This window comes from Pinus tabuliformis, chromosome 2_1 (assembly GCF_031772625.1).
Source record: "Pinus tabuliformis cultivar Carrire ecotype Pingquan chromosome 2_1, CPIR1, whole genome shotgun sequence".
In the NCBI taxonomy this organism is placed as follows: domain Eukaryota; kingdom Viridiplantae; phylum Streptophyta; class Pinopsida; order Pinales; family Pinaceae; genus Pinus; species Pinus tabuliformis.
The window spans coordinates 986,798,227-986,870,315 of NC_142299.1; the positions used below are offsets into that span (position 1 = coordinate 986,798,227).

Sequence of the window (72,089 nt, forward strand, 5' to 3'; positions counted from 1 at the left end):
TAAAATTGAATGCAACAAACAAAAATATGGTTGAAACACAAGAACCAACCAAGTTGCAGTTCATCAAAAATGCTTTGCAAAACTTAAGTAAATGATATCATGCAGAGTTTAAGCCAAAGCTCAAATATCAAAAAGTAATGTAATAGATTGCATGAGGACATGTAATACCTTCAGTTTGGGGGTATGTTGGGCCTCAAAATAGTCCTTGTTTTCACTCCATTATTCACCAATACCTTCACATTTTACCTTCATGTCACCTCCATTCCACCTCCACATCATTACATTTACCTCATTATTGGGTTATAACTATGCTTTTCCAAAGGTTATTAATTCTTAACATTTTAAAGTGGATTTATGGTTAAACTTTAGAAAATAATATGCTTATACTTATACCTAACAATTAGAATGAGTTTGTTGACATGTGTAGGTACAAAGGAAGCTTCCAAGGCATCTTTATGTGGCCTTGAATGATTAAATTCGAATTTGATAAGATAAGCCTCATGGAAAAGATCATGATCTCATGGAGAAGATCAAGGACAAAAGGGGGTTATGTGTCTAGATGGTTGAGAGATGTATGAAACTAAAGAGAGATTAGTGGATCATCATTATGAGTTTGTTATCTCATCCCATTGTATAAATAGGAGTACCTCCTCCATTCCAAAGGAGAGGACTCTTGGAGCATGTATCCAACTTATGATGGAATAGAATAAAGCTTCATTTTACATAAATTTCCATTATATAGTTTTAGATATAAGTTGTCTTAGTGTAGTAAATGGAATAATTTGTCACTTTGTTCTTAAGAGAATTGAGCTCACTCTAAAAGGATGAAAGAAACATTTTATTTCATAATAGATCTTATTTCATTTAATTGCTTAGATGTTTGAGGATTTGTTTGTGATTGATGAATGAGTTTTAAATTAAAATCTTATCAGCATATGAGGGGATAACCAAGGGTCTAAGTTAGGCTCTCTCTCCATTTGATTTGCATGATAATTGAAATTCATTCTTTTGCTTCTATGTTTCAAGTATTTCATTTCTTATGCTTATGAATGAATCTTAGTTTAGTTTGGATTAGTATATGAGGGGATAATCAAGGGACTAAGTTAGTCTTTCTCTCTATTTGAATCTGAACAATAATTAAAGTTCATTCTCTTGTCTTTATTTCAAGTTTCTGGTTTTATGTAATCAATGATTTCTTTTCAATCTATGATACTGTAGGGAAGGACAACCAGGACCTCCTTAATTAGGAGCCTCTTCCCTTGCATATTATATTGAATCGTAAATAATTTAGTTAGACATAGAGTTAGTTTCCTAGTCCTGCATATATTTTGCTGGCATCATCACAAGCTTACGAGTTTCCCTGGTTGATAATTTAATGAAAGCAATTTAAGTAATTAAATTGCCCAACATTTTGGCGTCGTTGCCAAGGATGGTGCTAAGGGATCAGGCATTAGGAATTTAATTCAGTACTAGTATTTTTCTTTAGAAAAACTAACTTGTGAAACCTGGTGACAGCAGGATCTTCATAAAGGAGTTCAAGTTTGAGTTTTCTGATGTTTTAGTATTTAGCTAGTTTTAAATTTAGTTTTTTTAAAAACCCCCCTGCATAAATAAAAACAAATCAAGCGATTAGTATGCTCTCTTCCTGCGCTTCGTGCAATCGGGAAGATCAGAAAATCTATTGATTTATTCCAAATAAAAATACTCTTGCTGGAGAACTAATCTGCAATGCGACAATAAAGAATTTTGTGAATGAGTGAAAAATCATCTTAAATTATTTTTTTTCAAGATAAAACTTAATCTTTTTAAATTTTAGTTTTTTTTTTAAATAAAAAATAAAAAATTCCCATGTAATATATATATATATATATATATATATATATATATATATATATATATATATTATTATTATTAAAAAAAAAAATGTGAACGATGAGATGGATTGTTATGTGGAGCTATGTCAAAATCTCATTGGTTTGGGCAAGTTTCAAAGGCGTTGTGTCAGGGTGACTTATACTCCGTGTTAGACACTGTCCATGGCTCGAATTGATATATTGAATGATTTCCACAATACCATTCCCTCCATACCGCCGAATCATTTCTCCGTTGGCATTGGTACTGCCTTTTTGGTGCATCCCTATTGTATTACGACTACCAACCAAATGACAAGGCTCATTATTTCAATATGTTGCCATACCACCCTACATTTTGAATGTATTTCGACATTAGCTCACTTCCCTTTGCACTGATGTTTTCTCTTGCATGATGTCTTTGCCTCGATTTTTGGCTTTCCCTCCGTGAGTTCCTGAGGGTACATTCTTTCATTCCGCATGGCTCATTCGCTATGAGGAAGACACAAGAGAACCTGCTACTAGACTTAGACAAAGAGGCAATGACTCGGACATTCTCTGCTGCAGACGAGTTCCCTTGGCCCTCTGACACATTAATTTCACAGGCATGTTTTAATGGGTTGTCTTTCATTGATGGGTTTGGGGATTGTTTTGTTTCGCTCCCCTCGTTAAGCTCTCTCTTCCATTTTTTTGGTTTATGCTGCTTGGCATAGCCTCAACAACGTTACAGCTCAGGTTTGTAAGAATAGCTAATACCTTAGAAAGTAGCCCTGGCCGGTCTGCTCCACTTAATTCAATCGTTGTAACCTCTGTTACAGCTTGCCCTCCAGCAGACCTTCTTGGACAAGGTAGAAGAGCAGCATTTGTTCTCAAGGACTGTTGGATATGGTCAATTAATTCTTCATCGGTGACCTTGTTGCCATCGTTATCTATCACATGGAAAACGTCCATAAACCACACACCATCTAAAGAGATGTAAGCCTTGCTAATTGAAAGATCAAAATCGACCAGAACTTGAACAACCTCCAAAAGGATGCCATGCTTGTTGGCACTTTGAATCTTGACTAGAGTTGCATTTTCACAGGCTTCGTTATCGATTACCACCAAACTCTGAGGAGAAACTTAATCATCTCAAGCATGCCTTGCAACTCTATATAGCGTTGAAGCGCAGTACCGTTGGAATCCAGCGGATGTTGGAGAGGCTCTATTATATAAACAGTCCATCCTCTGCGTCAGATCAAATCATTACACTGTTTGGGGAACTCACTTAATGTTTTAAGCTAATATATAATCTCTGAAATTGGCAAAGTCCCGAAACTGTGGCAGGAGTCCAGAATTTCTATCTTCCTAGAGCGCAGTTGCAGCCACCATATTAGTGCAATCCACGCACTTGTTTTTCTTGGAGCATTTTTTGATGGAAATCATGCTGATATTTGGAGATTTTCCAGCAGAAAAAAATCATTTTACCAGCTCGCCATGAGCTCAAGAGCGCTTCCATCAATGAGGTATACAATGTGCAACACGTTCATATCCTGCCTCAACGAAAAAACTTCATATGCCTTCAATCTCGTTTTGTTTTGCATTTCTTTTGGTTTGTTTTGTATTTTTAGGTTTATTTTGTTTTTATTTATTTTGTTTTGATTTGGTTATACTCTGCATTAATGTTTGTTATTATAATTATATTAATATATTAATCTAATTATAAGATGTTATGTTTGTTATTATAATTTGTTGTATATATTTGTTAGTTATGTTATTTAGTTATTAATTAATGTTTGTTATAAAAATTGTATTAATATATTAATTATATTAATATCTTTTATAATTGCATTAACTAATATAGTTATAATTTTTTTTTTTGTTATGTTGGTAATGTATTTTGTTATTATGTTGTATGATTGTCTTAATACATTAGGTTATCATTGTTATGTTATGATTGTTAAAAAATAATAAAAAAAAAATATGTTAAGTGTTTTGTGATTGTTTTTGGCATAAAACAAAACTTTGGTGGCATGTAAATTGAGAGAATCATGAGAATTACAAGAACTGGATGAAACTGCAACAGTTGGTACAAAAGCAAAAATTAAAAAACAAACAAACACACTTTTCACAAAATTCGCGCAGGTTTGAAAATAAATAATGGAACACTTGGAAACAAATTTCCAAGATCGATTTATCCAACATTTGGAGGATTCTGTAGCTGATGATTATTTTGTTTCAATAGCTTTAAGATGGCATTATGCTCATAACATATTTCTGTTGAATACTTTTATATGACATATTAATATGCAGAACACAACAGATCTTTCTAATGCCAATCTTTTTGTGGGCATATTTCATCTGACACAAACATGGAGTATTACTTTTCATGGTCATTTTAATAGATGGATTGATATTAATAACATGATTAAGTCAATTTTAACACTTTGTCTGTCCTTAATTTGTTTTATTTGGTATGAAATTTTTGCGTAAGAATCATGAAGAAACTAGCCATTTCTTCTAGAGCACACTTATGTTTTCTTTGTACCAAGTTTTTTACAGATTACAGGATAATCAAGTGATCATAAGGATATTACATTGTGACGACAATTGGTCTTCCAAAGACTAAATTCATGAAAAATTCTAAAGACAAATCCAACTCTACAGCCACTCCTTTGCAACTCCCTTTTTGCAAAAGATTTTGAATTCCACCAATTGTCAAACCATAAAGCATGACCTTTCCATATCCATTTTTCACAGCAAGAGCTCTTATTCATACACCATGCATTTCCTTACATCCATTCCTTACAAGCTTATTGTCATTTTCCATGTCATTACCATTCCCCTTCATTTCCGCAAATAAAACCCTGCTTCTATGGATATCATTGAGTCAAAGTCCTAGAGTCCAATTAACTATGTAAAAACACCTAGAGGCTTGCATGCCTTAATGGCAAGTACTCTTGCCAATGAACAATGGGAGTACATTAATATCCCTTGTTCGTTGGATCTTGTAGGTGACTCGACCACGACAAATTTATTCGTACCTACAAAGATGTGTTAGGCATCCTGACTCCCATTGGAATCAATTATGGGAGCTCTTGTGTTGGCTAGGGGCATTCATTAACGGCCACTAAGTCAATAACTTCTTGCTATGTTCGACATCGACACATTTAATCACATAGTAAGATTTGTGCCATCGAGCGTTGAAGACTTGAAGACCCATATTTTGAAGCAGATGAAGCCAATTTCCTTTCATTATTTTTCAGTTTGTCATCACTTGAGGACAAGACAATAAATAAGGCTGGGGGGGAAATGTAACTTCTATATTTTGTATACCTTCCAAGCCTTATACATTTTTAGCCGCATTTAGCAACAGATTCCGAACATTCAGCAGAAGATCCAACAATAGATTCAACAACAGATGCAACAACAATAAAAGATTCACTTTTTCGATTTCATCCACCATTTTCACAACCAAGTAAAGAAGACTATGAACAATAGTTTTTGTAGCCACACGTGCACAACTCTCATCCATTTTTGAAAGGGTGAGTTAGGGTATGATATTTTCTAACTTTTAACCATTAAATTCCTTGAAAAGTTAGAATAATAATTTTTGGAAAAACTTCACTTCCTTTCCTCATTTCACATAACTGCCCAAACCATCCGTTTAAGGGGAAGGATACATTTACATACATACTTTGTCACATTCATATAACATCCATATTCATATATCACATTCTAAAACCCACTTACCTTCAAAATATATTCACTATTACATGAGCATACAAATGGCTTTGTCAAAAGCATTTAAAAGTTAATTGGATGCCAACGCAATCATGGTTGTTACACAAGAACCAACCATGATGCATTCCAACAAAAACACTCTGGAATAAAAATCACATTATCAATATGCAAAGATCATACATTAAAATTGAATGCAACAAACAAAAATATGGTTGAAACACAAGAACCAACCAAGTTGCAGTTCATCAAAAATGCTTTGCAAAACTTAAGTAAATGATATCATGCAGAGTTTAAGCCAAAGCTCAAATATCAAAAAGTAATGTAATAGATTGCATGAGGACATGCAATACCTTCAGTTTGGGGGTATGTTGGGCCTCAAAATAGTCCTTATTTTCACTCCATTATTCACCAATACCTTCACATTTTACCTTCATGTCACCTCCATTCCACCTCCACATCATTACATTTACCTCATTATTGGGTTATAACTATGCTTTTCCAAAGGTTATTAATTCTTAACATTTTAAAGTGGATTTATGGTTAAACTTTAGAAAATAATATGCTTATACTTATACCTAACAATTAGAATGAGTTTGTTGACATGTGTAGGTACAAAGGAAGCTTCCAAGGCATCTTTATGTGGCCTTGAATGATTAAATTCGAATTTGATAAGATAAGCCTCATGGAAAAGATCATGATCTCATGGAGAAGATCAAGGACAAAAGGGGGTTATGTGTCTAGATGGTTGAGAGATGTATGGAACTAAAGAGAGATTAGTGGATCATCATTATGAGTTTGTTATCTCATCCCATTGTATAAATAGGAGTACCTCCTCCATTCCAAAGGAGAGGACTCTTGGAGCATGTATCCAACTTATGATGGAATAGAATAAAGCTTCATTTTACATAAATTTCCATTATATAGTTTTAGATATAAGTTGTCTGAGTGTAGTAAATGAAATAATTTGTCACTTTGTTCTTAAGAGAATTGAGCTCACTCTAAAAGGATGAAAGAAACATTTTATTTCATAATAGATCTTATTTCATTTAATTGCTTAGATGTTTGAGGATTTGTTTGTGATTGATGAATGAGTTTTAAATTAAAATCTTATCAGCATATGAGGGGATAACCAAGGGTCTAAGTTAGGCTCTCTCTCCATTTGATTTGCATGATAATTGAAATTCATTCTTTTGCTTCTATGTTTCAAGTATTTCATTTCTTATGCTTATGAATGAATCTTAGTTTAGTTTGGATTAGTATATGAGGGGACAATCAAGGGACTAAGTTAGTCTTTCTCTCTATTTGAATATGAACAACAATTAAAGTTCATTCTCTTGTCTTTATTTCAAGTTTATGGTTTTATGTAATCAATGATTTCTTTTCAATCTATGATACTGTAGGGAAGGACAACCAGGACCTCCTTAATTAGGAGCATCTTCCCTTGCATATTATATTGAATCGTAAATAATTTAGTTAGACTTAGAGTTAGTTGCCTACTCCTGCATATATATTGTTGGCATCATCACAAGCTTACGAGTTTCCCTGGTTGATAATTTAATGAAAGCAATTTAAGCAATTAAATTGCCCAACAGTTACCTATCACCCAATGAGGGATGTCCAAAATGATTGTTTGTAGTCTACAATACAACCTTTTGACAAGCCCCAAGAGTTAGCTCAATCGGTCAAATCAAGTGCCTCGCCAATGGGAGGTCACGGGGTCGAATCCCGAAAGCTCTTGGGGTTAGGTCAGTAAATAGGCCGAGGGGTGTTGATGCCCTTCGGGTGGCGTCCACTCAGTGTTTAAAAACCCTGGATGTAGCAGCTACCCACTGACCTGGGTATCCGTGAACCAGTAAGTGAAAAAAAATACAACATGTTGACATTCTCTTCACTGTGAAATGAAATAAAAAGAGGTTATATCTAACACGGTTGATAACTAAGATTTTTTCCATTGTTTGAGCTATACCCAATGTGTTGTATTGTGTATATTAGACATTGTGGTGATAAGGACTAAGAACAACATGACTTTTCTTCTTCTTCTTCTTCTTATCATGGCTATTTCCTTTCAAGCTTCATCTTCATATATTGGTTATGGGTTGCATTTGTGTGTCAATTACGAGTTGTTTGGTTTATCTTGTCTTCACACTTAAGTACATAAGAATAATAAAAAAATATTAATCCATGTGGCACATGTCAATCAATGGTTGGAGTGTTATGTTTAGATGGTGGAGGAAGCATGAAGGGCATGGAGAGTTGATTTTTGATGGTCGATCCATTAGAAATCAAAGGACTTTGGGTAAAGGATGCCCAAAATCCCATTTACATTTAGACCATAAGATCTTGCCAATACTTGTTATCCAATGGGAAAATAGTTGAGGGTGGAAGGAAAGGGAGATAAAAAATCTCAATACTCATATGGGGGCACCGTGTGGGAGAGTTTTAGTGGTCATGCAAGAGTGGGTCCAATATTATTCAAAAGGGAATTGACATAGAATGGGGATCATGGGAGAAATTTCAAGATTGGTGTGGAGAAAGCGTCATGGTGAATGGCAAGAGGGGAAAAATCGCATGGGATAAGCATCTCAGGTTTGTTATGATGAGTGCACTTACATGGATGCCATTAGTAAGCACAAGCATCAATTCAAATATGAAGGTGTCAAAGGTGATGGAGAACAAGATTAGTTATTTCACAATGAACTCTTACACCAAATATGATAATTCAACTTTATGTGTTACTAGAATATTATGCAACAATGTAATCAAATGTTGGGCCCATGAAACACTTTCTTTGGATTAAAAACACACACACACAACCTCCTACCATTGTCAAATGTATATATCATAGATTCCCTTTGAATCTCCCTTTCACCTATCATAGAAATATGTTATTTTTATTTCTTACATCTAGGCAAGTTATATATATATAATCAAGGGGGAATTAGTAACTAGAGCATAGTATCCATTTTCCATCCAACATTAGGGTTGGATGACCCAGGCTTCTTCTTTTTTCAACACGAAAAAAACTAACAATTTTATATATTAACATAAAAAGTTTACATCAAGACAATTTTACATATAGAAAAATTAGACTAACATCCATAGAAAGAAAAATCTTCCACTCGTTCAAACCTATCAAAAAAATAGACATATCCACGAGTATATAAGCATGTAGAAATTAATTGTCCAAATATCAAAATACTGCCAAGTAATTCCTGAAAAGGAAACAAGCAAGCAACAACCAAAAAGAAAGAGTCAAAACCCAAGAAATCAACAAAAAGGAATTTGGCTAGCAATTACCAAATCCCGAGCCACAAATTCATCAACAAAAATAGTCCCCAGAGGTGGCTCCAAGCCTTTTTTAGAAAGGGCATCTACTTGCCCATTTAATTCTCTGTAAATATGTTCAATGTTGATGTAGCTAAAAGAGTTGAAAATACTCATGACTCTATGCTTCCAATGACCAAGTGTAGCTATGTCCAAGTAATAATTTCCTTTAATCCATTAAACCACCACTTTAGAGATTCATCTTCATATATGGGTTGCATTTGTGTGTCAATTATGAGTTGTTTGGTTTATCTTATCTTCACACATAAGTACATATGGGTAATCATAAATATTAATCCATGTGGCACATGTCAATCAATGGTTGGAGTGTTATGTTTAGATGGTGGAGGAAGCATGAAGGGCATATAGAGTTGATTTTTGATGGTCGATCATTAGAAATCAAAGGACTTTGGGTAGAATATGCCCAAAATCCCATTTACATTTAGACCATAATATCTTGCTAAGGCCTGTTATCCAATGGGGAAGTAGTTGAGGGTGGAAGGAAAGGGAGATAAAAAATCTCATTACTCATATGGGGGCACCATGTGGGATGGTTTTAGTGGTCATGCAAGAGTGGGTCCAATAGGATTCAGAAGGGAATCAACATAAAACGGGGATCATGGGAGAAACTTTGAGATTGGTGTGGAGGAGACGTCATGGTGATAAGTAAGAGGGGGATAACCGCATGGGATAAGCATGTCAGGTTCGTTATGATGGGTGCACTAGCATGGATTCCACTAGTAAGCACGAGCATCAATTCAAATATGAAGGTGTCACAAGTGATGGAGAACAAGATCAATTATTTCACAATGAACTCCTATGCCAAATATGATAATTCAGCTTTATGCGATGCTAGAATATTATGCAATAATGTAATTAAATGTTGGGTCCTTGAAAAAAATATATCTATCATAGATTCCTTTGAAGCTCCCTTTCACCTAATCATAGAAATATGTTATTTTTTATTTATTTTTTATTTATATATGGGGTTGGTTGGCCTAGGCTTCTTCTTTTCTTCAACACGAAAAAAAGCTAGCAATGTTATATATTAATATAAACAATTTTACATCAACGCAATTTTACATATAGCAAAATTAGACTAACATCTATAGAAAACAAATCTTCCACCCGTTCCAACCTATAATAAAATAAAAATAAAAAAAATAGACATATCCTCGAGTATATAAGCATATAGAAACTAATTGTCCATATATCAAAATACTGCCAAGTAATTCCTGAAAAGGAAACAAGAAGCAACAACAAAAAAGAAAGAGTCAAATCCCAAGAAATCAACAAAAAGGAATCTAGCTAGCAGCTATCAAATCCCCAACCACAAATTCATCTACATAAATAGTTCCTAGAGGTGCCTCCAAGCTTTTTTTAGAAAGGGCATCCGCCTGCCCATTTAATTATTTGTAAATATGTTCAATGTTGATATAGTTAAAAGAGTTGAAAAGACTTATGACTCTCTACTTCCAATGACCAAGTGTAGTTATGTCCAAGTAATAATTTCCTTTAATCCATTCAATCACCACTTTAGAGCTTCATCTTCATATATTGATTATGGGTTACATTTGTTTATCAATTACGAGTTGTTTGGTTTATCTTGTCTTCACACTTAAGTACATATGAATAATCATAAATATTAATCCATGTAGCGCATGTCAATCAATGGTTGGGGTGTTATGTTTAGATGGTGGAGGAAGCATGAAGGGCATATAGAACATAATATCTTGCTAAGGCTTGTTATCCATTGGCGATATAGTTGAGGGTGGAAGGAAAGGGAGATAAAAATTCTCATTACTCATATGGGGGCACCACGTGGGAGGGTTTTAGTGGTCATGCAAGAATGGGTCCAATAGGATTCAGAAGGGAATCAACATAAAATGGGGATCATGGAAGAAACTTCGAGGTTGGTGTGGAGGAGACATCATGGTGATAGGTAAGAGTGGGATAACCGCATGGGATAAGCATGTTAGGTTTGTTATGATGGGTGCACTAACATGGATGCCACTAGTAAGCACGAGCACCGATTCAAATATGAAGGTGTCATAAGTGATGGAGAACAAGATCAATTATTTCACAATGAACTCCTATGCCAAATATGATAATTTAGCTTTATGTGATGCTAGAATATTATGCAATAATGTAATTAAATGTTGGGTCCATGAAAAAAATTCTTTGGATGCAAAAACACACACACACACAACCTCCTAACAATGTTATATATTAATATAAACAAGTTTACATCAACACAATTTTACATATGGAAAAATTAGACTAACATCTATAGAAAACAAATCTTCCACCCGTTCCAACCTATAAAAAAAAATATACATATCCTCAAGTATATAAGCATGTAGACACTAATTGTCCATATATTAAAACACTGCCAAGTAATTCTTGAAAAGGAAACATGCAAGCAACAACAAAAAAGAAAGAGTCAAATCCCAAGAAATCAACAAAAAGGAATCTAGCTAGCAACTACCAAATCCCCAACCACGAATTCATCTACCTAAATATTTCGCAGAGGTGCCTCCAAGCTTTTTTTAGAAAGGGCATCCGCCTACCCATTTAATTATTTGTAAATATCTTCAATGTTGATGTAATTAAAAGAGTTGAAAAGACTTATGACTCTCTAATTCCAATGACCAAGTGCAGCTATGTCCAAGTAAAAATTTCCTTTAATCCATTCAACCACCACTTTAGAGCTTCATCTTCATATATTGATTATGGGTTGCATTTGTTTGTCAATTACGAGTTGTTTGGTTTATCTTGTCTTCACACTTAAGTACATATGAATAATCATAAATACTAATCCATGTGGCACATGTCAATCAATGATTGGAGTGTTATGTTTAGATGGTGGAGGAAGCATGAAGGGCATAGCGAGTTGATTTTTGATGGTCGATCCATTAGAAATCAAAGGACTTTGGGTAAAGGTTGCCCAAAATCCCATTTACTTTAGAATATAAGATCTTGCTAAGACTTGTTATCCAATGGGAAAATAGTTGAGCGTGGAAGGAAAGGGAGATAAAAAAATATCAATACTCATATGGGGGCACCACGTGGGAGGGTTTTAGTGGTCATGCAAGAGTGGGTCCAATAGGATTCAGAAGGGAATCAACCTAAAATGGGGATCATGAGAGAAAATTTGAGATTGGTGTGGAGCAGACATCATGGTGAATGGCAAGGGGGGGGGGGGGGGGGGAATGCATGGGATAAGCATGTCTGGTTTGTTATAATGGGTGCACTAACATGGATGCCACTTGTAAGCACAAACACCAATTCAAATATGAAGGTGTCACAAGTGATATATATATATATATATATATATATATATATATATATATATATATATATGCAAGGGGGAATTAGTAACTAGAGCACACTATTCATTCTTCCATTCAACATTAGGGTTGGCTGGCCTAGGTTTTTTTTTTTGTTCAACACGAAAAAATCTAAAAATTTTATATATTAATATAAAAAGGTTTACATCCACACAATTTTACATATAGCAAAATGAGACTAACAACGATAGAAAAGAAAATCTTCCACCCATTCCAACCTATAAAAAATATAGTCATATCCCCAAGTATATAAGCATGTAAAAACTAACTACCCAGATATCAAAATACTGCCAACTAATTCCTAAAAAGGAAACAAGCAATCAACAACCAAACAGAAAGAGTCAAATCCCAAGAAATCAACAAAAAGGAATCTGACTAGCAACTACCAAATCGCCAACAATAGATTCATCTACAAAAATAGTCCCTAAAGGTGCCTCCAAACCTTTTTTTGAAAGGGAATCTGCCTGCCCATTTTTTTCTCTATAAATATACTTAATGTTGATGTAGCTAAAATAGTTGAAAAGACTTATGACTCTCTGCTTCCAATGACCAAGTGCAACTATGTCCAAGTAATAATTTCCTTTAATCTATCCAACCACAACTTTAGAGTCACTGAAAACCTGTAGAGAGTCCAAGCCAACGAATTTTGCAAATGATGAAACCCCCCACAAAGCAAAAAATTCGGCTTTGGTATTTGAGCCTCCTCCACATCCCCAATATAACCTGAAATGATGAACTAGGTCCAGAAATATCACTCCACCGCAACCAAAAGAGAAATATATAGCAACCCCAACGAAAAAAACCTTTGGGGATACTCCCATCAATGCAAGCATATTAAGCAGCCTAGATTTAAAAGGCCTTTAACTAGGCCCCAATTCCAAGAAGTATCCCAAAATATTAGCAACTTTGTAGTTAAGGACCGAATCTCTGTTTTAAGAAATTAAGCAATTCCTAGAGCACCATATACCCCACGCAATGTAAATAGGGAGTGTGGCAAATGTAGGGAAATATGTACACCAACCCTTTAGGCAAGACTCCAAGTCCCTACCATTCTAAGAAAAATGTATCTTAAGTTCCACTAAAACTAATTCCAAATAATCATGGAAAATGGGCACTTCAAAAATAAATGTGAAATATTCTCCTCCTCCCTTCTGCAAATAGAGCAAATCCCAGGACCAAAAAATCCTTTCTTGCAAAGATTATCCCAAGTAAGTATCTTATTTCTCAAACATAGCCAACCAAATATCTTCAACTTCAAAGGGAGCTTCCATCTCCATATTTTAAAATTCCACCAAATTGAATTAGAGACTGTCAAAGAAGAAACCAAAGTGTCTATAAGCATCTTTAGCGAAGATAAAGCGCTTTGCCATACTCCAATTCCACAAAAGAATGTCATCTTCAAGATTTAGGCTAATACCTGCAAGTTGTAAATCAAGGATATTTCCATTCCAACTACATTCCAAGTCTCCAAACAACGCCAAATCACCCACAGTCAACCTAATAGTGCCTAAGTTGTGTCTGACATCCACTTTTTTTATTTGGGAAATATGAAGAAAACCATGTTGTGAATAGAAGATAACAATTGTTGTTGAAGGAGAGGCTGTGCAGAGGAACCAAAAAATCTTCCCCTATCTTAGCAGTCACACCATTTCCAATTTTCCAACAAACATTTCCCATCAAATGTTGCTTAACAAAAAGTAGACATCTACAAATTATAGACACATCCCTTGTTCCATGTTTGTTCGACCTTAGCCAATCCACCATCGATGCTTCATAAATGTATTTATCTCTGCAAATGTCCTGCCAAAGACCATCCTCAAACAATGCACTCCAGAGTGTTTTCATGGCTAGTGCCCAACCAAACCAAAAGAGATTTTTAATACCCCAACCACCATATTTCATGGGTAAAGTAATATCTTCCCACTTGGCCGAATGTATCTTGTGATTATCAGATGTGACAACCCAAATAACAACTGGCATAATAAAATTTATCTTCTAAATAATAGAAACAAGGATTTTAGCTAAATGTCGTCAATACACAAGCATAATCCAAAGCACCACCTTCACAAGCGTATATATACCTCCAATTGTCAACCATTTATTTACCTAGGATGAGATCTTATGTTCAACCCTCTCACTAGCCATTTCCAGTCCTTAACCAAGTATCTATTTGGTTTAAGGAAGAAATCCAAATAAAAAAAACCTCAAGAGAGATGTTTAACTTGAAATGAGAAGAGTTCCAAAATCTCTTGAAGAACAAAATGATCCACTCCAAATTCAATAAAAACATATTTCTCCTTGCTAGGAATTAACCTAGTAGCCTTGCTAAATTTGTCTATGACCTTGAAATACCTTCTCCATTCCATAAGAGTCCCCATCCTAAACAATAAAACACCATCAACAAAAAATAGATGGGTGATAAAAAGGTATCTCGAGACCCTAATGCCAACAATCCGACCCATACATTTTTCTTTAATAATCAAACAACTGAGGCTCTCAATAATAATGATGAAGAGAATGGGAGAAAGAGAGCAATTATGCCTCAATCCTTGAGTCACCTTGGATAATCTAGAAGGAACACCACAACAAACTTAACAATATTCACACAGACCATAATCCACTGCACCATATTATATGAGAGCCCAATATTTATAAGAACTAGATGAAAAAAACCCCAATTAATTGAGTCATAAGCTTTTTCAGATCTAGTTTAAGAATCAAACAGTTATCAGGTTTTTGTGTTTAGTCGTATGTAGACACTCCTATGTTGTAGCAATGACATTATGTATTCCCCCCCTTTGAGAAAACCAAACTATTGCAAGGAGATTGATTTTGAAAGTCTATCTCTATGCCTTAGAGCAATAATATTCGACGTTAACTTATATATAAGATTACACAAAGAAATAGGCCTATAGTCCTCAAAAGTGGCAGACTTTGAAGATTTAGGAATGAGGGCTATGAAAGTCACATCCAGGGATCCCAAAATCCTTTGTTGAACTCTAGACTCCTCCACCATATCAACTAGGTCCTCCCTCATAATGTCAAAGAAATAAACGAAAAGCTCCACGATCCAACCATCAGGACCTAGGCTCTTGTCCTTAGGGAAGGATCTTAAAACATATTCCACTTCATCCTTACAAGTAGGTTTTTCTAAAACATCAGAGTCTTCGGGAGAGAAAAAAGTAGGATATGAATCCAACAACTTTAACTGAGAATCCACCTCCAGATCATCCCTGGTAGTATACAGCCTGCTAAAATATTGGACAACCCCTCTTTGTAGTTGATCCCATGATTGTAAGGTGTTACCATCATCATCCCTCAATTCCCAAATGGAATTCACCTTCCTTCTATGAGAAGCAAACTTGTGGAAGAATTTAGTATTATTGTATCCAACAACAACCCACTTTTAAACCACCATTCCTCCTCTTGTAGATCAAGGATTTGACAATTCCTATTATCTAGAAGAAACATTTGTTTTTTGTTATTCTCATAATGAAAATCAGGGTGATTGGGATCTGCCATCATACCCAGTTTGTAATCAATCTCTGTTAGTTTTTTATAGTGCTTTTTCTTCTTATCTCTTTCCCACCTTTTTACCATTACTTTCAGTCTTTTCAACTTATAGCAAACCCTATGCATATGTGAAAAAGTTGCATTTTATTTGAGCTTTGTTGAAATGTGTAACTAGATTTGGTCTCGATAATGTTTATTGTAATCATGATTTTATATATTTGACATTAAAGAGAAAATATATTTATTATTGTAATTCTTCATGCATGGGTTTCATGCTCAAGATAAATTTATTTGTAGGCCAAGCACCCATTGAGTGCTTGATCTGAATAAAAAGTGGCATCCACCCATGGTGTTCATCCACCCATGGTATTTATCCTCCCATGATATTGTAAGTGGTATCTATCCATGGTATTCATTTACCCATGGTATTTATCAACCCATGATATTCATCCACGCATGAGATTTACCTATGGTGTTGTAAGTGGCATCCACCCATGGTAATTAACTATGATATTTTAAGTGACATCTACCCATGTTATTCATTCACCCATGGAATTTACCTGTGGTATTGTAACTAAAATAAACTATAAGTAACAAGTCACATTTCGTAAAAGGACAGATTGTCCACCACAATGTAGCTTTTACAGTTATTCTCTGTTTTAATAAAATAATTCTATGTGGTTTTGTTTACTGTGTGTTCTCTTATTTTCTTTTGGCTTTTCATTTTTTTAGATTTTGGGGGCCTCCCCCCAAGATTCAGATCAGTAGTATCAGATTCAAGTTACAGCTCCATGGGAATGAGGGTTTGAAGCATATTTCAGTTTCAAAGTTTTGCAGTAATCTTCAACAAAATTCATGCAAGTGTTATGACCTCCATAAAGCATTTTAGAATGCTTAAAATATCTCGTTTAAAATTATTTTATGTTAACACAAATGGGTTTTTAACATAATTTGATTATGTTTCCCGGTTTGAGAGATATGAGCAATTGAAGTTACACATGTCTAGAACGTTGCGCGGTCGCACATACCATGAGTTTCTAGAATCATTTTCTCACTCCACAGGTCATAAAAGTTCAAGTGTCTTATATCAATGGAAATATCTCTTCAATACCTCAAATGGGTCTTTGACGGAATTTGATTTCATCACATGTAGCAGAAGTTATCAACAAAGTTGTAGCAAGAGGTTTATAATGTGAAAGAAGCCTTTACAACATCTCATTGGATAGGAGAATCTACCAGAGAAGCCACCATGCTTTTACCAAGCATACTAACAAGCATCACGGTTATGGGTCACCCACAAACCCAAGGTTATGGGTCAACCGCACAAAACCCTTGTCATCGAAGTCCATTTGCTAGGTTACACACTATTAGTATCACAGTTGGTCACAAGCATTACAAGGTATCTCTATCCTCAGATCTTCGTTTTTCATGGTTATGGGTCATCCACAAACCCATGCTTCATCGAAGTCCATTTTCTAGGTCACACACTGTTAGTATCATAGTTGGTCACAAGCATTATAGGGTATCTCTATCCTCGAATATTTGTTCATCACAATTATGGGTTAACCACACAAAACCCTTCTCTTAAGTGGCTCTTCATATTCAACAAAGGCTTCTCAAGAGGGAACTTCACACAATGGGGACCATCGCTTCTTAAGGGGGGGGGGGGGGGTGCTGATCCTAATAAAAGGTGGCATCCACCCATGGTATTGTAAGTGGTATTTATCCATGGTATTCATTCACCCATGGTATTTATCCACCCATGGTATTCATCCACCCATGGAATTTACCCATGGTATTGTAAGTGGCATCCACCCATGGTATTGTAAGTGACATCTATCCATGGAATTCATCATGGAATTTACCCGTGGTATTGTAACTAAAAAAGGCTATAAGTAACAAGTCACATTTTGTAAAAGGACAGATGTTCCACCACAATGTAGCTTTTACAATTATTCTCTGTTTTAATAAAAAAAAATTGCGTGGTTTTTTTTACTATGCGTTCTTCAATTTTCTTTTGGATTTTCAAATTTTTAGATCTTGGGAACCTCCCCCCAAGATCTAGATCAGTGCTCCTAGGTTTGTCATAGAATTATGAAGTCAAAAGAGTCATTTCCATACATGTAAGACCCCTTTAGGCATGTTGTATCTTGTAAATATTTTTTTGTGAAGTCAAAAGTGTCATAAAGACCCTCAAATACCTTGTCAAACAAGTCAGCCTATAGAAAGGATCAAGTTGGCCTCGTGGGCAGAAATTCGACCTACTAAGAAGCCTATATGTAAGGGAACATCGACTTCATTTTGTGAGACATTCATTCAAGCAAGAAAAAAAAATTGATCTCCTCAAGAAAGAAGCTAGAAGACAAGGAAAAAGGACGAAGCTCAAGGAAAAGAAGAAGAAAAGTAAGATCGAAGTTTTGGACCTCTCTCTCTCATGTTAGGGTTTCTAAAGTATCTGCTAGACCAAAATTGCAGAAATTATTGGGAAAGTCGAAGTTACAGAAGAAGATGTTGGGGAAGTCGAAGTTGCAGAAGAAGTTTCTAAGGAAGTCGAAGTTGTTGGGAAGTCAAAGTTGTTGCTATGTTAAAATTGTTGGAAGGTCGAAATTGTAAGAAGTTGCTAGGTCAAATTAGTTGGAAGATTTCATCAAGAAGGAAAAGTTTTACTTGGTCTTGGAGGGGTCTTTGACAAGGTTCTTAGGTCATGGAATTCGTCATCTGAACATTCTATAAGAAGAGAAGAATTCTTTTGGGTTTTCCTCTCAATAGGAGAGGTTTTGGCCCTAGCTTGTATCTTACATTTTGTGTCCCCTTGTCTTTTTTATCTTCATAGTTTAGTTGTTGTTTGATGATAAGAACCTAATAATATCCGAGTGAAAGAATAAGCTAATCAAGTTAAGTAAAAATACATCACAAGCAATTATCAAAGTAAGATAAATCACCTAATTAAGTTGCCCCTTGATTTCTCAACATGGAATCAGAGCTAAGGTAACTACATCAAGAAGAAGAGGCAACTTGAAGATCACATCATTGAAGAACGATATATTAGGGCCGAGAACGAGGAAATCATTAAGGAGCACTAAGAATCACTAAGGAGGAGTATTCATCTCAAGGATCACATCATCACAAGGAGAAGAAGATCTCAAGGACCCTACCTCCACTCAAAGAAAGAAGGACTACACTTTAGAAGCATTTTGAAGACTCCGTATTCTAAATTTCTACATCCAAAGAAAGCAAGAAGAAGCATTTCCATCATCATCAAAGAAATCAAGGTGATCTCCTTCTTTTTGAAGAAAGGAACACATCTCATGCATATCATCTAGAAAATAAGTATTGTCATCTTAAAAGAAGGAAGACATCATCAAGGAAACAATCATCTTCATGTAGGCATCTTCAATTGTCATCATCATCAAGAAGACATCAAGTTGAAGATATCATCTTCAAAGGATAATCTTCAGTTGACAAGTACGTATCTTTATATTTATGTATGAATCTACAATTAACATGACTTCATTCTGCAAGGAAAGCAACAAATTGGTTGGCTCATCAAATTTCCTTGCATGGAAAAAGAGGATAGATTTGATCCCCATAGAGAATGAAGTTATTGAATATGTTAAGGGTTCAATATCCAACCATCTCAAGAGAAATCTCAAGCACTATCAAGGTATATGAAAGGAGAAATAAGGGCTCAAAGAATCCTCATAGAATCAACCAAGGAGTCCCTCATCCCTTATGTAGGAAACTTGGAGAAATCAAAAGATATATATGAAAAAGTTGGTAGAATTGTTTTTTGTAAGCACTGCAGGAGAAGTTATATCACTGATAACTAAACTATACAAGATGAAGGTATCAAAGGAAGAAGGGGTGGCCTCATACCTTATGAGGGTATCTCAAATAAGAGATCAACTACAAGAATTAGGAGAAATAATGTCCGATAAATAAATGACCATCGTTGTGCTCAATGCACTTCCTGATGAATGGGGCAACTTTGTATCAAGTATCTATGGAAAGAATGAAGCCACTCCATTCAGTGAACTTTGGTCATTATTTAAGATTGAAGAAACTAGGTTGAAGGCAAAAAGCGATGTTGGATCAAATGAACACGTTCAAACATATGTTGCTATGGTTAGGAGAAAAGGAAAGTTTGATCCTCAGAAAAAGAAGAAGATCGATATGTAAAAGATGCAATGTTGCGAGCGTAATGAATATGGGAACTTTAAAAGGAATTGTCCTAAACTCAAGAAGGACAACAAGAAGAGAAAGGAAAGAAATGAAGCCCATGTTACCGAAGAAGTGGAAGAATTAGAAAAGAATAAATCAAAGAAGGAGGAAGTGATAGACCTCCACTATTAGAAGTCTCTCACACATTTTCATGTACATAGAAGTTGACAAGTATATGTAGGGATCATCAAGTATGATAGATGCATTACAACTAAAACAGAGATGACATCATCATAGAAGCATGGAAGGATAGCTAAAGTAGAATGTCTACATGGTTGTAGCAGTCATCTTGATAGAAAGGAAGAAGCTCATGGCATATCCATTGAAAGCATATAAGGACAACCGAAGTAGTAATTTATATGGTTGGAGAAAGTCATCTAGCAAAATAGAAGATAAAGATACCATCATACATCATCATCATTATAAAGGAGCATTTGGAGAATGAGGATCATTAATATCCTCTCGAATCTTTGTTAGAAGGTTCACCTCTACTTAAGAAGAAGAAAGTGTCTCACAAATGGTCTACATTCCACCTTGAGTGGGATCCATTGGTAAGGTATGATGACGAAGATGTGCAACATGTTGAGTTGGTTAAAGTACCTTCATCTTCAAGCAAGAAAAGGAAGTTGCCTAAATGAAGTCTAGATGGCCACATGAAGGAAGAGGTATGTATATATTTGATCGAGAGATAAAGTCATGTCCTCATATGGTTGTAGATAGAATAATAGAATGATATATCTCATGAGGATGATAAAAGAAGAAGAAAATATTCCTTTAGAAAGATACATGAATGCATGTAGACAATATGCCTTTAACTTTTCTACATATTCGATATGACCTCATGGAGAATATGAGGAGGTTGGCATTCATGGTTCATATGATGAAGGAACTATGTATAGACGATCCTATGGAAGCAATACGTGAAGAAAAGGTGAAAGAAGAGTTCGTGAAAGATGTATTTATATTCACGTAAGATAAGATAAGTGATAAACATCTGATAATTAGAAGGATTAGCTATGACATCTAGATGAAGAAGGTATGAAGACCTTGATAGGTATGTTGGAAAAATAGAACCTTGGTAATGAATGTCTTGGAGATGGATTCGTACATGTGCAAGATGTTGATGCCACAAGAGGTTGATGTCATGACAAAAGGCCATCATAAAGAGGTAACTTTAATTTATTGTTCATTTTGATTTTTGAAAGCATCTGGTTGGGTTGTTATAAGGCTACCGAAAGAAGGTTGTAAAAGTCACCTACAACTAATACTCATGTGATTGGATGGAAGATCTCGAAAGAAACATGACTTGGAAGAGGTAGTTGTATGGAGAAAATCTAGATGTGGACTAGAAGATCACTTTCCAACGAAGAGAAGGATGACATGACTATTGGTTCAACACTATGGTTCATTGAAGGGAAAGTGATGGAGAAAATAGTCGATGCCCTATGATAAAGTGATAATGAAGAAGGTGAAGTTCATGACATGATGCAAAGAGAGGAGCCTTACAAGCAATTGATAATACCATGATCTCCACCAAATAGTAGATAACTACTGTTGGAAACAAGTCCGTAGTTGAGAGGGAGCTTGGTCAAGTACCTTGTTAAAGGGGATCTTGGGAATATTCCTTTTATAGGAATGAGTAGATCCTCCCTAGTTGAGAGGGAGAGATAGACACAACGTTATTCTCTTCATGTTATGAATAAATAATGGAGGATTGGGTAAGCATATGAGATTGATTCCGATACTCTTTGAGGATGTGGCAAGGCATCTAATAGGCAAGAGTAGTCGAAGAGGAAATTCCTTGAGGATATGTTATTCCAAGATAGGAATGGTCCTAAAAGGACATACCTTGTGAATAGCCAGATGGGGTATGTGCCTTGAGAGATAATGATGAAGGTGTCTATGAATCACTGGTCTCCCCAACACTATGCTCTAATCTTGTGGAGAGATAAAGCCGTTATATGTGACAATGTTGGTTGATATGTTTGAGATGCACTGATATAAACTGAGAAGATAACTTACTAATTCGACTCTTCTTATGAGAATTCTCTAGTATGAAAATGTCCAAGTACTATGTATGGATTATGAATACCTCTTTAGATAAGAGGGAGTGTTGAAATGTGTAACTAGGTTCGATCTTCATAATGTCTATTTAATCATGATTTATATATTTGATATTAAAGAGAAAATAAATTTATTATTGTCATTCTTGACGCATGGGTTTCATGCTCAAGATAATTTATTTGTGTTGAAATGCTTAACTAGGTTCGATCTTCATAATGTCTATTGTAATCATGATTTCGTATATTTGATATTAAAGAGAAAATGAATTTATTATTGTCATTCTTGATGCATGGGTTTCATGCTCAAGGCAAATTTATTTATAGGTCAAACACCCATTGAGTGGTCCTAGGTTTGTCATAGAATTATGAAGTCAAAAGAGTCATTGTCATACATGTAAGACCCCTTTAGGCATGTTGTATCTTGTAAATCAACTTTTGTAAAGTCATAAGTGTTCATAAAGACCCTCTAAGACCTTGTTAAAAAAGTTGATCTACAAAAAGGATCAAGTCGGCCTCATGGGTAGCAATTCGATCTCCTAAGAAACCTATATATAAGGGAACCTCAACATCATTTTGTAAGACATTCATTCAAGCAAGAAAGAATTTCTGTCTCCTCAAGAAAGAAGCTAGAAGACAAGGAAAAATGATGAAGCTTAAGGAAAAGAAGAAGAAAAGTAAGATCGAAGTTTTAGACCTCTCTCTCTCGTGTTAGGGTTTCCAAAGTAGTTGTTAGACTGAAATTGCAGAAGTTACAAAAGAAGTTGTTGGGGAAGTAAAAGTTGTTGGGAAGTTAAAGTTGCTGCCAGGTCAAAATTGCTGGAAGGTCGAAGTTGCTAGGTTGAAGTTGTTGGGTCGAAATTGTTGGAAGTTGCTAGGTCAAAGTAGCAGGAAGAGTTCATCGTGAAGGAGAAGTTTAGCTTGGTCTTGGAGGGGTCTTTGACAAGGGTCTTAGGTCTCAGAATTCGTCATCTGAACATTTTATAAGAAGAGAATAATTCTTGTGGGTTTTCCTCTTAAGAGGAGAGGTTTTGGCCCTGGCTTGCAGCCTACATTTTGTGTCCTCTTGTCTATTTGATCTTCATGGTTTGGTAGTTATTTGATGATAAGAACATAATAATAATAAAGTGAAAGAAGAAGCTAATAAAGTTAAGTAAAAATACATCACAAGCAATTATCAAAGTAAAAGAAATCACCTAATTAAGTTGCCCCTTGATTTTTCAACAAGTTCAACCAAACATATCTAACAATCTTTTGAAAATCCACATCCGACAACCAAGCATGATTAAATTTGAAAGGCAAGAACAATGGGGTAGGGTCATCTTTCCATTGCAAGAAAATGGGACAATGGTTTGAGATGCCAACTTGTTGGATCCAAGTTCTCACATTCCCCAACACATTTGAAAGCTCCTCCTTGATGAGAAAATGATCCAGGCATTTTCCAATGCCTTCCAACCCTGACCTACCATTTGTCCAAGTAGGTTGTATAGGAGAGGGGGGAATATCTCTTAACTTGAAGCTATAAAAAATCTTCAAAAAATATTCTACCAAAGGGTTTGATATGCACTTACCCCCCCGCCCCCCACAAACTTTCCCTAAAGATAAGGTAAAATTTAAATCAACACCCAAGATAAGAACATCAGCCAAAAGGATCCCACTTTAACTCATTTGATCCCAAAAGTATATCTCTCCACATAAGGGGCATAACAATTTATGATCTAGATCCTTTTTTTAACACCCATGATCTGACCTGAAATATAAATGCCTGCACATGATTTATAAGCATCAAACTTAGCTACTATGGGGTCTCATAGAGTAACCAAGCCCCTAGAAATCCCAAGAGCATCTAAACCACAAAAATGCCAAAAAAAGCACAAGCTAAAAAATATGGTTGTGCCTTAGAAACAAACACCATAATCTCCTGCACTAGAATCACAAAAAGCTTATAGCTTTGAACAAGGTATCTCAATAATTCTTCTTTGAGGCATTCCCCAAACCTGAGATACCTTTCGAGGGTGAAGTTGAGGGCATATCTCTAAGGGCCCTGGACACATCTTCAAAATCTGGAGGATTGATGCGAGGGGATTGGGAATCCTAAATCTTAGAATAAATTTTGCCCCTCTTGTTTAACCTCCATTTCTTCCTAATTGTGACATTTCTTGTTTAATCGGGGGTAGGAGGGATGGGGTTTGGGGAGTAAGCGGTATAGTAAATTGTCAAAGGATCTGGAGTCGATGGAAAGCCCTTAATCTCATCAGGCGAAAAAACAAGTCTATCTATACCCAGAGATGGAGGTGTAGAGATCAAGGATTCCAGAAGGTATGTATCAGGGATGGACCCAAATTTAATTTGAGAGGAAAGAGGAGTAATAAAATCCTTTGATGGGGGAAAACTCACAGGGGAGGGAGTGTCGTCAACTAACATAGAAGCCAAATGACCAAAAGCAGGGGGACAAGAGTTTAAGAGGGTCTTAGAGGTAAAAAAGGAAGAACAAGTCAACTCTCCAGATTTAATCAAGGGATTGATGCAAGTCTCAAGACTTAAGTATTTTGATTAATCCATCTCCCCATAAACTAGAGTAAGTCCCTCATGTTTGCCAGCCTCATAATCAACTAATGAATTCAAATTAATAATCGGACAAAAATAAAAGGAATTGTGCTCAGTACCTGAGGAAGCCTGGGATGAGACAAAAGCATGCTTACATTCCAAGGAATAATCAGCCAAACCTCGATGCCCAGGCTTGAATCAATTCTAACAAAAGATTTTCGAGAAATTCTACTATGGCACTGTTGAAGGAGGTGTCCAATTTCATGACACCCTAGACAATGAAATGAGATCCTCCAATAATCCAGTCATTGTCTATGGGAGCCTCCTTCCCATTTTAAATCTAGCACCGCGTTTAACCCCAAGCCAAAGTCGGCCTCAACTAAAATCCACACCACTCACTTGTCAGAAGCAACCAAACTACGATCATCCAGGAAAATGAACTTTCCAATCTTATTACTAATATGACTTAAAGCAGGGCCTAGACCAAAGCTCAATAAGTAAGTCAGAGAGCTTCACCCATACAAACTTTCTTCTTGGCTTCTCAGTGAAGGGATTGAAGCCAACATGCCATCTCTATAAATATAAAAAACTTCTACCCCAGACCTAGGTCCACTAGAGAATCTTATACACATCCATATGTTGTAGGAAATGGATCACATACCAGTTATTGATAAGTAGATTTACTTTATGACAATAATCTAGAATTGGCTTCCAAAATTCCATCACCCAAGAATTCACTTGCTTAAGGTCCACTGCTCTGTAATCCCATCTACCAACTAATGCTCTATTCGATAATCCTGCCACCTAGTCAAACATAATGTCTCTGCCGAAAATTGGTTCCTTAACCTCTGCATATACCTTTGCCACCTTATATTTTTTTGTCTTTGGGAAGGGCATGTGCTTTATGAGATAATACCGATAACTTTTCCTACAAGTAACTCTTGGTGTGCAAAGAAAGAGGAAAGTGGGAAGGCCCTTTGGAAGTGTGAAAACCACCACGCGTCATATTTTTGTTATTTAAGTAATTCTACTCCGCAAAGTACACCACCTGTAGGAGATCATCTGTGTGAAGGGTGTCATGGCTCCCCATACCTATCAACATGCACCCCTCATGGACCAAGATGATCATTCAGATCGCCAAATGTGCACACCAGATCAAACAATACAAAGACGCTCAAACCATATGCCCAAACATTAATCAAAACAAGATAAAAAAAAAAAAAAAAAACACGTAAAGACGATCGCTCATAAATACCATCATTGCACCACCTTCCCAAAACAAATTGCCGGAATGAGATCGCCTCATTGGCTTAAGTTTAACCTAGTTGAAAAAAACACAAAAAAAAACCATAAAAACTATCTTCCCTCACCAAATATCACCAAATATCACATGGCAACACCACTATTATAATCTCTTAGCCCCATATAATAACCCACAAACCATACCCACCAATACCACTATTATAATCTCTTAGCCCCCATACAATAGCCCACAAACAGTGTCCACCAAATTAGGGTTTGAATTCAAATGGATAGCATTAACAATGTCATTCCAAACTGTTTGAGCCGCTCTCCACCAAATTAGGATTTGAATTGAGGTGAGTGGCATTAACAATGTCATTCCAAACTATTATATTGTATTCAATAAAAAAATCAAATTCATTGTTTCGCTGTTTATTAATTAGAAAATTATATAGCATAATAAAAATAAGTTTATCTTGATTGCAACTTTAAAATTAGATTATTATTTTAATAAATAATATAACTTAAAAAAATAAATAAATTATAGTTATATTGTAAAATTATTTATCTATTATCTCATTCGCTAAACATACCTATTTTGACATATTTTTTAACCCATTAAATTTGATTATTTTAAAAAATAAATATATAACTTGAAAAAATAGATTTATCTATTATCTAGTGTGCTAAAACATTGATATATCTATTTTGATATGGGTTTTAATCTATTTATTATGTAAGATTGGTGGATAGGCTCCCTTTTTTCTCTCCATATTCTCACAGGGCAAACTCAAGTGTGGTTAGACCACATTGTGCGGTGAAGTCAAGCCAAAGCAGAGCGTAGGGGTTTAAAAGAGATCTATGTAGATATATAAATGTACCAATTTTGCTAGGTCATATTTTCTGTTTCATATTGGAGCCCCGCTTGTTTGAAGTTGAGGTTTTTGCATAGGCATATCTGTAAACGATGGGAGACGCGTACTGGAGATACGCGGCTGAGAGAGGTTTGTCGCACTGAACTATATGCATCTCTGCTCTGTGCCATTGCATGCTTAATTGATTTGCAGAACACCCCTCGGAAGTACATGTCACTTCTACCATTTTTCTGCTGAAAATGCAAATTTCCATAATTTCTTTTATTTGCTTGCCAATATATATTTCTATACTTCTGTTTTCAAGCATGCGGGATGTGGGTCTATGCAACTCGTAGCGTGTCCCACTTTAATCCACCGGTCATGGGTTTAAAATTTTCAGCGAGTCGTTGTTATCAAAGAGTATGATTTTCTAGCCCTTTTTTGGTTAATGGCATATGAAAAGTCTTTTTGATATTAAAGTAGAAGAGGTACATACCCTAAGCTGGGTCATTGCAATATTAAATCTACTATCCATGCGAACTATTGCATCTACTATTTGAATGTTTCTCTTAAAATCTTTCGCACCTTGTTCGATTTTTAATTCTGGTAAAGCCCTTTTGGCCTTCCGTTAAATCGAAGAGCCATGAAGCAATGAAACTTGGAACGGGGATACACTAATCTGTAATATGGGTGAATCATTGCTTTCCGAGTGGCAAGCAAAGTGGACATCCAGTGTTCCAAATGTCATGGTATAGATGATAATTTTAACCTGTAATATTCGCTATACAGTCCACCCCAGAAAAATGGCATTGATTTAGATAGCCTGTGCCTGGTCTTCTACTTTTGAGTTTTGTAACAATTCTTTAGTATCATCCGTCACAATGCCACCCTAACTATCACTAGCAGATTCATCCGGCTTATTAAAATACTCAGTAGCACCCAAAGCAAACCTTTTTGCAACCTTGCATCCTTTTCATCATCGCCCAGTCTCCTCTGTATCCACATTCCATTATCATTGGGTACTGAAGGTACTTGAGTGCCTTTCGATCCTGTATAAACAGGCAAGCTTGCAGTACAACTAGTCTCTTTGCTGTCCCAGATTAATGTCTTTCCTCCTGATAGAGTGGATGGAACTATAGATGGAGCAATTGCTTAGTCAGTTAGTAGCAAAGAAACTCACAATTTGGAATAATAAGTAAATGACAAGCTGTCAGATTCTTTGATCCCCATCCTCATTCGTCCTCAACCGTCCAATCTTGTTGACCTATGGTATGATTAGTCACTTCTCCCTCACCTCTAATATGTTTTGAAGGAACCACCGAGTTCTACAAATGAAAGGAATTTTTGTCGAAGCATCTTGCCCTTATAGATGGAGAACAGCTTCCAGTTCTCAATAACATCTCAGAACTTGCCCTTTACCTCCCTATTATCAGTTAGTGGCACTTCATCAAGCCTTCCACATACAATTTATGATTAAATGTACAGGCTACCTACCATGTTTAGTGGTCTTTTCTTGCTGTTTTACTTGCAGTGGATGTCGCATTTCTCTCTTCTTGTATTGAACTTTGATGTGGGTCCACCTCGCAAATTTTTGATCTCATTTGACACAATACTTACGTCAAACAAACAAACCTCTTATCTTTCTAAGATCAGGGGAAGCTCTGTTTGCCTAGCGGATGATCTGTATTATTAGTGCAATGCTACATAGTGACATATCTACAATATTCTTGCTAATCACTATCTGCCAACATAGAATAGATGGTGTCTTTCAGTTTAATCACCCTCCCCAACAATTTAAAGTAGCCAGCATTTTATCATTCTGTCAATTGATGTTTTTAATTGCATTATTCAATGCATGCACAAAACATGTTGTCCAAATTCCCATGTTGGCCTGTACTTGCTTTGCATCAATATCCCCACAGATTGCATCTGTTACTTCCTACATGACTTCAGTAGTCCAATCACTTTGTTGAAGTAGCTCAAATTGAATCCTTTCAATTTATAGAATAGCTACCTAGAGAAAGAAGAGACCTACTAAATTGTAAATATGTGATGATGATAATTATAAGTTGCAAGTGACAGATTTCTGTTCATTTATTGATAACAACAGGATACCCTGTATTAACCCTGGTTTTTCTCATCTACTACTTCTGCATACTAATACTGGACATCTGTTTGTCCAAAAATAGTGATATAAGTTTGGTTCATAACTAATAAGGTATATGCAGGCCCTGGAATTAAAGACTATAAACTTCTTTTAGAAGGAAGAGTAGCAACACAGAAAGGAATTCCATTGACATGCAAAGGTCTTGCATCCCATCATTTAAATCTTTACCTAGTTGAATGTATTGCATTCAAATTTTTTGTTTATGATCCCTATACCAGATTTCTTTTCATTGTCTCCAATCGATGATGCTTCCACCACTTATCCAGCTCCATTAGACTGGCCAGCCATTATGTGACTCCCTACATTCTCCTTAATGCTACATTGGGTTTAGAAGTTAGAGGTATTTTTTCTGAAAAGGTTGCTTCAGTGGCTATAGCAAGAGCTATATCGATTTGAAATCTAACTATTTCAGCCTCTTGCAGGTGCAGGTTTGAACATACCTTAAAAATTAACTCCATAGTGTTCAGAAGATGACCAAAACGTGATTCTTCACCTTACAATAACTAAAAAAATATTACTATTGCAAACCTGGCACAATTTTTTATTGACCTATTATTGTTTTTGGCTTTGCTCTATATTTAGTTACAGCTTACATGTAGTAGAAAATTGATTGTACTTTGCCTTGGCTTATAGGATTTAAGATGGATATGAGTTTTAAGTTCTAACTCCTTTTCCACTTCATGTTTTTGTTTTTCTGTTTCACTTCCAAGAGAAAAGTTACTCATTGTTTCTAAACCTGTGTTTTTGGTATAATTTTTGAGATTTTAGGGTGTGGTTGGATGGAGGGTTTCAGGAGAGGAAACAACAAATCATGAATGCCAAATATGAAATTTTGGAGCTTGTGGAGAAAACTTCAAATTGTGAAATTAGATTTGCCCCCTATTTTTTCCAAGCTTTAACCTTACTAATTGAATCTCCAAAAGGCTTAAGATCCAAAAATGTCGATGGTGGTTAAAGTTGTCATTTACTGCTTTCCAAAATCAGCATGTGCATAAATGGCAGAATTGTTTGAAATATGTCATTGGGATTGATCATCTAACAGTGTTAGTGTTGCTTTTCTTTTGTTCTAATTCTTCTTCCCTCTCTAGGATTTCAAAGTGGCTGCCATTTTAAACTCAGATTTTGCTTTTAAGTATTGGATATTATACTGTTTTTCCTTTTTCCCACCCCTTTGTGTGCCATCTTTCCATCTGGTTTGGATGCCTTTGAGGTCCCCTGTTAATTCTTTAGTTTTATGGGCAACTTTTGCAAGATATTTTTACTCTAGATTCTAGGCATGACCTACATTTTCATCGCACATTTTAGTAATCTACTTAGTACCTGGTTCTAGCTGCAAGCAAGGAACTGTGAGTCAAGAGAAGTTGGTGGTCACTAGTTATAATCTAATATTAAATAAATGGTATTATAGCTGCACTTTTATTCGCCCTTCTTTATTAATTTCTTACGTCTAAAAATTTTCCGTATCTGTAAGGAGTTGTTTTTAATTTACCTTATTTTATTATGGAATGTTATGGAGGTTCATTGGGATACACCAGATATGTCTTATCTTTTAAGCCACTCCCTTCAACCTTGCTATAATATATATTCCTGTTGTCTTGAGTGCTTTTTGGTTACCTCCAAGCAATAATATATTTCTTATGTTCTACTGTATTTGGTCTGCAATAAAGAGTTGTAATATATGCCTCCTTACCACTTATTCTTATTTTTATACATGGGCATATATTGTCATGCATAGGCTGAGCATTTTGAAAATTGGATATTACTCTCCAGAAATGTACTACAATTTCTTCTTGAAAGTGTTTCTTTTCATAATTTGTTTACTATTTTCTGGATTTTACAGGTGGTCTTCCACCAGCTGCTGGTCTTGACTTAGCTGGCATGGCTGGTCGTGATTATCCTGGTTATTTGCCTCGTGAAAACTCTCAACCAACTGGTCGTGACTTACCAGGCTATCTACCTCGTGAGAGCTCTCAGCCAGTTGGTCGTGATATTCCTGGTTATCTGCCTCGTGAAAATCCTCAGCTCAATGACAGAATTGCTCATTCAATGTATAGGGCATATGACCCACTTGCTCCTTCTGAAACTCTACGAAATGGGGTAATGTATCTAATCTTGACTGTTGTTTTAAGTTTCTAACTTCTCATTTGTAAGTACAATGGATTCTGTAATGTTAACATATATGTAATTTTATGCAGATATCTCCATATGGTTCAGGTGGTTTAACTGCAAGTGAGATTGGCAGTTTGGGTGGCAGTTCTGGAATTGGGTTGGGTGGATTATCTGGTGGGTTAGGTCCAGGAGGTGGTTCTAGGATTAATTTAGCTACAGGTGCAGGTTTGCTAGGACCAGCACCTCCTGTGGATGATCCAGTTTTGATGGGGCAGAGGCAAGGAGGGGTTGGCATAGATCCTGCTCTTGCTGGAAAGTCTGGGAATTCAGAATTTTACAGTGCCAGGACAGATGCGTCTTTAAAACTGCCTGACAGTGCAATGTCCGGTTCATCTTTCAAGCTACCTGATCATCTTAAGCCTGATGCAACTGCCAATACAATATTTATTGAGGGGCTTCCTCCCGACTGTACTCGCAGAGAAGTTGCCCGTATCCTTCCAAAGTTGATTAATTATCTGGTCATTGTTAGATATCTTGAATAGGGAATTAATAAAGGTGTACTTCTTGGATTCATATGTCTGAGTTCAAACAGTGACTATCCTTAATCAGTTACAGACATTTTCCGCCCTTTTATTGGTTATAAGCAAATCAAAGTCGTACACAAGGAGCCTAGACGAGTAAGTGTGTTAATTTTGTTTTCTCAATTTCTGATAGATCTAAGACAATTAAATGAATGCTAATTTTAAACTATGTTTTATTCTTCTTTTGCCTTATTTTGAAATTATATAAATCAATTTTTTCTACATATTGCTGATTTTCACAATGATAATTAGGTCTGAAACTTTAAAATATTGCTATCTTAGTCATGAAGTAGTTGCTATTTTGCGTCTGGTCCTCATGTGGCAACTGAGCTCATTGATTTATGAATTACAATCACTGTAAATTGGGAATGTTTTTTTGGGAGTGCTTCAGGAAATATTCCCTGAGGGGTTGCACTGCAAAAGAGTGGGCTTCCTTTGGCTTAGGTGTTCTGAGGGGTGGCTATTGTGCCCAAATCGCTCAGGACTTGCAGCTGGCCTCATCGCTTGGGATCTTATGCAGACCACGATGGGAATTGAACCGTGGTGGATGGCTTAGCTGTCCCTCAACCACACCACTTATCCGGCAGCTTGTTTGCTGTGAGGCATGTTTTTGATATTAAGCTGGGAGGCATGTTTTTGAGATCTAATGCCAGACAAAATGCACATTTACACTACAGAAATATACTTGTTATATGTAAGGCTGTAAAAGCTACATATATAGTCAAACCTAGGAAGTTTTTACCAAGTGTTTTATCTTTGTAAACTACTCTGATAATATTCTTGGTCGTTTGTCATTCATGATGGCATTTAAGCAAATCTCCCAATTACTGCAGCCTAGGATCCTGGTTTTCATGTTGTCTTTGAAATCCTGTCTTTTCTGGAGTCCAAATTGCGAAGGTTAACACTTTTTCACTGGACATGCTTATGTATTTTAAGACTTTCGAACACCATATGTTTTAGTCTTGTACTAATGGCGAACATGACCTTATGACAATTTCTGAGACCTGATAAAGAAGCAAATGAAGGACTTAGATAAGAGTTATTTAGTAGACAAAAACAATAAGAACTTTTCTCCATAACTCTATTAATTCATTTCTGGTATCCCTTCTGTTTTGCTATGTTCGAGTCTCATGGTATCTAATTGTTGTAGGCATGGTATCAATAGCTGAGATAACTTTGTAGAAACTTATCCATGTCTGGCAGTGCAACAGTTAAAGGTTAAATTTGAATATGTTCTAGTTATGGCTTTTTTTATGTTCTGCTATACAATGTTCTAGTTATGACTGTCTGAGGGTGTAATAGGGAAATACATTACAGGTGTGGCAGTTGATGACAGTACTGAATAGAGTTATTCTGGGTGTCTAATAGATTTAAGTCATTACAACATGTTGTACAATGCTAGACATATGACAATAATTAGGACTACGAGTGCCATATAGCATTTGTTACTTTACAGATGTCTCCTGTCAGTCAACTGTAACAACAGTAATAAAAAAGTACTCTTACTACAATCCCTATTATAGCAGCAGGCCATTATGACAAGAGCGAAGCCCAGGGAATCATCTATACCTAAATCCCTTATCCTTGACATGATTATTGTACCACCTATAAGGGTTGGTATAGCAACCTTTCTATAAGGTTATAGGGTTTACCGTTTAGGCAATAATGCATACACCCTTTGCTCTCTACTTGTTCTTAAACAATGAAGATGCATAATTATTTCAGAGGTAGCGTGGGAACTTATTTCTAAATTGCTCAGTATTTAACAAACTGAATTTGTTTATAAGATTCAATCCATTAGGCATTCCCAAATATTTTAAAGTTTTCCTATTAAGAAATATATTCAACTATCTCATCTTATAGTATTGAATCTATTTTTCAGTTTACTTTTGTTTGATTCCAGACGTCTTTGATATGTACAGGCGGATGGGGAGCCTTATGTTCTATGTTTTGTGGAGTTTGCTGATGCAAAATGTGCTCTAACTGCTCTAAATGCTCTAAAAGGTATGTCAGAGCTTCTGTAAAATGATCTTTGTTTTAGAAGTATTGGTATTATCTTAATGACTAGATAATATGAGTTTTGATTGATCTTTATTTAGCCTTTTAGTGGAATCCAATATATACATTTTTTTAATGCTTAATTTATTGGATGTGTCAGTAAGTCGTGAGTTCTCTTCTTCTTCTTGTAAATAGCTCATGTAATTCGTATATATGTTGATTGAAATGCTTTCTCGAATGTGCAGGCTCATATGCATACTTAATATAATTATAGCTTTAAATTTTTGTTGGTAAACCACTGCATACATCTATTGGGAATTCTTGAATCCTTGGAATAAAATCTTGTTCTCAGTTTATAGTTGCCTCAATATCTGTTTATGTTTAGGATTTCTGAATTATTCCAGTGTTCCATGGGGATGCGTCCTCCAAGGTGGGGTGTGTGCCCCCCATGTTTCCTATGCTTTAGAGATGGGGGGATGCTTGGGGAAACGTGTAACACTACCTACGACCCCCTTGTATTTTTATGGGTTGTGGGAGGTGTTACTGAGTAACTGATGTTTTAATTTTAATCTCTTGATGATCAACAATATATTGGGTTATCAAAAATGCCATTTTTCTAAAAATTTGCAGAAATAGATGTTAATGTACCATTAGTTCCAGCTCAGTGAGAGCTTTTTGATGTAGTAAATATTTCATTGATCTGAGACTCAGATTAAAAGTATTGCTTAGAGAGAGAATCTATGTTATTAATGTTGACCTTGCTAACACTAATAATCCATCCATTTGGCTCTTCGGTGTTTTCTCTTTTTGAGTCGATCACCTTTTGGACCAACGAATTGTGGCTGCAATGACTTGAGATATTACACAGATATGTAACTCCAAGACTTAAATCCTTTGACTTGTGTTACACAAACGTAGTCAAACTTTTCTTGGCATAGCAATCAATATTATGAATATCATATATACCCATCATAAAAATGAAAGCATTGAATATTATATTCAATCAAAAATACATGGGAGTAGCCCCACCTTGATCGGTACCATTGCATGGAATAGCCACTAATCCAAAGTGAAGCCACCGGTGGGTCTCCCCTTTACCATAACGCACCATCGGTCTTGCCAATTAGCGATGCTACCCACTGGAAGGGATGTAACCCAACAACTTGGTAGTATGTTTAAAGGGCGGACCCACCCCATCGCCTCATTGAGAGTTGAGGGTTCCAAGCCCTAATGATAAACCCTCCCACTTCTCGGCACCGACCATTGGATACCAGGTGCATGGGCCCTGCCGCATGATCCACCTTGTCGCTCTGTTGAGGGTTGGTGTTTCGAGCCTTGTCCTACCCAAAAACCATGGTCCATCATTTAGGACGTTATCCAGATCCTTTTGTGTATCACCTTTGGAACATAAATAACTGTCACAAATGGGTGTCCAAGAAGAAAAAACCTGCTGGTGTAAATCTTCAGATCTCGGCCAGAAACCATTAAACCTGCATATTACAGCGTTGGATTTAAAGATCAGAAAAAAACGAATTTACCTCTTGGAGTTAACTTCTATGGCTGGTGCTTGTTCTGTTTGTTTGACAATGTAGGGTCTTGGCATATTTTGGATCTGATCTACAAGATTGGAAGCCTTCCCTTTCACTGCATCTTTGAAGGAGATAGATCCATTAGGGTTTCTGAAACCTGAAGCTCCACCCCGCAGCCTCAAATATAATATTATGGTGGAATTCCTTGCAATACCATAGTCTTTCATCTGAAAGGAAACTTGTAGCAATTTCCCTTCATATAACAAACATTGAAAAAAATGCAGGTATACCCAGGTTGTTCTAGATGCTCTGCTTCATGTTTTCCACTAGATCCGAGCCCCAGATCCAGAAGATGAAGGTCTTTGTGTTTAATTTTTTTTAAGAAAATTTGGATTTTTTGCTGCTTTGCCTATCTTTTGGCTAGATCTGGGAGAAAAGGACTAAGGGTTATCACATGGCGGGTGGATCCCCTATGTGAACCAATCTCTTCAACTCACTAGATCCCATTCAAGCATGACATGGTGCTTGGGAGCTATCATGTCGGCGACCTTTGAGTTTAAAAGAACAAGGTGAGAAAGAAGTCCCACATTGTGAGATATGAGCCCCAGCCTAGGGGGGCTTCCCATTTGCATGTATGCCAAGAGAGAAGAACCCCCGCCAGAGTAACGATCCCTGGGGCAGAAGGGTGAAATTTGACTCGTGTTTGCTGATATGCCATGTGCTCAAGCGAAGCAAGGCAACACAAAGAAGAGTTGCTGCTCAGCCTTGTAGGTCATTGCAAACTACTATGTAAAGTCAAAGAAACCTTCTATAATAGAGCCCCAAGTCGCCAACAACCTTCGTTGAGGAGAAGAATGGGACTATCACGTATTATCCAAAGTCCTCCTTTGTGAAACTCGAGTTCAAAGCTTGAGATGGTGCCTTTCAGAAATCTACAGAGAAGAGAAACCCTAACGCGTTGCACAACATCCATCGTATCCTTTGCAGTAAAAAAACAAATTACTTAGATCTACTGAACAAAAGCAAAGCTAAGATTTTAACAATTATAATCAGTGGAAACAAGTTAAATACACCAATCTCACAATCACGCGCACACAGATTTCTGCACTTCAAATCAGTTCTTCATTCAAATAACTTCAGAACTTATAAGGGCTCCCTTTTTGAGATAATGGCCGATTGAGGAAAATACATGCAACAAGAACTTGGCTCTGATCCAGCTGATCAAGCCCTCGATCTGTCCTTTGATCTGCTTGGCTGATCTATCTCCCTTACTGCCCCTTGCACCTTCCTTGAACCTAGCACACTTGAATGGAAGTCCTTCTCCACTCAATCATTGGGATGTTCTTCTCTCAATGTTTTGTGGTCAGTGATTGTGTCTTATCCCTTTTTGTGTAGCTTTCATTTTTATGAGTTTGAGTTATGACCAAATCCACAACTCTAATCTCCAAAGTGATTGACATTTGAGATTAGATCTCAGCTCATTTGAGATTGATGGTCGGGATTTATCTAATTCACTAATGTAAATAACTTTTGTATTTTATTAGATTAACTCACTTTATCTTATAAAAAGGAATCACTCTAACTAAAATAATTGCTAAGGTTAAAGGTGTATTAGGCGATTTCCACATGCCTAGATACTTAGGCTTGTGCAGAAGTACCTGCCTGAGCTACCAACATCAACAAAAATAGGGAATAGTGTTAATTTTAGGTATGTTCTATGCTTAGAGCAATTTATTTCAATTTTCACAGTTAGTTCAATATCTTTTCCAGATTAGCAATCACATCAGCATTAAAATAAACTGTAGATAGAACATCAACTTAAATCGCAGAAGACAAGCCAAGACAAGAGGACACAAGATGTGGCGCTAGCCAGGGACAAACCCCAGTGTGGGGAAACCCTTGATCAATTCTTCTTATATGTTCTTCAATAGTTCAGCAGAGAGAGAGAGAGAGTACATTTACAACAGAAGTCAACATTTTGACTTATCTAGATAAGAGCATAGATCATCTCTAAGAAGATGATACATGAGATTAGTTGAAGACATGCTGCTTCAAGTGATTCTCCAAGGTGACTCCTTCACCTATCATTGTGCTGCATCTCGTCACCATGCTGCACCCATCATCACAATGCTGGACCGCATGACTATGCTGTACACATCATACTGCTGCACCTTATGCTGCACTGCTGTCCCATGTGCCATTGTTGCACCATGCTAGCCACTGCTGTCCTATGTTGCATACTGCTGTCCCACTATTAGTGACATAGCCATTCCATGTTAGCTTGCTGTCCCATTGTTTTTGTTGTTGTCCCATCATAGTATGCTGTTGTCCCATCAATGTCATTGCTGTCCCATCAATGTCATTGCTGTCCCATCATAGTATGCTGCTGTCCCATCACTGTCATTGCTGCTGTCCCAACACTGTCATTGCTGCTGTCCCAATTGCTATTGCAGCACCATGTTTTGCTGCTGTCCCAATTATTAGCATTGCTGTCCTGGGCATGTTTGAGTCCTCAAACTCTCATGTTGTCCCTGTTTTGAGGGTCACCTACAGCCCACCTTTTCAGCCGTGTTAGGACTGCATCTAGGGCACCGCAGGTTAGCGTTATGGCTGCCTTTAGACAGTGTTTAGGGCTGCCCTTAGACAGTGTTTAGGGCTGCCCTTTAGACTGCGTTTAGGGCTTCTCTTAGACTGCTTCTAGGGCTGCATTTTGGACAACATTAGGGCCTCTCTTAGCTGTGATAAGATTTCTCTAAGACTGCAGCTAGGGCATGCTTCTTTGACAGCGGTTTTGACTTCTTCTTTGATAGTGTCTAGGGCCAGCGCATCTCCTCTAGGGCAGCTCCCTTAGTCTTCTTTCCTCCAACGTCTAGGGCTTCCACTCCTAGATTTCCATTCCACTAAAACCTAAGACAAGTGGAGAGAAATCAAGATAGAAGTGTGTGTGAGAAATGACTCTCAAGTCATCTCCTTTTATACTAAAACGTTGAGCACTTGTGGGGTTTATTTGGTTGCTGGCCAACTTTGACAAATTGTCTTATAACTAGTGTTGCGGGGGAGCGCTCCCCCCCGCTTCCGCTCCCAATCCGCGCTCCGGGCTGGAGCGGCTCTGGAGCGTGCTCCCGATAAAAAAATTTTGCGCTCCCTGCCATTGGGAGCGTCGCTCTCGGAGCGAATATTTAATGCTCGGTGGCGATCGGGGAGCGATCGCTCCCGAGCGTTAAATATTCGCTCCGGGAGCGAATTGACTGACGCTGGGAGCGATCCGGGCAGAAAAAAAGCCGCGGACGCGAAAACAAAAATCCAATTTAAAAAAAAAATTATGCTTTAAAAACTCAATGGGGCAAACAAAAATTTCATTATCACTTGAATAAGAGCAAGAGCAAAGGAATGAGGGGAAGCGAGGAGCAAGTGCTGAGGAGTGAGGAGCAAGCCTGCAAAGAGGTAGTTTAATTTAGTTAGGTAGTAATTTAGTTAGTTTAATTTAGTTTATTAACTATATTTAGTAAAAAAATCATGAATCTAAATTAAATTAGTAAATTAAAATTATTAAATTAATTAATCTAAATAAATTAAATTAATTTGCAGATTCAAAAGCCTACAAATATCAAACATCATGGACCTGGCTATATTTCTTGGGATTTTCCTCTTTTTGGTCCCTTTTATGGTTATTATGGTGCTGGAGAGTAGGAAACGAAGGGGCCAAAATGAAGAGGGGGATGAAGAAGCTGGAGAAAGTGGATTTGATGAAAACCCCGGTGAGGAGGAGCTTGAGGAGGGTGAACATGATTATCAAAAAACTAAACAAGACCAAACCCCATTGTGGAAATATGTTAACAGGCTTGAAGCAAGGAAAGGGGGTGGAACCACTAAATTTCATTGCCCCCATTGCAACAATGATTACACAGGTTCATACACCCGTGCCAAAAAACACCTCTGTGGGAAAAGGCCATGGGATGGAGACAAACAAATAGGAATCAAAACTTGTCCAGCGGTGTCAATAGCGGATAGAGCCAAATACATAAGGGAAGAGGAGGAAGCCTAATACAAATCAAAAAATCAAGGGGTTTCTTTGAACCAAGCTCACAATCACAAGCACAAAGAACTCCTTCAGCATCCTCCCAAGGCAGTGGATATGGAGGCACAGGGTCATCAGGTTTAAGGCGTAGAACCATATCAGATTTCCTTGATGAGGGGTGTAGGAATGATGTGGATTCAAAGGTTCACAGGTTTCTCTATGCATGTGGGATACCATTCAATGTTCTTCGCTCACCTTATTGGCACGAAATGGTTTCTGCCATAAATGATGCCCCTATAGGATACAAGAGCCTTGGGTATGACAAGGCAAGAACTGTTGGACTTGATCATGAAAAAGCAAAAATATCATATTCTTTGAATAGAATGACAAGTTCTTGGATTGACCATGGGGTGTCCATTGTATCTGATGGATGGACAAATGTAAAAGGCAAGCCATTGATAAGTGTTCTTGCTGTGTCTGTTAGTGGTGCAATCTTTCTAACTGCACATGATTACTCAGACAAGTTCAGGACCCCCATCAACATTGCAAAAGCATTACTTGAAACAATTGACCGTATTGGGCCATACAATGTCATCCAAGTCATCACTGATAATGCTCCTAATTGTAAGGTAGCGGGAGCAATTATTGAGGATAAATACCCCAACATATTTTGGTCTGGATGTTTGGTTCACACATTGAACCTTCTGATTCATGATGTTGTCAAGAACAAAAATGCACAATACCAATGGATTGGTGATTTGTACAAGAAAGGCAAACAAATGATAAAATTTATTGCAAATCATAGCAATACCCATGGCCTTTTCCGCAATCACTCGAGATTGGAGTTGTTGAAGATTGTGAAGACCAGATTTGGTAGCTATTACCTCCCCTTCAGGCGCCTTTTGAAGGTAAGAGAGTCATTGGCTAGCATGGTATCAAGTCCACATTGGCAGGTATTAAAGGAAAGGGCTACAAATGCAGCTGATAGGCAAGGTTTTGAACTGGTGGAGGAGGCTGCTCTTGATGGTCAGTTTTGGACAAGTGTGAGGCAAGTATTGGATTTCACCAAGCCCATTTATCACATGATTCGATTTGTAGATACAGACAAACCAGTGATTGGCGAGGTATATGAGCAAATGGATACCATGTTGGGGCAAATAAAAGATATTGTTCATAACAGAGATCCCGACTTGTACAAATTGATTCACGATTGTGTGTGTGTGAATGGTGGAATAGACTTAATCTTCCACTACATTGCTTGGCGTATATCCTTACGCCAAAATACTACTTTACATCTTGGTTGGGCCAACCTGCACCAGGGGGTGGGATTAGGACCAAACCCCATTTAGATGCAGAGGTAACTAGTGGATATTTGCAAGCATTAGAAAAGCTGATACCTGACAGGGAGGAATGTGCAGCTGTGCGACTTGAAATAGGCAAATACTTCAGTGGCACTGGTTTGTTTAGTATCTTCCATGTAATGGAAGACAGAGATAGATTTGATGCTCTCACATGGTGGGAAACATATGGCGGCCATGGACTTTCGCCAAAATTGGCAATCATAGGTTGTGAATACTTCTTTTGCAGAGAGGTGTTGGAGCACCTACAGCTTCATACACAATGTGAAAAGAAACAGACTCAATGAAAACCGAGCAGAAAGCTTGGTTTATGTGCACTACAACTTGAGGTTGTTGAGTCATTACTGTGATCGGGCTTACGAGGATCCCACATATAAAATTTGGGACAATCACCCAAAGGATGACAATTTGGAGGATGGTATAGTGCATCTTGAAGAACTGGAAGAGGAACTTATAAGGGATGAAGATGAAGCAGCTGCAACTGCAGCAGCCATGCCACCTCCACCTCCACCATCCAGTAGCAGTGCTCGAGGTCCGAGTCTTGTTCCTTTGCTGTAGCCACCTCCATCTAAACCCTCACGTGGAGGGCATGTGCCTTCTAGTTCTGGTCGTCGGTCTGTGCGGGAGACTCCTAGAAGACCACCACTACTTGCTTATATTCCTGGAGACTCTCGTGGCAAGGGCCACATGTAGATTTACAATTTACTTGTCTTTTCTAGTTTCTATTAGTTTTCATAACTGTTGAGTCTTGAGTCCTTGACTCTTTCATATCATAATGATATTTTTTGTAAACAATATATGACCGTGACAATGAAAATTTGAAGTTTGAAGTTGGCAATTATAACTCATTGGTAATGATTGTGAATTATGAATATGATGCTTCGTGAAAGACTAAAGTTGTTTCATTTCATTTCATTATTCATGTTTCATTTTATAACATTTCATTTCATGTTAACAGTTAGAAGTTAGGACCTAGAAATATCTAAGATATTACTTCTTAGTAGAGTTTAGGCTTCTGTGATCCATATCAAGTTTACAAAAGATTTTTCGGCGAAGATCACATGAAACACCATTTGTCGACGCGTTTCGAACCAACCAGTGTGGTTCATCGTCAGGACAAGTTGAAGAAACAGATCCAGCTTAGCAAGTTAAATAGACTGAGCAGAGCCTCCAACGGCTAAAAAGACCAACAACTACTTTTGACTATGGTACCGGGATCAAAACTTTTTTAATAATTTAAGGGAAAAAAGTTATCCTAGGGGGACCAATCCCTTAAAATAAATAAAAATAATTTATGATAATAGTTAGTTAAAAATTATTAATAAATAATTAAATTTTTTAAGTTAAATTAGTATTTAAAAATAATTTATGATAATAGTTAGTTAAAAATTATTAATAAATAATTAAAAATTATAAGTTAAATAAGTATTTGAATGGAACTTAGCTTACAAGTACAACTTTGGTGATCAATGATGATAAATGTTATATATTAAATTTTCAATTTTGAAAGCTTGAAGTTGAAACTTTAAGATTGAATTTGATGAATCATGATTCACGAGACTCAATATGTTGCAGTTGTAATATGTATTTTACTAACTTGTGGACATGGTTGATGAAGATTATAATTTCTAGATGATTGATGTGATATGGTTCAATGATCAATCTATGTTGTTGTTGTTGTTGTTTTTTTTTTTTTTTTTAATGTTTTTTATATCTAATTCATCATTCTACATGTTTTTGTTGACATATATGTATCAAAAATTAAAATATATATATATTTTAAAAAAATCGCTCCTGGATTCGCTCCCAAACCGGGAGCTTCTAAAAATGGTCGCTCCCGCTCCCCGCTCCCAAGTAACATTGCTTATAACACAAATAAACTCATATCTCCATGAATACTTATCGGAATCGAATGATCTTTAGACCAATCTCACACCTCTCGATGAGAGGGATCTAAGAAAAATATCAGCTGCCATAAATAAGATGACCCACATGGAGTTTGTCCCTAGTTGCCAATTTAACACTCCCTCTCAACTAGGGAGAACTCCATCTGCTGATCCATCTGTCCGATTGTACTATCTCTGCCATCAGTGCCTTGCACTGCTCGGCTCTGCTCTGCTATACTCTGGTCTGTTGAGCTTTGCTTTGCTCTGCTGAACCATGAAGAAGAAGAATTGATCGAGAATGTCTCATACCATTCTCTATTGACCCGAAGTCAGTTTCATATGAGGAGAGTGTGTCATACCACTCTTACTGGCCCGAAGTCAGTTTCATTGATCCCAGATCAATATCACAAGAGAGTCTCCCAGACCATTCATACTGATCCCAGATCAATTTCATTGATCCCAGATCAATGGAGGTCATCCTAGCATAGGGAGTACGGTAGATACAATAATGCGTCCATTGATAGTACTACTATGGTCCCTAACCTCGTTTCTCTGCTCATTGATCAGATGAGAGGTACTTCCCATGAGTCCTAGACTACATAGGTAGGATGCTTCGATAGGAGAACTAATCATCTTATCCACAGGAGAACAAATCATCATGTCCATTGGTTGCCACGGGAGAACTAATCATCCCGGCCCATAACAGAACTAATCATCCTGGCTCACAGTCGCCACGGGAGAACTAATCATCCCGGCCCACAGGAGAACTAATCATCCTGTTCCATAGTTGCCACGGGAGAACTAATCATCTCGGCCCACAAGAGAACTAATCACCCCGTTCCATAGTCGCCACGAGGTATCGCAGGGAAAGGTTGAACTTGTCACCCTGTACATAGCGCACCACCAGGGGAGGGTGAGTTGCCCTGTGGTCGTATGTCGCTCCAGTAAGTACCCCAAGCCCCCCAGAGCTCCCAAAACTCAGTGCATGAGACATGTAGGACCCTTATACGAAGGTCTCTCAATGACTCCAAGTTGTTCGGGCAAATCACAGATTTGACCTTTCCTCGGGGCTTTGACAAAGTGTCTTCGACCTGTACGTTAGTCTCAATGCGATGGAGCTTGCTCGCTCATCGACTTACTATATCCCAGATAAGGTAGTATCTGATGTCTATCTGTTAGAGCAATCATCGAATACGGGATTCCTCAATAATTGAATCCCTCCATGGTTGTCGCAAAGAATCACAGTGGTTTTCATCATGTGTACAAACAACTCACTGATGAGCTTCCACAACCAGCAACTTCACGCAAGATCATACTCGTAGCTATGTATTCAGCTCGGCAGTGCTTATAGCAACCGACTTCTGCTTCCTGCTCATCCATGATATCGAAGCATAATCTAGAGAGAACCAATACTGAGAAGTGTGCTATAGCGATCCTCCACACTGCTTGCCCAGTCAGCATTTGAATAATCATGCAGCTTCATATTTCCGGCAGTGTATCTCAATCCATGAGAGATTGTGCCTTGGAGATATCTCAGAGGATTCTTGGCACCAATCCAGTGAGGCTCAACCAAATATGAGCTCACCATGCTAACTGCAAAGCATATATACAAATAAAAGTTCACCAAGGACATCAATGTAGAGGAGTTTATGAAACTCAGAGGCATTTCCGAAATTTGGTTCGGCATCACCACCATATAACTTCTGAAAGTTAAGATCCTCGAGGTAGTCACGGGCTTGCAGTTTACCATTCCATATCTGGAATCCAACTCCCTCTTACTTCTTCAAGTGAGAGGGTCTGCACCTATCAGAAATAGGTCGTTTCTCAGAAGGTGCCGGTATGAGAGGTCTATCATCCACAACCTTCAAATAATGGTTTGGATCGGCTTCACTTTTAGTGAATCTCAGCTTCATCAGACAGCTATCAATCCTCTCATATTAGGCCCGGGGTGTTTTGCTTCAAGCCATAGAGGGCTTTCTTCCACCTGCATACATGAGATTCCTGATCATGAATCTCAAACCCCTCAGGTTGTTCCAAATCTGTGGACCTGCTACATGAGGGGAATGATCCCCTTGTAAGATTTTCATTCGGTACATCTCAGACATGTACCTTCATGCTCTTCTTGAATTCAGGCATCCCTGTCACCATTTGACTCACATCGGGTAGGGTCCCATAATAAGTAGACCTCCGGTGCTATAGATGAGATATGTCAATTGACATGATCCCCAATGGACCATCTTGCAACTTGATACAAATTGCCAACCCTGAACCCATGAGAAAAAGTATCTTTGAAAATTTCATTTTCAAACATATACCTTTCCATTGATGAATGCCACCCTGTAGCCTTTGACTTCCATTGCCGAAATGGACACCAAGTTCTTCTTGCGATCAATTACATAAAAGAGATTCTGTAAGTGAATCAGGTTATCCTCATTCAATTGAGGGTTAACATTTCCTACACCCTTTCCGGGATAGGTGGCATCGGCTCCAGGTATAATCCCACGATTGTTTCCATCTCGACCAAATTAGAGAGAGCACCTTTCTATCTAATGAAGTGCCTTGAAGCACTATAATCGATAAGCCAGATTCCCAAAGAATTTGAAGGAGAGGGCCAATACAAGATAGCGCTTCTTTATCTTATCAAAAACAACATTTGATTCTTCATACCTGGGGTTCCTTGCTTTCTCTAAAGAGTCAGTCGTTTCCTTGATGACCTGCATTACTTGTCATTCCTTTAACCATTGAAGATGTCCCTGGAATGATTGTTATCATCATCAAGTGACGTGTCCTTGCCATTCAGACACTCCTTTGCACAATGGCCGAACTAGTTCTCTGCCTTTCCTTCCACCCTGAGATTCGATCTTCCCAATGAAGTGATCCTTAGGTAGGCCATATTCCGTTGCGTCATTATGATAATATTCTCTGCTTTGATTTCGCCCTCAATGAATTTGAAGAGGGATGAGGAACCCATTGATCTTTTTGTCCATTCTTAACTGTCTTCGGTGATTGCTCTTTTGCTCTAGCTCGGGCATTGTCTTCACCTCGGCTCTGATACCATGTTAATTTTAGGTATGTTCTATGCTTGGAGCAATTTATTTCATTTTCATAGTTAGGTCAATATCTTTTCCAGATTAGCAATCACATCAGCATTAAAGTAAACTGCAGATAGAACATAAAAATAAATCGCAGAAGACAAGCCAAGACAAGAGGACACAAGATGTGGTGCTAGCCAGGGACAAACCCCAATGTGGGGAAACCCTTGATCAATTCTTCTTATATGATCTTCAATAGTTCAACAGAGAGAGAGAGAGAGAGAGAGAGAGAGAGAGTACATTTACAACATAAGTCAACATTTTGACTTATCTAGATAGGAGCATAGATCACCTCTAAGAAGATGATACATGAGATCAGTTGAAGACATGCTGCTTCAACTGATTCTATAAGGTGACTCCTTCACCTATCATTGTGCTGCATCTCGTCATCATGCTGCACCTCACCGTGCTGCACCATGCTGCACCCATCATCACAATGCTGGACCTCATGACCATGTTGTACACATCATACTGCTGCACCTTATGCTGCACTGCTGTCCCATGTGCCATTGTTGCACCATGCTAGCCACTGCTGTCCTATGTTGCATACTGCTGTGCCACTATCAGTGACATAGCCATTCTATGTTAGCTTGCTGTCCCATTGTTTTTGTTGTTGTCCCATCATAGTATGCTGTTGTCCCATCAATGTCGTTGCTGTCCCGTCATAGTATGTTGTTGTCCCATCAATGTCATTGCTGTCCCATCATAGTATGTTGCTGTCCTATCAATGTCATTGCTGTCCCATCATAGAATGCCGCTGTCCCATCGTAGTATGCTGCTATCCCATCACTGTCATTGCTGTCCCAGTTGCTATTGCAGCACCATGTCTTGCTGCTGTCCCAATTGCTATTGCAGCACCATGTCTTGCTGCTGTCCCAATTATTAGCATTTCTGTCCTGGGCATGTTTGAGTCTTCAAATTCTCATGTTGTCCTTGTTTTGAGGGTCACCTACAGCGCACCTTTTCAGCCATATTAGGACTGCATCTAGGGCACCGTAGGTTAGCGTTAGGGTTCCCTTTAGACTGCGTTAGGGCTTCTTTTAGACAGCGTTTAGGGCTGCCCTTTACACTGTGTTTAGGGCTTCTCTTAGACTGCTTCTAGGGCTGCATTTTGGACAGCGTTAGGGCCTCTCTTAGCTGTGATAATATTCCTACAAGACTGCCGCTAGGGCATGCTTCCTTGACAGCATTTTTGACTTCTTCTTTGACAGTGTCTAGCGCTAGGGCATCTCCCCTAGGGCAGCTCCCTTTGTCTTCTTTCCTCCAACGTCTAGGGCTTCCACTTCTAGATTTCCCTTCCACGAAAACCCAAGACAAGTGGAGAGAAATCAAGATAGAACTGTGTGTGAGAAATGACTCTCAAGTCATCTCCTTTTATACTAAAACGTTGAGCAATTGTGGGGTTTATTTGGTTGTTGGCCGACCTTGACGAATTGTCTTATAACACAAATAAATTCATATCTCCATGAATACTTATTGGAATCGGATGATCTTTAGATCAATCCTACACTTCCCGATGAGAGGGATCCAAGAAAAATATTAGCTGCCATAAATAAGATGACCCACATGGAGTTTGTCCCTAGTTTGCCAAGTTAACAGATAGAGATTTGAAGAGTCTACGATACGATCTTGGTAATTAATGGCAATATTAAATTCTTTTGTAAAAGCGACGTTCTCCTTAATTTTACCTTTCGTAAAAGTGACATTCTCCTTAATTTTACCTTTTGTAAAAGTGACAGTCTCTGTGCTGCCCCATCTTGGAAACTTTGCGGAACATAGAGTCCATTCAACGAAATGCTGTAAGGAAAATTCAGATATTGGTGGGTATAATTTATGTGCCGGTTTAAAATAATTATAGAATGAACGCGATGTTTATAGTTTAGCTGATCCATGTTTTCCATGAGATTTATGAGCTCCTGCTGCACAAGCTCCATCAGGTGGCTAGCTCCTTCTGTACTGTCAGTTTGTTCTAGTCTTGCAGATCATAAAATAACAGAGACATTTGCCAAGGCCAATTAAAACATTACAGATGATGCCTCTTCAGATTTGAAGCAATGTTTTAAAACTCCGACTCCGACTCCGACTCGGCTGAGGGTTGACTCCGACTCCGACTCCGACTCGGTATCGATTCGGCCGGCTCGATTTCAATGACTCGGTCCTTGTAAAAAATACATTAAATATTTATTTTTTATAAAAACACATAATTTTAAAGATTTTCATTCATGTTTCCAAACACACAACATTAGAATATAGATAGAAGACAACATATGATCAAAGTAGGCTCATGAATATATCCATTATATCAAAATGGCACCCAGTACATTGTCCAATACATACACGATGATGATATAGAGATCAAAACAAAAACACATAACCAAGGAGGCTATAAATGACCTCTACAACAAAACTCTGTGACCAGTACTACTGGCTACTGCTAGAGTTGCCAACATCATCTGGCTCAGTGTTACTTGGGAGCAGGAGCGAAAGTGGGGAGCGAGAGCGAAAACGGGAGCGGGAGTGACATTTTGAGAAGCTCTTGGTTTGGGAGCGAATCCCAGAGGAGTTCGACAACCAATGTCACTAACATCAAGGTACATAGAGGGATTGGTGCTCTTGATTAAATACGAGTTCCAGAATCCATACCCTAATACATGACAAAATTCAATGGAAACATTGCAATCCTCCAATCCTGAAACCCTGAAAAACTGATAAGTCTGCTGGATTTTGAATGAAATCTAAAATTCTACTTTCTCCATATGAAATCCAATGAGGCCGAAACCACTCTCAAACATCCTGAGTCATTTCATGGTAATGTTAAAAACTTAAGTAAAAGGATTCATTTTCATCCTTTTACTTTAAGAATTTAACATTACCATGAAAATTTATAACTGCTTGGAGTCCAAACCAGCCAAAAAACAATTTAAAAATCCATTAAAATTTTATTAAATCGCAGTTTGACATGATGCTGGGCGTTTTTTTGTGACTCGGCCGAGTCATAACGGAAATGGCCGAGTTGGCCGAGTTAGCCATGACTCGGCCGATTGAATGACTCGGCCGAGTCATGGCTGACTCGGCCAGTCGAACCGTTCCAAAGGCCGGGTCATAGAAAAAGGTATTGGATCGGATCAACCCGGCCGTTTCGGTTTTGAAACGACCGTTTCTTAAAACAATGATTTGAAGAGATAAAAATACAAGATTGGACCTACTTCCAGATCCTTCAATTCAATAACACCACTAAAACATGTTCACTTTATTTGCTGCACTAGCTCCGTCAGGTGGCCAACTCCTGCTGTACTGTCAGTTTGTTATAGTCTTGTACATCATATAACAGATTCTAAACATTTTCGAAGACCAATTAGAAGGTTGTAAATGATGGGTCCTGAGATTCATTAGAAGAGATAAAGACATGATATTTGACCTACTTCAAAATCCTTTAATCCAATGACCCCACTAGAACAAGTTCATTGTATTTATCATCCAATACCTGGGCATTCCATAGCATTATTCTATTTTTTCAAAGAAATTCAGTTCTTTTTGCATGTCCTGAAGCTGCAAGCTCCGTATTGATTCCTACGTGAGTTCTGAGCAAAAGTTATTACTTTGTTTCATCAATCCTTAAATTTTGGGGCGACCTTTGACTTATTGTTTTCTGCAGCTGGTTTTTGTATTGCAGTATGTTTCTAAGAAATGAAGGGCCTGTCCATACAAATTATTTCCGTACTCTAAACTGTTTGGACAATCAACTGTGTCCCTTGCTTTCAGAGTTTGGACAGGAGAAAGCTTTCAGTGCCCATTTTCACATATTATGATGACATGTTCATAAACATTGATACTGTTCTGTTATTTGTCATATCACTAGCTTTCTTGTTGATAGTTCATTTACTGTTAAGTCTTAGATGGGGAATTTGGTTATCTAGCATTGTGGGAATATTTATAGTATTTCATAGTATTTTGAAGTTTTCACAAATGATTTCTATAATTTAATGGAGTGGATAGTGCATTTTAATGTTGACCGTTTATTGAAACTGTCATTCTGGTGATATTCACCAATGTTCTCTGACCAATCTTATTTTGCTGCGGGTCTGATTTGACACAAAATCCAAATATTCAGTTTTTATGTTAGAACATTGCTTGGCTGCTTTTAGATGTGTATAGATACTGAGGCATTAGGATTTTTATTCATTCTGGAGCCTAAGCACAGAAATTAAAATTTGACTACAAAATAAGGTTCTGGAAGAAAAATTTCAATGTTAGTGTGGAATATTATAACTCCAAAGTGTGGTTACGCATGAGCCATATCATGTGTATGACTTACAATCTGATTGCATCTATATGCCTTACAAGTTATATGCCATGGATTGGTCTAGAAATGATCCAATTTACTAATCCTTGGTAGCAGCTGCCGGTCTTGTAAACACTTCCCTGGCCATCTGATGTGTTCCATCTCGTTGTAGAGGGATCCCCTTCCTAATTGGAGCTTAAACATGGTTGCTTAAGGTTGACTTCTTAAATCCTAATGATTGAATATGATTGTTCACGTATACTGAGCCCATTTTTTTCTGTGCATTTTGTAGTGATCAGATGTAAATAATTTGTGATATTTTTTGTGACTCTTTCTTGCTGAGGTGTCACTCAGTTCTACGGCTTATTTTTTGGAGGAGTCCATCCCTCTTCCTTGTATATATATATGGTTTTTGATAGTTCTGTAACATCAAGATAGTTTCATCTAATCTAGAGCTTTCCATTATTGCATTGACTGAAGTGAGGCAAATACAAATCACACACACACGTATATCTGGTTGCTGAATATAATATTTAATACAAATGTTATATACATATGAAAGTTTTGTATTAAATATCACATTCAGCCACCATATATATATATATATATATACACACCAACCATTGGAAGAAGAGGAATTTATAGCAATTTTCACCTGAAGGCATGTACCAAACAGTAGACATATACCAAAGAATTCTATATATACAAGTACACCAGCATAGATATATCTTATTAACTTGTGATCTTTTAAGCAGTGAGAGATGTGTATCTCAATTTTTTCAGATCCCTCTAGGTGCTTAATAGATCCGAAGTTAAGATGGGCCTATGCTTAGTTACAGGGGGTGGTATTAATCTCATTGATTTTGTTGGAGATGTATTTTGTTGCTCTACCATTTCTAAACTTGAATGTATCAAATGATTTGCTATGGTTGAGTCTCTACTATGTTCTATGTATGATGAATTTCTCACAGGCTTCTGTCAGATTACACTTTTATGGAATGCTCTCCTGAACTTTCTTTGGAATTTCATTTATTTACAGGGTACAAGTTTGATGAGCATGAACAGGATTCAAATCCTTTATCTCTCCAGCTTGCACATTTTCCTGGCACGCGTCCTGCTGTTGCTTCCCTTCGTGATGAACTACTTCGTGGTAGCCATGAGGCTGATGAACTTCGCTCTAGTATTCGCCATTGATCTATCTACTACCATTGACAGGTGAGGATGGTTACAGTGACATGTTAAAGAATGGTCCTATTGCTATGAATTATCTGTCACTCTGTGCTGATATTGTTCAATGTTTTCCTTTAGTTAGCGCATTGATTATATATTGATATTGGGCAAGCTTGATGTATAATCTGCTGTTTGAAGATCAAGCCCATTACTCCTGTTATTGCTCTAATTTGTGAATGAATAAACATTGTATTAGACTTACAGATTAGCAATTTAACCATTGTAATACTTTCAACAGCTATTCCTCTTCTATTTGAGAAAGGGATGTTGCAAAATATTAGATGAATTATCTTATTTTTCTAGGTAGTTTCTTCGGATGGGATTTGGCTTGTCAATTAAAACGCTATCCTCTGATTAAAGACATGGGCAAGACAAATTTTAATTTTGAAAATTCATACAGGGGATCTCTAGTTTTAACCTAGAGCTTCCCCTGTACTTTTTCTTGTGAATAGTATCTTTTTTCTCTTAAGGCAGTGTTTTTTGGTCTTGCTTAGTATGCCGTTGTTTAATTTATTTCCTTGATTTTTAACAGATTTTATAGTCTGGTAGTAGTTAAGCCATAGTGACAGTTCCCTCGTGAAGAGTTGGGTTGGATTTCTTGAATTGAGTGTTCACTTTTTTGCAGGATGCTTGTGGAATATCTGGCATCCTTTGTCATGCACGATAAACTGGATCCAACATTAATCAGCTGTCAGACATGAAGGATTTGTGGTGAGTTGTGGCCTCTTATTGCCTTTGACACCGACTCCAGATTCTACTTTTGAAGGGGAGTTTACCTGTGTGCATTGTGCCAATATTTGCAGCTGCATTGGCTTCTTTTTTGAAAATCTAGAAACTAGAAAAATATTCAGGGAACAGATTTTTATATTTCCTAGACTGTGGTTACTTGGGGTAATGCATTTCTGGATCAAAGTTTATATTAATTTGTGAAGCATGTCCTGAACCATATATTTTGACACTAACTAGAGGTCACAATATCCTATGTTATAGGAACTTTTTACTGATGAATGTTATGGTTGATCTCTCTGGACATGGATGATAAATTGTTAATTTTTTTCCCTCCTATCTAGGGATACTGTGTTTGTCTTTGTTGTATAGTTCATAGCCTGTTTTAGGAAACAACCATTGCTGTTTCAGATCCATATTATATTCATCAGTTATCAACTTGCTGAAATGGCATGTTATCAACTTCAGATGTGTTATATATATGATATTAATCCCCTCGGCAATGATGCAAGACCACATGCAGAGTATTTTCAAACTTTCTTTAATATATCTATATTATTCTTCACTCTTACAATTTTCTGGAGTTACTGTTTTTTAATGGAAATATGGTATTATCCTCGAGCAAGCTGAGTCTTGTGGCAAGTTTTTGTTAATATGTGAAATAAATACAAAACTGACAAGGATCTGACTTTAACAATATGCACGACAGAAACATATGACATTTGAAGTATAATCCATTTGTCATACATAAATCAGAGAACCATAAGGTAGAAGGTGGGTAATCATGCAATTGCTGTTTGTTTATGGGTCTGGTACATTTTTTTCAAGGCATCCTTGACATGCCATGTGTATATGCTAAATATTTGTATTCCTCTAATATCCCTTTTGGAATCCTTTTAAATATTTGTTACACTTCCTGAGAACATGTTGCCGCACTGTATGCAAGTTGATGGCCTACCAACAGTGTTGCACAGTAACCCATCAGGTGGGGATGTGCCCCCCCATATTTCCACGCCCATGAGGACTTGGGGACTGTAGGAGAAGACTCCCTTCCTTGGGGGGATGTCCCCTAGGATGTGTGGGACTCTTCTATGCCATTTAGATATTTTCCTGCTAAGAAACAAGGAGATCTGGGAGACGTGCCTAGATCATTTACATGCACCCATGTGACATTGGTTCTACAATTAAAATATACACCTTTGAATCACTGGTGAAACATTTAAACTGTCAGCAGTTCAAACTTGGGATGTTGGTTGTAGAGTGGGCAGGCAAGCTTGGAATAGAGAAGATAATCACTTTGACATTCTCTATTTTGGTTATATAATCAGAGACCTAGCCAATGAAGCGAAGCGAGAAAAGTCTGAACTGAAATTTAGAGTAATCCTGATCCTTCTTAGCAATCAATACTCACTCAGTTATTGACATTCACCCTCAATTGATGAAGGAGTTCGTTCTAATTTCTTGCCACCCGTTGATCTACAATTCTTGTTGGAAAACTATGAGTTCGTTTTAACATGAGATAATTGCAACATTGGTTTTGACTTGCACGTTTGGTTTTAATATATATCTACTACTTGTTTTTAAGGGTTTAATATCCACACAGATGATATCTTTTGGACCTTTTATTTAAGAATTGTTATTTCTTTTAATTGATGTATAATGGTCCTACGTTCTAAAATATTTGTCTATAATTTGTTTATATTTTTATAATTAACTTTATAAAAATATTTTCACTCTCTCCCTCCACCCATCAACTGGAAATTGAATGATACCTTACGTATGCCCTGCCCCCCCCATCACCACAATGCAGTGCAATGTAGCCTCCCAGATCTGGTCAGAAACAAAGAGCAAAAAAAGCACAATGAATCGGGTCTCTTCTTTAAACAAACTACATAGATCTAAATTGAGTACAAGATATCCCTATTGTTATCTGTTGATTTTTGGTCTGTGGTATTGACAGGATAGCTGGGGATAGATTTACTTCTATTTATTTTTGAAATGTGTTCATGTTCTACTGTCAGGATAGGTTGAAGACAACAGTGCTGCATGGGATGTGTCTCCCAGGGTCAGTGGTGCTTCCCCCTCGCTTCCCCCAAGTTCCTGGGAAAACATTTCCCAATGCCTCCTTTTGTAGGGAAACAAATGGGCAGACGTGTCCCCAGTGTGGGGTGCATTTTTCCCAAAAAGGTGCGTCTGGGCAATCCCCCCCTTCCCTGCTGAGGGGTCAAGTTTTTTCCTATAACCCTTTAAAATAAAAAAACGAAAACAAAAAATGCATAAAGCCTTATAAGTGCTAAAACCTATCTCTTTCTCACATTTCATATGCGAAGTTCAGACTTCATGCAGTGGGTGGGTGTAGAGGACCAGTCAGTGGGATTGACTCTTTGATGCTCATTCATTTTCAGTTTTCATTGTCATTGTTAATTTTCAGTTTTAACTGTTGATTCTTGACTCTAGACGCTAATGAGCTCAGTCCAAGTCTTTGACTTGTCACTATACTATTTTTGAGTAATTTCAATTTACTATTCCAGACTTCAGTGTCTACTGTTTTCCTTGGTACTTTTTAGATTTGAGTTATGAATGATAAATATGAATCAATGTACAGAGTATTTAATTTGTGAATCAATGCATATCATTTCTGAATCTTAATCTGAATTTAGTGTTACATTGTACAATGATGAATTTGCATGGCGTGAATTGTTATTGTTCAGCCCGGCTGCCCTTCCCAATTCTATAGGATTGGACATCCCTCCGCTGTTCATGAATTTCTCTAAAATTTAGGGGGTGTCTTTGTATGTTTCTCATTTGCATTTTCCCACTCCTGCATCCTGGAAAGTTAGTGGAACATTGGAAGACAACTGTCTTCTCAAGTAGTAATTTTGGTTGTTCTTGTGGCAAATTCTTTGGTATTACGTTATACATTGTACGAAATGAAAGAATTGGAATTCCCTATCACATGATGGTATGTCACGGATTTAGCGTCATACTTCTTCGTTTTCCTTAGTGCTCATGAGTGCTTGCTATTGAAGTTCTGACTCGTGAATAACTTTCGAGTTTTTGTTCCTTGAAGAGTGACTCAACAAGCATAAGCGAATTCCTAGTTGGGTGTTATACAAAGATTCAAAATAATTTTTTATTTTTATTTTTTAAATATGGAAGCTTAAAACTCATCTTACAACTCAAATTAGGTTTATTGGTTTGTTATCAATAGCGCCATGAATATATACATTTTTTTTGGTAAACATTTATCGGAGATTTGAACCTTGAATCTCACAATTTATATAATACTTCATAACATGAAGATCACCAATTGAGCTATATATACATAAGCTCACGAATACATAATCATTATTCCATCTGATCTTTTGATTTTTTAATGTTGTCTAAGTATTGAATCTTGGATTTAAAGGCTCATTTTGACTAGAATAGGTTGTATGTTTGACTTGAGGTTCATTTGATTGGATTTTTTTTTCCTAGGCTTGTCTTTTTACCCATTGTTCGATGGAAGAAATATATTGATATAGTTAAATTGAATAGGTTTTATTTGATGATTGATTAGGTGTGGTCTGGTGTTTGATGGTTACTTAGTATGATGTTTGATTTTGTTTCTGTCTCTATGTTCTCGGCCTTATTTCCTTCCTCTTGTTAATGGAGGATAAAGGCACGAGTCTTTCTTTAAAACTTTTGCAAAGGAAGGGGAACACCAGACTTTAGGGATCTTTTCTTTCCCTATTGTTTCCTCCTCTCTCCTTTCGATTGCTTTTCTAATTTTGGTTCCTTCTCTTGTGAAGTAGTCTCACTTATCACAAATGAGGTTCTATCCTTGGTATTTGGATCCATGTTCTCTATTTCTTCTAGATCTTATGTTGTTGGCCCAGATTATAAGATATGAGTTAGTTATAAGAAAACCTGTCTCTACCCTTGCCTTGTCCACTTTCTCTTGATTTGTCAAAACTTTGTCTTTGTTGTTGGAGGGGCTGGAAGGGCTTGACTGAGTCCCCTTTGAAGGCTTGCCTCTTGAGCCTTCTTAATACTTATTTGAATGATTCTTGCTTTGTGTTATTTTGAGGAGTCAGAGCTTCAAAAGTGGTTGATTTTCTCGACTTCTTGGGGAGCATTTGGCGAAATGTCCATATTTGTGGGAAGTGTAACCAAATAATTACATTTGAGTATGAATAAAGCGTTTAATTCCTTGATTGAAGATTGTATTACATGAAATTATATGAAAGCTTACGGAATACAATAGAAATGATAGATGTACATGTTGCACCTTTGAGATTTCATATTTATGTCTAATGCACTAATGGATATGGGTTCAATTAGAGGACACGACAAGAAGAATCTGTCTAATAAACCAAGCAAATTCCAAAATAGAAAATGAAACAATGTGAATGAAACCAAGCATGTAAGAATTGGTTAGGACTAAGTGAATAACAAGGAACCTTATAACTACCCTTCCTTTAGATCATTCTTGGGATTTGTTCAATACTACTATGGATGAGTGAAGAACTATGCATATCCTTCTTCTAAGCTTTTTTTTGACCCATACTAATTAGTAGGTTTCTTGAATGAATGGTGTTACATCGACGTAGAAAATCCAACCAAAATAATTGAAATAAGAGACATTGATCTATGAAATGATAATGATTATGGTGGACCCATTTAGTTAAACCTTAAACACAACCCCATGTGATGCGGGTCATTGAAGTCACCAGGATTTGATTTGTGTAGTCTTTGCAAAGTATATGGTCATCCTTGTATTTCGTTTTGAACTTGTTTAGAGATTTGCCACTAAACTCCAAAAGTGGTGATACCACCATGTATTTGTGCAATCAACCCATAATACTACTACTGATGGACAATACTTTCAACCCATAATACTACTACTGATGGACAATACTTTCAGAGCTAGTGGTAAATTTTTAATTCTGTTTTATTATATAATCTACAACACCTCCATGATCATATGAAGAAACATGTTTTCATGTTTTTTTTTGAGTGCGGATTTACCATAGCGGGTATGTGTTGGATGTATAATTCAATTTCATATCCAACGAGTCTACATTCAACATTTCAGTAAATTAGATTAAAAAAATATTTTTCTTCTTTTCTTTCAAAAATGAAATATTTACCATTGGAGATGACATCATCATCTTGAATCCTATTGGTTATTTTACAGTACATTTTTTTGTTTGTTTTGAACCTCATTTTTACATCAAAATTTCCTTAATCTTGTGAGTGGTCATTGAAAGTTACAACAAAATATAGAGATTAAAAACAATTACTTAAAAAACAATTAGGAAAAAAAAACAAACTGAATTAAAATGGTGATTATAAATGTTACTTTTTGTTCATCAACCAATAATATTTGATAAAATCTTTTCATATAGTTCCTAATGAACTATCTCCATGATTTAAATTTTCCATTTACTTTTTGATTTGTTCGTAAAATGAACAACTCTGCATTCAACGTATAATCAGACTATGCTTTTCTAGTGAGGTAAATGTGCCAACTATGTGATTTCAAAACTTTTTGATCTTTTCTTTTGCAAACACAGATTCCTCAAAGCCAAATTCAAATCTCCAAATTTTAATATATTAAGTAGTGGTATATTTTCATCATGCCAAATCCATCTCCATATGAAGAATAGACATAGCACCTCTTTCCACTCCAATTTTCCAACATTGTATGATATATAACTTCATTTAGGAATCTCTTGAATAATTCTTATGAATGCCAATGGATGGATATTTTGTTGAAATTCTCTTTTTGGTTTCTTCGAGAATTGACACTGCTTTATTGGTCATATATGATCCATTGACATCAATTAGGAAAATGTAGGTGCAAATTTCTGCATTTGATTCAAGGAAAGTAAGGATTTCAGGAAATCAATTTTTGAGATATTTACAAATAATAGGTCTAGTAATTTTATCTTTGACCCTCTTACAATATTGTAGTTATATATTTGTTGGTCAAGATCAACAATTGTACTCGGCCAAACTAAACCATCCATTATTCTCCCAAATATAATGTACAATTCTACTTCGTCCATGTTACACAATTGTCTAGAAAAATCAAAGCCATATTTTTTGTTTTATTTTAAATGAAAGTCATTTTGCTTGATGATCTTAAGTGAACAAACCAATAATGCATCTTTCTAAAGTTCAGACAATGTTCATTGTTTGTTCCATAAATTATTTGATATATATCAAGAGCCATCTTATTTTCCAAGTTACCCTGGTTTTTTCTTTTTCCTTTGGAAACTCCACAAAACTATACATTTGAAGAGTAGCATCAAATTAAAATTATAAATCAAATTAGATAATGGTGTTAAAAAATAAGGTTTATGCATGTCACTTTTCTTGGCCAATCTATCCTTGGGTAGTTTGGCTTATGACCACATATCCATTTCTTCTCTAGTTTGGCTTATGACCACATATCCATTTCTTCTCTTGTTTTCATAGCTTGATCAATGAAGGGAATGCTAACATATTACTTGTTAGAAATATTTTGTTGTCTGTGTAATTTCATAATAATGCTATATGGAACATGGACATGACACAAATGAGCTTTATGGTAATGAAATTTGGAATGAACTAATTAATATTTTCATTTTCAATTAATTATTTTTGAGAAAAATAACATGTTTTCCATATAAGATATGAAAATGTGATTGTGATGCAGGTAAGTTCCCTCTGCGGACAGAGACAACCCCTCTAGCTCTATATTGAGTCTAGTCATAGCGAGACAAAGACAATAACCTACCTTATACCGGCGTTCGATGAAGTCTTCGTCACGTCGCTTCAGCGATCGTTTTCTTTTCTGTAATGAATGATGCATCTGAAACAACACATGAAAACGGCAAAACACATAATAGAGCACAACAACGAACTATCTACTTATAGAGTCAAGGAACCATAAGCTATCAACATACATTTCATACATGATATAGGAAATAACCATTGATTGTATTAATATAAACAACAGTAAATTTTACAACTACGCCTTGACGTAGCAAGATTCCTTGAAGGGTCCGATCAGTATGTCTCCATAAGCATTCACTCTCAAAGGTCTCCCAAAAAGATTGATGACTCTCTCTCTCACACCCAAAAGCTCAAGTATGAGACTAAGACATCACAACAAGACTTCCTTCTTACAAAACCATTTTACACTTTCAATCCACACCATGAAAGGCTATTCTCATACCTCACAAGTTACTGTTAGATTATCAGCAATCCAAACTAAGAACTAACACTCCAAAAACTTAACTAGCACTCTAAGAACTTAACTAGAACTCTAAGAACTAGATGATCATAGTCATGGAGGATGCTTTTATAAAAGGAGCCTCCATAAATGAGGGGAGAGGAAGCTTATCTTTAAGGGAGGTTACTCAAAAGGCGGAACCACCATCTCAAATGAGGAGAGGCGAACTTATTTGACCCAACAACCAGCTCCAGAATCACCCAGAGCATTCTGTTTGAACTAATTCGCCATATCTGGGTCGTCGCTGGTCAAACATTAAGACTCAGAGACGACGTCACAAGGCGTTAGTTCATTCAGGGCTATCGTCGCAGGCAGGATACTAATGGCCTACGATGATTTCTAAAATCTGAACGTCGTTGAGAACAGATGTACTCTTGCGACGATGTCGCGAGGTTCTCGTGCACTTTGGGCCATCAGCACAGGCAGGGTACTGATGTCCTGCGACGATCTTGAAACATAGGGAAAAAGGGTCAACTTTAGGAGTAATGAGCATGGTTAATCTTCTTGAGTGATATGGAAGATGTGGACACGTTTTGATGTATGACACAAAGTAGATGCTATTCAGGGACCGACTCTACCCGAGATCAGGGGATGCGAGGTTGGTGACAAAATATTGTGTAACAGATGCCCCCTAAAGAATGAAGGTCGAGAGAGTGCGAGGGGTGAAATGCTTTACGAAACCATAACTGAACCGGAACACCACTGCGGAGAACCTGTAGACGTAAGTACCACTGATATCTCTGACAGTGAAAGAACATGTAGTCAAGGTACAGGCGCAACCATCCAAAAGACAAATAGAACTGATCTATGGTATGGACGCAGCGATCCAGTCAAAAATACCATATGAAAGCACATGTATGGTTGTAGCCATCCAATCAAAAGAACCAATCACACAACCTAGAATTGTGTAATCTGAGCCCAGGGTCTTGAATCCCGACCTGTTTATTGTACAATTTCTAATATGCGAATTAATGTGTTGAAGTTGAGCATACTAGAAAATCACTTGATTATAGGCCAATGATGTGAACCGTTAACAAGTGCGAGAGAAACCACCAGTAATGTCAATGGTTCTCAAGGTATTGCTGGTACAATCCACAAAGTTTGAAGAATGATCTGGAGTCTAACACTTGTGAAATCATTCGATCGAAGACCAATGATGCAAGTCTATCGTCAAATGCGAAGAACTTGCCATTGAAGCATGCAAGCTCCAAGGTACCCGAAATGAGTCTCTAAATCAACTTCCTGGATAATGAGTTGATGTCGACAAGAAGTGATCCGTCGCAGGAGGGCCATAATGTTTCCCATATCAACGATGCGAGACAAAGGAACAAGGTAAAGATGGATGAAACAGAGAATCAAAGGAGGATGTAAGGGTGCAAACTGCAGAAGGATTAAGCTCTTGAACATATTGGCGACACGACTCCGGAAAGCGGCAACATTTTGGTACCAAGGGATCGAAGGTCATGTGGAGATAGCAGGGATCGAATGGAATGAGGCAGAATAAAGAACCCAAATCTTGGAAGGCCAATGACGAAGTGAGGATATCCCAAACCCGGAGAGAAGCAAAAGTGTCGATGTTCAAGAGCGACAAACTGCCGTAGGTAATCAACAAAATATTTCCAAATTTTCCCCCACCATTGCTGGCGAGTACCCCAATTATTTTTGAAACATAAGCTTGAAGGGGATAGCATATGCTTGCAATATAAGTTCATCCTTCGGACAAATCCGACCTAGTGAGTTTTTAACGAGCCCTAGGAAGGAGAAGCTCGGGTCTCATCATGGCGATGAGTCCAATGTCGTCAAGTTTTAACGAGTTCGACATAGGTAAAACTCAGAGTCTTTTTCATATTTATAGAGTTTGAAAAAGACACTGAAAAGAAAACTCCAAATGGTCCATTTTTGTACGTTTGTGTCTCTCAAAGTTGAAAAGGTAGATACTTGAAAGAATCGCTTGACCATTTCAGTCAAGGAGTACTTTTCATAAATAGTGTCTCCAATCTGAAAAAGTAAAAAACTTACTGGATACACGATGTTTCCAAACCATTAACGAGCTCGAAACTACAAGGGCTCGACAATCTTTTCACGTTTCAAGAGTCAGAAAAGAGCTTAAAGCTGACTCAAAAAGGACTTTTTCGGTATTGATTGAGTATATAAGTCATGCATCGAGCATCGTCAGTGCTCGAAACACCTGTCCCTACTCAAGAAAATGCAAGCATAAGATCTGCCTCGCAAAAACACGCATATAGGTCAAAACCCTAATTTCAAACCCTAAGGAAACCCTAATTTTTTGAAAAAAAAGGGTATAAAGGAGACACTGGTAAAAAACCAATTTACTTGTGTTTTTGACTGTGGTAAAAACTTCAAACATTGCGTACCTTATGAAATTGGGCGATCGATTCCAGGGGACTCAGTGGTCCATTTCCTTTCGCGCTTCTTCCAGGTAAATGCACTATTTTTTCCTTTGTTTTTATGCTAAATTTAGATGCAATTTCATGTTTTAAACCAAGGTTTGGAAGAATTTTTTGGACAAAAATTTCACCTCAATCATCGCAAGTTTCCCCCTCGAGGTTGCGACAACCAAGAAATTTACATGGGGAAAAAATGGGATCGTCGCAGGAAAGTGATGTACACCTGCGACAACCCGAAAGTTTGTGAACTATGCAAATCAGCCCGTCGCAGCTGTTTTAAGAACAGCTGCGACGAGCGCCAGAACCCAAAAATCTTCATTTATAATCAGTTTTAAAAGGTGAAAATGGTTGAATGGAATTTAACAAAGGGATGTTTGTGCATGCAGGGATAACAAATGGTGTTCGTATGGCAAGAACGTACTCATGACAGTGATGATGAGATGGGAATGGCTGATCCCCACTTTTTGAACATCCTACGAGATTGTGAGTTGTTAAAATTCTTCCTAACACCACTGCTGAGAGCACAATTGGATCTCCTGGAGTACCTAATTCGAGCATGGAATCCAAACGAAGGCGAATTCAAAATCGGCGGGCAAGAAATTGAGTTTGATGCCACAGACATCTACTTTTTGACTGGGTTATCAAGGAGAGGAGAGATGCCCTGCATGGTGGGAACTCGGGTTACTGGAGACTCTATGGATACATTCATCGCAACACTGTGCCCCCCAGGAGCACGAAAATCATCAACAAGTGGCAAGCTACAAATTCTCACTGTTAATGATTTGTCACTACGGGTGCTGCTGTTCAATATTACCAGAGCAGCTGGGTCCCAAGCTCAGCATGAAGCGACCAAGACTCAATTACAGTTAGCCCAAGACTGCTTGAATCCTACTATGTTTAACTGGGCAGAGGCCGTGTCTCTCAATATGAATAGACAATCGACCAAGTGCCATCGGGGTGAGGCGAAACAGTTCGGCTACGACTCAATCTTGATACCGCTCATGCTGGAATGAGTACCAATCCTCTAGAGACAGGACGTGATGGTGGGATGGCCAATACCACGACAGACACAGATTACTCGATGGGCTTTCGTGATGCCACGGTGCACAACACATGATATACATTTATCATTGTTTCACTGTATCTGCTTATTATGCCTAAATGCTTATTTATGATTTATAATTTGCACATATATCTGTCTAATACATAATTAACATCTGCATCAGTCAATATATTTAACACCTGCATAAAAGACAAAATACACAATAAGCGAGAAATTGCTTTACACACCAAACCAAAAAAGGTACATCAACGCATGGGTTCATTTTTACACAAGCTCGAACCATGGAGAACTATGCTTGGATTTGGTTTCATGTTTACACAAGCTTGAAACGAAAAACTATGCTTGAATAAGGTTCGCATACCCCCAACATAATAATCCAATCGAGGTACATGCCCCCTAAGCTTCATTGCATTCAACTAGGTGGATGTAATGTTCACTTTCGAGATCCAGGGAAGACTTGACTGGGATTTTACGAGATCTCAACCAAAGACTCGATTGGAAAAGGGAGGTGTTTCATTTTTTAACGAGGTTGACACAGTGAAAGAACTATCCTCAAGACATTTGTTTCATTTTTTAACTTGGTTGACACAAGATCAAGAACTCTCCTTAAGACGCCTTGATTCATTTTTAACGAGCTTGACACAAGACAAGGAACTATGCTCCATACTCCTTGTTTCATTTGTTAACGAGGTTGACACAGTGAAAGAACTATCCTCAAGACATTGGTTTCATTTTTTAACGAGGTTGACACAAGAACAAACTATCCTCGGGATTCGTTGTTCCATTTTTTAACGAGGTTGACACAACAAACTATTCTCGGGACGCATTGTTTCATTTTTAAAGGGTTGGAAACAAGAAAAGAACTATCCTCGGCAAAACTATTCATGGGCCATACGAGAACATGACTCCCGAGAGGTCTTCACTAGATGGAAGAACCATGTTCTGGGAGGAATACATGTCATGGGGCGCCAATGACAGATCGAGTTCCAATGCCCCCAATACATGATGTACGAGACCATCTACGTGGTCATCAACAAATGCGGAGACGGAACGGGTAGCCACATAATTGATCTGTGGTGGGGAAGCTACCGCTAGCAAACAAGAGCCGATAGGGGATGATGGTGGCAAAGGAGGTCCCTGGTGACCAAAGAATGACAATTGATCTATAGTCACAATTCTTCCATCATGTGGAAAACAGACCACACAGAAAAGCGAAGAAACAGGAGCTCCCATGACATAAATATAGTCGCGGCCAAGGAGAAGATTGAAATCCAACGCAGTTTTCCAAAACTGTGGAAGCTTTATCCATGAGAGGACAAAGGTGAAGAAGATGTTCGTGTTCACATAATTTACAGGGGAATCTAATCTTTGCTTTCTTCTTACCACTGCTAGTTGAAGGTGTAACATCGACATGATCTTCAGAGGTCGATAAGGATGGTCGAACCATATCTCGAGACCATACTTCCAAGATCCTGGGAATACCAGGACAATCTCAAAGGAAATGGTCACCCTTGCACAGCTTACAAGGAACTTTGACCTTCCGTGGAGGATCAAAGATTTTTCTACCGGAGGTGCACCCAGAATAATAGTCGCACGGTTGGCCTCTCGCTTATCTAACTTCTTCTTCTTAGCCTCCTGGTTACTGGATTTGGAACTTTCACCAGGTGAAGTAGAAGAGGAGGGTGAAGAAATAGGGGAAGTAGGCGAAGGGTCAACCTTAGAATCATCATGGTGTGATTCAAATGAAGGAGACGGCGGAGCAGGAGTTGGGATGATTGGGACCACCGAAGTTGAAAACAACCAAATAGGTAGGCCAATGGTTAACCCAAGCAGGGACAACGTCCCCATATAAGGAGCACCAACATTTTCAAAAGGAAAAGGATCAGGGTTTCCATCCGGGGGGGAGACCTTGACTGGTAGACTCTGGAATGTTGCCATTGGAACTAACTTTGAAAGAAACACTAACTGTAACCAAGAATATTTCGTGGGTAGTTAATTTTATAACATTGAAACAAAACTTTGCCTTTTCATATTTTAAGAGTCGAGAAAAGGACAAAAGGTGACTCTATCTCTTTTGAGGTTTAATGAGTCTGAAAGGACAAGTGCTCAGATGATCTTTTTAATTTTAAAGAGTCGAAAAGGAACGAAAGTTACTGCTCTGGAATTCTAGGCAAAAGGTTAACTAGACAAATCATAAACTGCATATACACCTTGGTAATAAAATGAAAGAGAAATGACCAAGACTTTCTGTACGACAATCAATATTCTCGAATGCTGTGCTCGGTGCGTTACGACTCGTAAGGCGGTAGACTCGGCTTCCTATAGATAATAGGATGAGAACCTAGTGGGGTCTCCCAATATATATGCGATGGTATGGGGAGCACAAGTCTGTACTAGCACCTATCCAATCACAGAGGAGGAATCACCCAACCTCAGTGAAAACAACAGGCACTAGGTTTAACGACGTCGGAACACGTCTCTAGCCTGGACCTTTGAATATGTGAGCGTTAGGTTCCAATGCGTTTTTAAGTTCATCCAATAGATTTTAACAGTTAATCTTGAATTAAGTCTCGATTTCAAGGACTTACCAAATGTTCCTTAAACACTCCTAGAATGAAACTAGATGAACAAAAAATCATTCCTTTCGATGAACGACTACTTAAATGAGAGTAAGGAGTTCATTCAATAACAAGCAAATTCAAGAATAGTATCGCAAGCAAGTAATCCAATCAATAGGAAACACAATGCATCGATTTCCGCTTATCTCGCAACTACTATGATGAAAAATGAAAGATTTGGATTTCGCTTTTCAATTCCTAATCATAAAGAATCTATAATGCAAACATACTTTCATTTTCGTATACTATATGAGTGCAATTTTTTGTTTTTTGATTTTTGGAATAAATAACAAACAAGCTAATGCACAACTTGACTAATTAAAAGACAAATGTAATATATGCTTCAATAGTGAATCAAATCAACGCAACAAGCTAGTTTTATGACCAATTACTACAGATAAACCAAGAACATGGGCAAGAGAACAGCTTCAAACAAATCAACAAGACTATTGTGGATGTAGCTTAGAATATTGGAAGGACAAGCAACCCAAAACAAGTGAATTCTTGACGAAACCCTAAAAGATTTAGGTCACACAACCCAAAAAACCAAAACTCATACAAACAAAACCAAGAAGGATATGCCTTAGCAAACATAGTCAAAACAAGCTTAATAAGATGTAAGAGACAACAAAGGACAAGCTACACTGGCCTATTCAGGGGGCAGGGCTGTAAAAAGAAACCCTACAGGAATCGTCGCAGGGGTAAGACTGACAACATGAGACGATAGCCAAATCGTCGCAGTCACAAGGGTACACCTGTTCTTAGCAACAGTACGATTTCAGGAATTGTAGCAGCTGTATGACGGGATATCGACGACATACAACGAGTTTAAAGAGAGCAGGCGCGATTTGTTGCAGCTGCTAGGAGTTAAACAATGATGATCTCAATAAAGAGGGAAAACAAGGCAAAAACAATTGAAAGACACTAGAGTTATCACTCAGACAATGAGGTGGACTACTAGATCTACTCAAGTGATCCAAATCACTGATGGTTCAGTCTCAAAACAAAGAGACACTATGTAATTCAATAAAAAAACAACAAGAGCAAAATCAAGAGACCACACAAAGGACTCCCCAGTGGAGTCGCCAACTTGTGATGTAGGTAAGTTCCCTCTGCGGACAAAGACAACCCATCTAGCCCTAGAGTGGATCTAGTCACAACAAGACAAAAACAATAGCTAATTCCTTAAATAGTTCTCGTTGAAGAGGCCTGCCTTATACTGATGTTCGATGAAGTCTTCATCACGTCGCTTTCTTCTCCTTAATGAATGATGCACCTAAAACAACATATGAAAACGACAAAACACATAATAGAGCATAACAACGAACTATCTACTTATAGAGTCAAGGAACGATAAGCTATCAACATACATTTCATACATGATATAGGAAATAACCATTGATTGTATTAATATGAACAACAGTAAAGCTTACAACCATGCTTTGATGTCGCAAGCTTCCTTGAAGGGTCTGATCAGTATGTCTCCATAAGCAGTCACTCTCAAAGGTCTCCCCGTAAGACTGATGACTCTCTCTCTCACCCAAAAGCTCAAGTATGAGACTAAGACAATCACAACAAGGCTTCCTTCTTACAAAACCATTTTACACTTTCAATCCACAACATGAAAGGCTATTCTCATACCTCACAAGCTACTGTGAGACTATCAGCGATCCAAGCTAAGAACTAGCACTCTAAGAACTAGCTGATCATAGTCATGGAGGATGCTTTTATAAGAGGAGGAGCCTCCATAAATGAGGAGAGAGGAAGCTTATCTTCAAGGGAGGTTACTCAAAAGGCGGAACCACCATCTCAAATGAGGAGAGGCGAACTTTTTTGACCCAACAATCAGCTCCAGAATCACCCATAAGCATTCTGTTAGAAATAATTCGTCATATCTGGGTCATCGCTAGTCAAACACTAAGACTCAAAGACGATGTCGCGAGGCGTTAGTTCATTCAGGGCTATCGTCACAGGCAAGATACTGATGACCTGCGACGATCCCTAAAATCCAACTGTCGCTGAGAACATATGTACTCTTGCGACGGTGTGGTGAGGTTCTCGTGCATTTTGGGCCATTGGCGCACGCAGGACACTGATGTCCTGCGACAATCTTGAAACATAGGTAAAAAGGGTCAAATTCAGGAGTAATGAGCATGGTTAATCTTCTTGAGTGATATGGAAGATGTGGACACATATTTTGATGTATGACACAGAGCAGATGCCATTCAGGGACCAACTCTACCCGGGATCAGGGGATGCTAGGTCGGTGACAAAATACTGTGTAACAGTGAGGCCTGTGTTTCAACTTCATCTTCAAATTTAATGTATAAGGAACTTTGCTCACATGGTCAAAAGGCATTAGGTGAGCTTCATTGAGTTTTGTTATGAATTTTGTAACGTGAACTTCCTCATTGACTTTTCAATATTGCAATTATAATGGTGTTATAAAACATCTTAATATCACTATAAAACTTTTTCATTGAATAAAAAATATGTGATATGTTTCTTTTGTTGGCCATTTAATTCTTCGTAGCTTCTCCTAGCCTTTTGTAGCATCACCTTTAAAGAACTTTCTTTTCAAACATTTGAAAGTTGATTCCTCGATATTCGTCAAATTTGATATAAAAAATGGTTTTTTGACAAAACTTTTGTTTAAAAACTACTAGAATGCCATTTTTGAAACCACCTTCCAACTTTGTGCTGTACCAACTTCATTGGTTGTATAATGGTAAAGACCAAATTTGTTTTATAGAAGATATATTGACAATGACAAGATCACTTTTCATTAACTTGGACAAGAATCACCGACATGTAAGTTAGTGTGTATTAGAGAACAATTATTGTTCTTAACTACCTTGATTTGGACACATAATACGTTTTCATTGTTCACATTTTTAGATGTGACCATGCCAATATAACGAACAATTTGTTCCGTCCATTTCATAAATATAATTATGGGCATAAATTTATTGGTTCAACTAACTCCATACCATTAATTTACAATTTTTCCAATGCTACGATTAGTTGTCATTTAAAGAAACAAATTCTTGTTGGATTGGTTGAAAGTGATCAACCTTGACATTTTTAACCTACAATAAATTGAAGAAATTTCATTAAAGAAATAAATTGATATAAAGCATTTACAATTTAAACGTAATATCTCATATATAACTTAAATGAAATGCTATAATATGGAACTAAAATACTAGATGAAATTGGGGTGGAATAATCTTAGAGGAAGGGTCATTCGACTCTTCTCCATACTCTCTCCATGGGAACACTATGTTGGAGGAAATATCAATAGACATTTCCATGTGATCCACTACACAAGAATACTATGCTCAAGAAAGGATTGGCATAAAATTTCTTGTGCACCCCCTCAACGAAAATACTATGTTAGTGGAAAGGTTTGTCAATCCTTTTTAATTTTCCCATATATGATATTGCTATGCTTTATGAAGTGTTAGTTAAACCTTCCTCGAGATCCCCCTTTACGCCACCTTTATACTTGAGGAAAGGTCGATTGACCCTTCCATTGGTTACCTTGTGAATTGAATGTCATCATTGTGAAAGGATTGACTGATCCTTCTCCTTGCTTCACCTCCATGAAAATACCATGTTGAAAGATGGCTTAGTCAACCCTTTTACGTGATCCCCCTCAACATGAAAGCTATACATGTGGAAGGGTAAATCAACCCTTCCACATGATCCCCTTCAAGAGAATAATATGCTCAAGAAAGTATCGATCAACCCTTCTCCATGCATCCCCTGAATGAAAATATTATGCTATAGGAATGGCTTTGGTGATCCCTCTTTAAGTTGCCCTAGATGAAATTGTTATGCTTGAGGAATGGTTAGTTGACACTTCCCTTGTGCCCCTCTCTATGAGAAAACTATGTTTGAGGAAGATTCACTCAACACGTCTAGAGGATACCTTACAACAAGAATATCATTACCAAGGAAGGTTCAACCAACCCTTCTTTGTACTCCCCTTCCATGTTCATACTATGCTGGAGTAAGGGTCAACCAAGCCTTCTTTGGGATATTTATCCTCTACATGGAAATTATGCTTGAGGAAGGGTTGGCCTACCCTTCCACTAGATACACCATGAAATGAATACCATCCTCAAGGAAGAGTCAACCATCTCATCTCTATGCTTCACCTTAATGAGAATACTAGGTTGGAGGAAAGGTTGGCATAACCATCCCTAATATCCCCCTCTACGTGAAACTATGCTTGATGAAGGGTTAGTCCACCCTTCCACTATATACCTTGCAATGAAAATACCATCATTGAGGAAAGTGTGTTTTTATTTAGTAGTAAATGGAAAGAAGTAGAGCATAAATAATATATTTTATCCAAATTATTGTAGAAATATTGATTGATACCACAATAGTCAAATCACAGTGAAATAAATAATTAGAAAAATGCAAAAATGTTATACCTTTATTAAATCAATGTTCAAATACCACTTTGTGGGGAAACATCCATTTGAGAAGAACTACGATTACAAATAACTTCACAAGAAATTTCATTACATTGCATTTTATTATTTATATGATACTATTTACCTCTTGAGAACATTCTAGAGAAGGAACTTTCTAGTAGGTAGAACCTTTTAGTAAGCCTTCATACATTTATTGTTGTCACACTATGAAACACACCTCGTTTACTAGAGATGGCCTGCAAGCATATCATTACATAACAACCTCTCTATCTACTTAGGGGGTTTAGGGAGATCAAGACCCTTATATCACCACTTCCCCTCCCTCAAAAAGAGACATTGTCCTTAAGGTTGGAGATGAGGGAATTGTTGAAGCATCTCCACTACTTCCCATGTGACATCCTTGGGTTGTTTATCCTTCCATTGTATTAGGATCTCATGGATAGTTTACTGACAAATGCAACACTCTTTTGTTAAGGAGGGTCTCAATCTAAAACCAAATGGAACTTTCTTCATCCAATTTGGGAAGGCTAGTTTGAATATGATAACTAGATCCAATCACTTCCACTAAGCAAAATACATGGAAGATTGGATGGATTTTAGAGTGGCACATAAGTTTGAATTTGTAAACCACTAACCCAATACATTTGAGGAACTTATAGGGGCTATAAAAATTTGGAACAAGCTTATGGTGGTGGTTGTTTTAAGGGAAGTCTGCTTATAAGAGGACAAAGAAATGAACACCTAATCGTCCTCAATATGGTGTTTGTAAGTGATGTTGGCAAGCTGCTTCATCATATTTTGAGCTACGAGTAGATTATCTTTTGAGAGTGTGGAAAATTTTGTATTGATTTGTGAGTGTTTTTATCTACCTCCTATACATTAGAAACTCCTGATAAGTACAATAACATTGGTGAATTTTTTTGGCCATAGACAACCTCAAAGGGAGTCCTCTGAGTGATAACATGATAAGTTGTATTGTATGACCTTTTCGTTAGGGCCAAGCACTAAACCCACTGGGACTATTGTTATGAAGTAAAGAACCTCAAGTATGCTTCGAAACACTTGTTGAGAACTTCATCCTAACCATTAATTTGGGGGTAATAGGTTGTGCTAAGATGTGATTGAGTGCCCTAGAACCTTAATAGTTTTTGTTAGTGAAATTGGGACAACGATTCGTTACAATAGATTGTAGCATACAATAACATTTAAAAATATTATCCATGACGATTTGAGTGACTTTTGAAGCTTTAAAGGGGTTTTGTAGAGTAGAAAAAAGAGCATATTTGGAAAGATGATCGAGCGCAACAATGATGAAATATTTGTTGTTATATTTGGGAACTCCATAATGAATTCCATGAATGTTAGTTGATTTAGTTGGTAGAATATGTAAAGGTTGTATTTTTCTCAGAGTTTTCACTATTTCTTTTTTTGCGATATTGGCAAACATTGCATTTTTCCACGAAAGTGTGGATGTCCTTCACATCTTCCCAAAAATATGAATGTTTGATCCATTCATATGTTTTATGAAAGTCAAGATTTGACTTATTATTTGAGATGCATGCAATTAAAATAAAACTATTAATTTTTATCAAATCCAGATGCCCTTTATAGCAAAGCTCGTCATTGTTCCAAGTGTAACCCTAAGATGCATGGGTTGCCATTTGAAGATGTATTTGGTGGACAATATTGGGATTTGTGAAACATTCTTTACAGACTTCATTCAACCAATTTGTTATTATAAAGGAGAATGAAAAGAAGACCCTTCCTCTTCATATATTTGAGTGAGAGCATATGTGAGCACATGAATATTTTCCTTTCTTATAAAGATCTCATAATCATGTCCTACCATTTCACTAACCCATTCTATTGCTTTGGGGATGAAATCCTTTGCTCTAGGAAGTATTTCAAGCTGTGATGATCAATTTTAAGTTGGAAACATTTCCAAAGTATGTTGGGACCCCAAATATTTACATGTAAGATAGACATCATTTATTTTTCATAGGATGAGTTTCCCAAATGGTTCTCACAATAAACTAGTAAAGGCCAATGGTATTCCCTCTTGCATGAGGATTGATTTGATGCCTTTACTTGGGGAATCACATTCCAAAACAAATTACTTAGTGAACTTTGACTGAGCGGGTGCTGGGGTATTACACATAACATGTTTCAAATCTTGAAAGGTCTGATTTGTAGGTTCATTCCAAATGAAAGGATTTTTTGAAGTAAGGTAGTAAGGGGAGAAACGATATTTCCATTGTTCTTGATGAAATTTTTGTAGTAACTCTTAAGAGTCTTGGATGTGTCCAATCCTTCATTACTTCAATTTTCATTGGGTCCACTCATACATTGTCATTACTAACAATATGACCAAAATGTTCTATTTAGAGACACAATGCGAATATGGACATGTTGAGAAAAAGTTGATTAGAAAACAATGTTAAGACTTGATCGCATGGGTGACACATTGGGCCAACCAAAGTTTTCTATATATTAGGTTTCCATCTAAAAAGAAAAGGAAAAAATGACAGAAGGGTTGAAAGTTGTGGTTCATGAGACCTTATAAGGTGGAAGGCACATTACAAAGGCCAAAGGGCATCACTAAGAAGCCATAATGGTCTTCATGAGTGA

At 37.3% G+C, this 72,089-nt stretch overlaps 1 protein-coding gene across 1 annotated transcript; it reads left to right on the top strand.

Moving 5' to 3' along the window:
* The first annotated feature begins 26,621 nt into the window (after positions 1-26,621).
* On the top strand, positions 26,622-51,999 carry LOC149203938 (RNA-binding protein 1-like). Its single transcript, XM_089403628.1, has 7 exons — positions 26,622-26,834; positions 30,692-30,948; positions 31,047-31,449; positions 31,576-31,637; positions 33,464-33,545; positions 50,744-50,919; positions 51,560-51,999. Exons 1-6 carry the CDS (start codon positions 26,798-26,800, stop codon positions 50,896-50,898), a joined length of 996 nt encoding a protein of 331 aa, XP_089259754.1. The 5' UTR covers positions 26,622-26,797; the 3' UTR covers positions 50,899-50,919; positions 51,560-51,999.
* Positions 52,000-72,089: the final 20,090 nt, after the last annotated feature.

Bases quoted from the DNA above. Each gene is read 5' to 3' on its own strand.
- LOC149203938 (XM_089403628.1), top strand. From the start codon at position 26,798: ATGGGAGACGCGTACTGGAGATACGCGGCTGAGAGAG. The intron at 31,450-31,575 runs GTATCCTTCCAA...AATCAGTTACAG, and splicing joins TACTCGCAGAGAAGTTGCCC to ACATTTTCCGCCCTTTTATT. The intron at 33,546-50,743 runs GTATGTCAGAGC...ATTTATTTACAG, and splicing joins TGCTCTAAATGCTCTAAAAG to GGTACAAGTTTGATGAGCAT.